The sequence below is a fragment of the Lathyrus oleraceus genome, chromosome 7 (genome assembly GCF_024323335.1).
Source record: "Lathyrus oleraceus cultivar Zhongwan6 chromosome 7, CAAS_Psat_ZW6_1.0, whole genome shotgun sequence".
Classification (NCBI taxonomy): domain Eukaryota; kingdom Viridiplantae; phylum Streptophyta; class Magnoliopsida; order Fabales; family Fabaceae; genus Lathyrus; species Lathyrus oleraceus.
Genome location: NC_066585.1, coordinates 24,427,757 through 24,499,845, shown reverse-complemented (window position 1 = coordinate 24,499,845; position 72,089 = coordinate 24,427,757). Strand labels below are relative to the sequence as shown.

General features: G+C 36.2%; 3 protein-coding genes, 1 long non-coding RNA gene and 5 other non-coding genes across 9 annotated transcripts; 8 read left to right on the top strand and 1 right to left on the bottom strand.

Annotated features, from left to right (window-relative positions):
• The first annotated feature begins 23,445 nt into the window (after positions 1 to 23,445).
• Positions 23,446 to 23,925, top strand: LOC127101814 (secreted RxLR effector protein 161-like). The gene has a single exon (XM_051039256.1). The coding sequence runs from the start codon at positions 23,446 to 23,448 to the stop codon at positions 23,923 to 23,925; it is 480 nt and encodes a 159-aa protein (XP_050895213.1).
• Positions 23,926 to 36,980: 13,055 nt separating this feature from the next.
• Positions 36,981 to 38,259, top strand: LOC127101449 (uncharacterized). The gene is made up of 2 exons (XR_007794636.1): positions 36,981 to 37,193; positions 37,294 to 38,259. It is a non-coding gene; the product is annotated as an uncharacterized LOC127101449 (long non-coding RNA).
• Positions 37,271 to 37,365, top strand: LOC127109565 (small nucleolar RNA Z43). Its single transcript, XR_007796839.1, has one exon. It is a non-coding gene; the product is annotated as a small nucleolar RNA Z43 (small nucleolar RNA).
• Positions 37,588 to 37,669, top strand: LOC127109595 (small nucleolar RNA U83). Its single transcript, XR_007796868.1, has one exon. It is a non-coding gene; the product is annotated as a small nucleolar RNA U83 (small nucleolar RNA).
• On the top strand, positions 37,721 to 37,811 carry LOC127109563 (small nucleolar RNA snR60/Z15/Z230/Z193/J17). The gene has a single exon (XR_007796837.1). It is a non-coding gene; the product is annotated as a small nucleolar RNA snR60/Z15/Z230/Z193/J17 (small nucleolar RNA).
• Positions 37,908 to 38,011, top strand: LOC127109597 (small nucleolar RNA snoR99). Its single transcript, XR_007796870.1, has one exon. It is a non-coding gene; the product is annotated as a small nucleolar RNA snoR99 (small nucleolar RNA).
• LOC127109753 (small nucleolar RNA SNORD14) lies at positions 38,050 to 38,172 on the top strand. The gene has a single exon (XR_007797008.1). It is a non-coding gene; the product is annotated as a small nucleolar RNA SNORD14 (small nucleolar RNA).
• A 4,456-nt stretch (positions 38,260 to 42,715) lies between the features above and the next one.
• On the top strand, positions 42,716 to 44,449 carry LOC127101812 (PKS-NRPS hybrid synthetase cheA-like). The gene is made up of 2 exons (XM_051039255.1): positions 42,716 to 43,937; positions 44,023 to 44,449. The coding sequence occupies exons 1-2, from the start codon at positions 42,757 to 42,759 to the stop codon at positions 44,447 to 44,449; spliced, it is 1,608 nt and encodes a 535-aa protein (XP_050895212.1). The 5' UTR covers positions 42,716 to 42,756.
• A 6,414-nt stretch (positions 44,450 to 50,863) lies between these two features.
• LOC127101448 (chloroplast processing peptidase) lies at positions 50,864 to 53,691 on the bottom strand. Its single transcript, XM_051038877.1, has 5 exons — positions 53,169 to 53,691; positions 52,089 to 52,226; positions 51,648 to 51,734; positions 51,416 to 51,483; positions 50,864 to 51,299 (listed from the first exon to the last, which is right to left on the bottom strand). Exons 1-5 carry the CDS (start codon positions 53,637 to 53,639, stop codon positions 51,155 to 51,157), a joined length of 909 nt encoding a protein of 302 aa, XP_050894834.1. The 5' UTR covers positions 53,640 to 53,691; the 3' UTR covers positions 50,864 to 51,154.
• Between the last annotated feature and the right edge of the window lie 18,398 nt (positions 53,692 to 72,089).

Sequence of the window (72,089 nt, the reverse complement as noted above, 5' to 3'; positions counted from 1 at the left end):
ATATTTTTCCTGTTTTGATTTTATATGCATGAAAGCCATACGTGTTGCCCGACACGTAATGGTCATTGTAAGGGCCACCTCATGTTTAAATTTGCAAATTCGCATCATTAATAAAAGGATGTTTTTCAATTAAAGGCGGTGTTCCCTGTTTTTCATTTATTTTTGCAGTTTAAAAATAAAAACAAAATAAAAATGGCAATGTTTTCATTTTTCTTTTAATTTGTCTCACACCGGTTCTAAGCAATGCATGAATCAACATTCATGCAGATGCGATTCTTCTTCGGATCTCATTGATAACAATCCTGTTATACCCTCATATGACTTCGACAATCCAATCTATCTTGCTGAAGAAGAAGACGAAGAAGATTGTGAACTGCCAGGGGAATTAGCCAGGTTGTTGAAACAAGAGGAGAAGGTGATTCAATCGCACAAAGAGCCGATTGAGGTGGTGAATTTGGGTACTGGCGAGGTCAAGAAAGAAGTGAAAATCGGGGCTGCTTTGGAGGAAAGTGTCAAGAGCAGAATGGTGGCATTGTTGAAAGAGTATGTCGACATCTTTGCCTGGTCTTATCAAGATATGCCAGGGTTGGATACCGATATTGTTGTGCACAAGCTACCGTTGAGAACAGATTGTCCTCCAGTGAAGCAGAAGTTGCGCAGAACTCGACCTGACATGGCGATGAAAATTAAAGAGGAAGTGCAGAAGCAGTGGGATGTTGGTTTCCTTGCTGTCACTAATTATCCGCCATGGGTTGCGAACATCGTGCCAGTCCCGAAGAAAGATGGGAAAGTGAGAATGTGTGTGGACTACCGAGATCTGAATAGAGCTAGTCCGAAAGATGATTTTCCGCTACCTCACATTGACGTGTTGGTAGACAATACAGCTCAATTCTCGGTGTTTTCCTTCATGGATGGCTTTTCTGGCTATAATCAAATCAAAATGTCGCCAGATGATATGGAGAAAACAACGTTCATTACACCGTGGGGCACTTTTTGTTACAAGGTGATGTCATTTGGTCTCAAGAACGCCGGTGCTACTTATCAGAGGGCCATGGTGACTTTGTTTCATGATATGATTCATCATGAAATTGAATGCTATGTTGATGACATGATAGCAAAGTCCCAAACAGAAGAGGGGCATTTGGTAGATCTGGCCAAGTTGTTCGACCGGTTGAGACAGTTCAGACTAAGGTTGAATCCGAACAAGTGCACGTTCGGAGTGCGGTCCGGTAAATTGTTGGGGTTCATTGTAAGTGAGAAAGGAATCGAGGTTGATCCTGCTAAAGTAAAAGCAATAAGAGAAATGCCTGAACCGAGAACAGAGAAGGAGGTTCGTGGTTTCTTAGGCAGATTGAACTACATTTCACGGTTCATATCTCACCTAACAGCCACGTGTGAACCAATATTCAAGTTGTTGAGAAAAGATCAAACGGTCAGGTGGAATAATGATTGCCAAGCGGCATTTGAGAAAATAAAAGAATATTTGCAGGAGCCTCCGATTCTGATGCCTCCTGTGGAGGGAAGACCGTTAATTCTGTACCTGACAGTCCTCGAGGGGTCTATGGGGTGTGTATTGGGGCAGCATGACGAGTCTGGTCGAAAAGAGCATGCCATATACTACCTTAGCAAAAAGTTTACCGACTGTGAAACAAGATATTCACTGCTCGAGAAAACTTGCTGTGCTTTGGTCTGGGCTGCTCGCCGACTAAGGCAGTATATGTTGGTTCATACCACTTTGTTGATTTCCAAGATGGATCCAATCAAGTACATTTTCGAGAAGCCAACATTGACCGGACGGGTTGCGAGATGGCAAATGATTTTGACAGAATATGATATACAGTATACCTCTCAGAAAGCGATAAAGGGGAGTGTATTGTCTAATTACCTCGCCCAGCAACCCATTGATGATTATCAACCGATGAAGTTTGAATTCCCTGATGAGGACATCATGTTTCTCAAATCGAAAGATTGCGAGGAACCGATCCTGGAGGAGGGGCCCGACCCTGAATCCGAATGGATTCTGATGTTTGATGGGGCCGTTAACGTGAATGGAAGCGGTGTTGGTGCTGTTTTGGTTACGCCGAAAGGATCCCATATTCCTTTTGCTGCCCGGCTAACATTTGAGTGTACCAACAACGTGGCTGAATACGAAGCGTGCATATTGGGGATTGAGGAGGCGATTGATTTGAGGATCAAGAACCTTGTCATATATGGAGATTCAGCTCTGGTGATAAATCAGGTTAACGGAAAATGGTATACGCATCAATCTCATTTAGTGCCATACCGGGATTATACGAGGAGATTGTTGACGTTTTTCACCAAGGTGAAGTTGCATCATGTGCCTAGAGAGGAGAATCCTTTGGCAGATGCTTTGGCTACTCTAGCCGCCTTGATTAAGGTACAGAGGTGGAATCAGTTCCCCAGTGTCGAAGTAGGTCGTCTGGATAGACCGGCTTATGTGTTTGCTGTTGATACAGCGCCTGATGATGAGAAGTCGTGGTATTACGATATCAAGCGCTATTTGGAGACTCAAGAGTATCCTGAGGGAGCATCGAAAAAGGACCGAAAGACTCTGCGGAGGTTGGCCATGGTGTTTTACCTGAATAAGGATGGGGTTTTGTATAAGCGGAATTTTGATTGGGTCTTGCTCCGATGTGTTGATGATAGAGAAGCAAGCCAATTGATGAAAGAGGTTCATGAAGGGTCGTTCGGTACCCATGCCAGTGGGAATGCGATGGTAAAGAAGCTGCTAAGGGCAGGTTACTATTGGATGACAATGGAGGCCCAATGTTTCAACTTCGTGCGGAAGTGTCATAAATGCCAGATTTATGCCGATAAGGTGCACGTGCCTCCAAATCCGTTGAGTTTAATGTCGTCCCCATGGCCGTTTGCTATGTGGGGCATTGATATGATCGGGAAGATTGAGCCTACAGCTTCGAATGGGCACAGATTCATATTAGTGGCTATCGATTACTTCACCAAGTGGGTTGAAGCAGCCTCCTATACGAACGTGACGAAGCAGGTTGTTGCCAGGTTTCTCAAGAGAGACATCATTTGCAGATATGGGGTTCCCGAGAGAATCATTACTGATAATGGTTCTAATTTGAATAATAGAATGATGGCAGAACTGTGCCAGGAATTCAAGATTGAACATCACAATTCTTCTCCCTATCGTCCGAAGATGAATGGGGCGGTTGAGGCAGCCAACAAGAATATAAAAAAGATTGTGCAGAAAATGGTGGTAACCTATAAAGACTGGCATGAGATGTTGCCGTTTGCATTGCATGGGTATCGAACGTCGGTGCGTACATCTACTGGGGCAACTCCTTTCTCATTGGTATATGGAATGGAGGCTGTATTACCTGTTGAGGTTCAGATTCCCTCTTTGAGAGTCCTGATGGACGTGAAATTGCAAGAGGCTGAATGGGTAAGGACCCGGTATGAGGAGTTGAGCCTAATTGAAGAAAAGAGGCTAGCAGCCATCTGTCATGGGCAGTTATACCAGCAAAGAATGAAGCGTGCTTTTGACAAGAAGGTGCGACCTCGGGTGTATCACGTGGGTGATATGGTGCTGAAAAGGATCCTTCCTCCTCAAAATGATCGAAGGGGCAAATGGACACCCAATTATGAAGGTCCATTCGTGGTCAAAAAGGTCTTCTCTGGCGGAGCCTTGTTGTTAACGACCATGGATGGCGAAGATTTTCCATCCCCTGTGAATGCAGACGCAGTTAAAAAATACTTCGTGTAAAGAGACCCGCTGGACAAAAAAAAAAGAATAAAGTAGTCCAGGCAAAAATGGGCATCTCGGCGAACCGAAAACAGAAAGAAAAGGTTCGGGCAAAAATTAGGGATAAAAAAGAAAAAATGTACACCCGGCAAGTCGAAAACCTGGAAAGGCGACTTGGGCAAAAAGGGGTATCCCGGTGGATTGAAAACCCGAAAGGGCGGTCCAGGCAAAAGAGGGATTGAAACGAACAACTGCGTCTGGCATGATCGTTTGCGCTTTGGTTAAAGCATCATGGATAATACCCGGTAGGGATCAATCAGAAACGTCTTGTTCAGAAGGCAGAAAGCAAGGAGAGTCTGAGGACATATGGGGTGTAACCGAGTTGGAACTCGATGAGATCACGGGTTTCACATTGCCATTAGGATAGATTTTTCCTTTTGTGCGCAATTACCTCTTTTCAGGAATTGCTTCCTTTGTATTGCTCGGTTTGAGCCACACAATTTTCAATCAATAAAATGCATATTCAGTCAAATAATTTTGTTTTTTGTTTTCATTACCGCTTTGATTGCAAAAACATCTAATATTTTTGATAAAGAATCTTGCATTTTAAGACATACAGGTCCCTTCCAATGCATGCTTATAAGATTGAAAGCTTGAAATCTTATTCGGAAGGTTGAGTGGCCCAAGTGTTGAAATCTTGACACGCCGGGGGCACGGTTTTATCTAACGATCTGTTTTGCAGGTACTGTTGGATATTTTCACTCACTTGCAGGTTGGGATGTGGAAGCTGTTGAAAAACAAATCCCCGCAGGGTCCAATCAGGGACGAATGAATATGAAGGGATGATGAAGAGACGTTGAGACGTATGACGATCCTTGGATGATATCAAGAAGACTCTTCAAAGTCGGAAGACTGGAAAGTCCGTAGGAATTCCCCGCAGGGTTCAATCAGGGACGAATGAATGGGTAGAGAAGCGACGAAGAGACGTTGAGACGTCCGACGACCTTTGGAATTGATCAAGAAGACTCTTCAAAATCGGAAAATTGAAAAGTCTGGATAATCCCCAGGAGTTCGCTCTCTGTCGAGCGCGGAGCGGTTGGGAATACAAGATGATGGAGCAGAAAAGGTCCAGACGAGTTTGGGAATTCTCAAAAGTGGAAAGTTGATACGAGATTGGGAGGTGGATACCATGGTTTGACAAGTCGACGGGTGTTCTGTACCGACTTTTCTCATTTCCCTAGCGAGGTCTCCAAGTAGAGTTGTGAGGACCTGATCCCTAGTGAAGTCGCCAGGTATCTGTGAGGGTTCCCCAGAGCAGAGTCGGGATTGATATCCCCAGCAAGTCGAAGACTGTTGTATCCCCACAGAGTGTTGGTGGTTCTTATCCCCAGCAGTTTCCCGAGCGGATTGGGTGCAAAGGAGGTTCTTCCCCAGCAAGGGTTACCTTTTCCCAGCAGCAGCAGTGCTATTTCCCCAGCGGGGTGGAGATCGGAGTATTGACGAGTTCCTCAACGGAGTGTCTCGTGCTCCCCAGCAGAATCCCTTGAGGGGGATGCTTTTTTATGCATTCATCATGTAGCGTAAGCACAGCATATTGCATAGAAAAAATAAATCGCGTAGCATTTCCATAATGGTGGAGCATTACACAGAAAAATCAATCATGCATCATATTGCAAGCATAAGCTAGTCTCAGACTGTGGTTACTGTTTGAGGGGTGATTTTGCCAAAAGGTGAAGAGGTTACTCCGAGGAGTTTAGCCTCATGATTTACTTAAAGATATTCCCCAGTAGTGCGATACTGGAGGAAGTTTCTGTCGTGCGAGACAACAGTTGGTAGGTGTTACTCCGAGGAGTTTAGCATCGTGGTTTTAATCAAAGGTATTCCCCAGTAGTGCGATACTGGAGGAAACTTTTCCGTCGGACAGAGATGGGAATATTTTGCGATCAGCGCAACTCAAGTCGTGGTTACCGTTTGAGATTTAGTTTCGCCGGATGGTGGAGATGTTACTCTGAGGAGTTCAATATGGTGGTGTTGGTTCGACAATATTCCCCAGTAGTGCGATACTGGAGGAGATTCCCGTCGTGCGAGACAGAAGTTGGAAGATGTTACTCTGAGGAGTTTAGCACCATGATGTCAGATCAGCAAGGTTCCCCAGTAGTGCGATACTGGATGAAATCTTTTCCTTCGGACGGAGATGGAAGTAAAATCGAAGGACGTTACGCGATCAGCGCGATTTTGGGGTTCAAATGGAGAGAAGGAAGTGTTGAGGCATTTTCTGGAGAGCGGGGTTCAAATGGAGATTGGAGTTGAAGAGTGTATCCGGGATGAGGTCCTCAGGATTATCTTCTGTTCATGTGTCACCTTAGACTTTGGCAGAGGCCAACAGAAGTCGTTAAGGGTGTCTTCGGAAGAAGAGATGCACATGTTACCTTCCTTTTGTGAAGGTTTACCCTCTGATATGTCGCCCTCAGAGTGGTGTTTGGTGTGATTTCCGACGTTGCCAGCGGAATTATCACAAGAAATTGGAGAACGGGGTTCAAACGGAGAAAAGGAAATGTTGAGGCATTTTCTGGAGAACGGGGTTCACATGGAGAAAAGGAAATGTTGCGACATTTTCTGGAGATCGGGGTTCACAATGGCGATCGCAAGTTATCGTCAGGCGACTGGGGTTCAAATGGAGAAAAGGAGACACGAGGTGTTTTCTGGAGAATGGGGTTCATTATTTTGGCAAACAAAGTATCGGGGTTCGAATGCAGTGATCGGGGATCATTTGCGCAGAAGAAATTCGGGGTTCAAGAAAATAAAAAGGGTGAAGAGAAATTATCAGAAAAATTTCGGGGTTCAAGAAAAGCATAAAGAAAATCAAAAAGAGATAATAATCCCCAGCGGATGTGTGGTGTTCAAGCCATGGTTATCCCTGCGTTACCATTTATTTTGGTATCCAGGTCGACGTTCTGTTTCGGTAATCAGGCCGACTTTCTCCGTACCGGACGGATTCTTCGAGATTGGTTTCTTTGCCGATTCCGACAGGCATTGTTAATTATTATCCCATCAGAGTGCAAATTGTTCGTCTGTTCTGGGTATTCAATCACTCTTCATCCTGATCGTCTGAAAGCCGAGGCTATTCATATCGACAGGTTCACAGTGGATTGAATAGGGGCAGCTGTAACACCTCAAAATTTGCCCTCCTCTCTTGGGACTGGCTTAACATATTGCATATCATTTTTAGGTCATTAGGCATTGCATATTGCATATCATGTGGTTACATTGTGCAAGGCATCCTCCTAAGTCTTGATCAAAAGATGAAGAGGTCATGGTGCAAGCTAGGGTTTCATTGGACTGGATCATTAACTGTCTGAGGGTTGTGGTCCAAATTAGGGTTTCTCAAGGAGATTGGTCTTCATCTTGGTGGAAACGATACATCATCATCATCATGGTTTTGATATCATCCCAGAGGTTCAAGAGATTGATCAGATACCTTGGGATTAGGGTTTTGACCACTGGTCAACCCTAATCATCTGCATTGGGCCAGTCAGGGCTTGTGAAGGAGATGGGGTCTACAATGGATATGGGGATCATTTCATGATTGTATTGAGCTTATGGAGGCTAGGGCTTCATCCTTGAGCCATTTCATCAGAAGATTGGGGCTCAACTTGATCAGTGCTTTGCCAAATTCATCTATCAATCAGAAAAGTCAACTGTGGTCAACTGTGCTTGATTTTATGGATTTGGAGGTGGGAGAGAGTTGGATACACTTCATTCATGTTGAAACAAGTTTCATTTGACATGTCAAAGCTCAAGAGTGAAGAAAATAAAGTCAGGACAAAAATTTCCAAAGATAGAAAGTGATTTGCAATGGAAGTTTCCAAAAAGGGAAAGTTTTTCACCACAAAATTACGTGTCCAAAAAAGCTTCAAATGAAAATTTGTTCAACATGAAAGTTGTATATCTGGCTCTCACCTTTCTAAAAAGTCCAAGAACTTGAAATTCCCATGTATGGTTGACAAGTTATGGTCCATTCATTTTCCAAAAATACCTATAATCAAAGTGGCATAACTTTCACATGGAATGTCCAATTTGGGTGATCTTTTTGTGAGTAAACCCCATTTCACATGTACTTTCATGGTGTATGGTCCAAATTCATCAAAAATGGTCAATGCAAAAAGTCAAATTTCAAGTGGATTTAAGTGCATTTTTGGTGTGAGATAGTGAAATTGAGATTTACTTGGAATTTGGACATGAGACCAATGCCAACACACTCCAAATGCAAAATAGAAGTTGTGTGAGCTGTTAATGCACTGTTACATTGCCAATTCACAAAGGTCATTTTTGGACTTTCACATAAAAGGCAATTATGCTAATCACTTCAAATTTGGATAATTGAGATTAAGAGATGGATTAGTGTGAGGTATAAATGGTTAACTGTAACAGAATTTGTTAATTACATTTCATTTCCCAAGAATTGCAACAAACTTTCCCTCCAAAATTGCAAAATCCTCTCAAATTTCATCAAGCATTTTTCAAGATTTCTTCACCAATTCTTCATCAAATTGAACGATTCTTCTTGGATTCATCTTCCACCATCCATAAACTCCATCTGTTTTGCTGAATTGGTGCCAAAAACTCCAAGGATCGTGACTGTTCAAAGCAAGGTCATCAATGGCAAAGTGAGATTTCTTCCAATTGAAGCAACATTGAGCTAACCTAATCGATCCATTCACCTTCCCTATCAGTGTGCTACATCTGTTTTTGGCTTTTGCTCGAAGAAACATCCAGATTCGTCACTGCTTCATCATAAGGTGCAAAATTCGAAAATCTCCTTTGCTTAAATTATTAGGTGCTTTTTATAGATCTTTCATTGTAGATTAACATGATATGATTAGTTTTTGAATTGATTGAGTATTGAATGCGTAATCTGAGTTTGAAGTTTTGTGTTCATTTCGTTTTTTGCTCGATCCCGTTTGTATGTTAGGAGTTAGGCTAAGCCAGTTAGGTATTCGTCATGTACATGTTCATACGGTTCTTTTGACTATAAGTTTGTGCGTTTTGGTTAAGATTCGTGGATTATGATTTTCTGGAATTTCGAACTTGTTCTTGATGAAGAACAAGAGGAATAGTGCGTTAAATCCTCATTTGCCATGGCCAGGTTTTGAATCGTGTTTGGCGCCAAGCTCAGCCAATCAGAGCGTGCCATTGCTTCTAAGTGAAGCGACGCCATTTTGATCAGGCGCTTTAATATTACGCTTATGCCACTGGTCCTATTTAATTATATATTGTTTCATTTCTTTTTCTTATCTTTTTTATATTTTGTTACATGAACTTATAAAATTCATAACTCACTCATTTTTTATCCAATTTTAGTGAGATTTTTTCCATGATACTCCTGATGATCTGTATAATTTAATCATGATTTTTGTGGAATTTTTGCATGTGTAGAAAATTAATTGGCTTAGGGTTTGTTTGATGTTGTCACATTTGCACATACCATGCCATATCCTTCATGAAATGATGATACTTTCAAATAAATGGATGAAAATTTTTGTGCTTGTTCTGGACACTTTGCTGGTGATTTTCATGTAGAGTTTGTGATTTTTGGACACTTGGTTGAGGAGATACAAATTTTTGATTAGAGGTGTGACAATTTGTGTCACACCAAGCTAGGTCAACTTCATGATTTTATTTAAAATGCTTAGGGATGTTGATTTGAGCTGAAATTTTGTGTGGATGATCATTGATATGTCAAGATTACATGTGAATTTTGCTGGATTTATTGGTGGCATTTTCTAATTGATTGATAATTTTCTTCTCTGTGTGGTCATTTGGTGACATTGTGTGACACATGTTGGCATTTCATTTGTGAAATTCTCATAGTGTATTGGATGAAGATGAAATTTGACATGGGGATTGTAGACACATTATAGGACATTGTGGTTTTGATCCCATTCATTTCTTAATTGTTGTCACTGTTTTATGATTTATGGAAGTTAATGCTTATGTTAATGCCTTGTGTTGGCTTGTTTGCAATTGTCTGAACTTCTTGATTTTCATTGACCTACTTCCTTTTGTCGAATTGAGCTGAAATTTGACATGCTATCCATTGAATGTGTCCTGTTTAGGTGTGAATTTTTGTGGAATTAATTGAATTGTTTTGGTATGCTTTTGATTGAGATAGTTCTGTTTGGTCATTTGAAGTTGCAAATTGCATGTTTGATGCTAAATTGTGCATGAAATGATAATGGTAATTGAGATGAGCATGGGACCAATTGCATTTGCTTCTAATTTGTTTGAATGTGATTTTGGATAATCTTCACTTGCTGTTTAGGATTTTTTATCCCCTTTGGACCCTAGGCTTGGCCTAGTGGTCTAGTTTCTCACATTTGGTTTGGATTTTCAGGTTAAAAGTGCAAAAGGCTTAAGGAGAAAAATTCAAGTTGTAAATTGAGATTGTTTGATGTTGTAAACTAACATTGGCTTTGTGTTGTAGGTTTGATGCTTGAGCTTGAGCTCATGGCTTGCACTTGTGTGCATTAACTTGTGTTGTCTGTATAGATTGACTTTTGCTGTTTATTGTTGGTTTGTCTGAGTACTGATGATACTTGATTGATTTTAGGTACATTTAGTCGCTTACAGTTCTTTAAGAACTTGCTTGCTGCTGCTTGGTTGTATAAACCAGTTGAGGTAGACTCTCTTGTCTTCATGTAGTCTGGAAGACCTGGCTTGTTATTTAGCCAGGCAACTGTCTGAAGTCCTCCTTAAGAGGCGATGTCTGTGATTGTTTACTTTTGTGCCAAGCAGGTAAAGACCTCTATGAGGCAATTGGCAGAACCCAAGGGATATGCAATCTATCCCCCGCTATTCTGTTGAGTCGTCCCTCTGCTCACACCACTGTGTAGATGCATTGGGACATTAACCCAAGATCTTGTGCTGTTGCATAATCGAGTCAGAGTCTTGAGCGTAGAAGGGTCCCTCCATTCTGGACCCACGCTCCTTTGTCTGAAGCTCTCCCTGGTCAGGGATAAGAGTTGTGAAGTCTAATCTTCACTCACCTCTCATCAGCTTCACCTTAGCCTCTCAATGGCAAGGTTAAGAGCTAACTCTACCTTGTACAGATGACTTGCCTCGGCAGTCCACCCTTTGTTTGAGCCTCACTTGACTGGATATAGTGTGTGCTATGTGAAATGTTTGTTTTATTTGTTGATGCTTGCATGCTTGCTTTCTTCCTGTATAGGATTAGCTTGCTGTTGTGCAAGTAGGTAGAAACCATGACATAGGGCAATGATGCATGATAACACTAGGCTCGAGTACAGCTCCCTGGTAGTGTGTCTCCCCTTGGTTTCTGGCTAGAATTTCTTTCCCTTTCAGGGGAACTACGTCGCCCTGATCCTCATACCAGATGAGGTACGTAGGCAGGAGACCGTGCGAGGTCTCTCCGGGCACTTTTTTTTTCTTTTTGTGTGTGTTCGTTTGTTAACCCTTTTGTGTGTCAGGATATGGATGTAAGCCCAACGATTGGCTGTCCGTATCCTGATTGTGTTTGTTTGGTTCGGAAGCCGATGTAAGCCCAGCGATTGGCATTCGGGTTCCAGGTTTGCCTGTGTTTGTGTGTGTCTTGTTTGGCGTGCGTGAGCCGAACTACGGCAGCTCTGATTCTCGTTCCAGACGAGATACGTAGGCATAGGATGCGACGTCCTAGCGAGCCCTCTTCCTCTTAACCCCACCTGCGTTGTCTTTAGTGTGTGTGTGTGTGTGTGATGTTTTGTTTTAGCAACCTATTCTTTCTTTTAGAGCGTGGATCCCGTCGAGTACGACGGACGTGAGGGGTGCTAATACCTTCCCCTTGCGTAACCGACTCCCGTACCCTTTCTCTTTGGTCGCGAGACCATGCTTTTCCCAGGTTTACTCTGAGCGTTTCCTTTCCCTCTTTTGGGATAAATAACGCGCGGTGGCGGCTCTGTGTTGTTTTTGTTTCAGCCCGCCGGTTGTTTTTCGCGGATGCGACAAAAGGCAAAGCTTAAATTGTGAGTACAAACCCCTAGGGCAATGCCTAGGGTCAAAGGTAAATCAAAAATTCAAAACAGCAACCAATATTCAACATAAAGCTCATTTAATCAATCATGAACATGTCCTAAAAAGGATCAAATCAAAAGCATTAAGCAAAGTCATCTCATGAGCAAGCTATGGCAAAGACAAATTCAAAGCACACAATTGATCATCAAGAATGAAAATTCCACATTAAAACAGAAATGACTCAAACAATTCTAGAAATTTTTATATGCATACAACATGTCAAATACAATCATCATGCCAAAAATTGGAAACAGAAGAGCTCATTTGACCTAGAAATGAAAATGCACAAGTATGACATCAAGTTGTGTGACACACATTGTCACACCATACAATCATGTGTCTAAAACAGAGATGGAAAATGAGAAAAATGCACAACCAAGCCTCAAAAATCAAGCAACATGTTGGGAATCAGCACACCAAATTTCAAATCAATTGGCCAATGTATGAGCATTTCACAATAGAGTGAATGAAGCATATCACATTTTGCATACATGTCCAAAGAATCAATCACATTTAAAATCCAGAAATGATAAAATCAGGAAATCACAACCAAAAAATAGTAGACACTTCAAGGATCATGTAGAAAAAAATCTGGAATTATTTGGATGCATTTTCAATTTTTTATGATTTTTTGAATATGATGAAAATATTTGAAATGAAAATGATCATGCATAGGAAATTATGGAGGGAAATGAGAAAAAGGTTGAGAAATTTGAAAAAAGTGTTGGAGCGGAGGATCGAAGCAGGTTCATATCAAAAATCAAGCGCTGAAGAAAATAACATTTCAAAATGTTGCCAATGGGAATCGAAGGGTGATCCAAGCGTTAAGCATCAAAACACGGTCGTTTAAATAATTGACGTGGACAGCACAGTCACAGTCAATGCGCATGTGGCGCAGGTCAAGCAAACCAGATCCAATCGTTTTGACAACAGGCATGGCGTGGCAGCTGACTGGGATAAAAACCCTAGCATTCAAGGCCTGTTGCAGACGGCGGAGCCCGCGGTGGCCAGGGGTGGTTTCCACCGTCTTCTTCGCGAAGACGGCGGAGCTACAGTGCTCGCGTATGAATTTTTTTCCAGAATCAGGTGAAAATCATATCATTAGAAAGCTCATTCAACACACAATCCAAATCTAACATCAATTAATCATAACAAGCCATGGATAATGAGAATCGAAGGAAAACATTCTTGATCACAAAACTTTAACTCAGCATAACTCAGTCATTTCTTCACCAATTTTCATGAAATTTAAATCAGAATGTTCAGCAAGCAAAGATCTACAAGTCTATACGCATAAAAAGAAGAATTAAGCTACTCGAAAACCTAACCTCTTGAAGAGCAGTCACTGAAATCAGCAGATTCAAGGCCTTGCAAGTGTGTAAATCTAGTCCTGAGATGATGTAATGAAGTTTGATGTATGAATTGAAGCTTGGAGATGCTTGGATCTAGCTCAAAAGTCAGTTTCCATCTTCATGTTCTTGAGCTTCATGTGCTTAATTTCCACTCGAATTCTTCAAATCAAAGCTTGATCTGCACTAAATGAGGATCAGAGAACACAAATATGCAAGAAAATCAATGGCTTATGTGGAAGAAATTCAAGTTTCAATGGAGAGAAAAATTTGGAGGGAAGAGAAATTTGGATCTAGAATGAGCAAAAACCCCAGAATTCTGTTATGATTTGGTTTATATATGCTGTCCTAATCACATTACTAATCCACATTTGCATTAGTTAATTGAGATTAAGCAAAATAAGGTGTGTGACCAAAAATGGAAATTGTGAGGTGCCATGAAAATCCACACGTGAACAGTAGCATATGGATGCTCAAATTCACTTAAAATCTTCCAATGAACACAATGGCAATGGTAATTAGCTCATGTGATTAACCAATTTTGAATTTGCAAATTTCCCTCCAAAATGATTATGAATGAGCAAATGGTCATATGATGAAATTTCATGCAATGTAATGAATGATTTGGAAAATACATGTCATGAGAAGCAAAATGCAAAAAGAGGCACTCAAATTGGAGCTATGAGTCAAAAGTTATGGCCTTTTGAAGTTCCATGCACACTTGGCAATGATTGGATCATATCTCCTCAACCATTCATCAGATGCTCATGATCTTGGACTTTTTGGAAATGGGAGAGAGAGATCTTCAACTTTCATGTTGGACAAAAATTCATTTGAAGCTTATTTGATGTTGGAAAGTTGAGTTGAAGTTGGTCCAAAAACTTTCCATTTTTGGAAACTTGAAATTACAGGTCACTTTCCATTTTTGGAAACTTTTGTACTGGCTTCAAATTCTTCAAGATAAAGGTTTGACATGATGAATAAGACTTGTTTGAACATGAATGGGATGTCTCAGATCATTTCCCATACCTCAAAGCCTTCAATTTGACTGTTCAGTTGATTGTATGGTCCTCAGATGACCTGAAATTGCCTGATGAACTTGGGCCTTTGCCACTTGGGGAATTTGCTCCAAAATGGGCCTATAGCTCATATAAGCTCAAAATAATGATCACATGATCCATATCTCAATGGAACCCTCATCTCTTTCACAAAGGATTCACTTGAATGCCTTGACCTGTTGACTGCTTAAGCTGCAAGACAAATGTTAGATGACATATTTTTGTACATTTTTGGTTAGTGATTAAAAGAAAAGCAATGATACACAAATGCAATCAATGCTTGGTGATCAAGAACCACTCTCAAGAAGGATCCCACACACTGGGAAGGAAGCAAGGTGTCCAATGATCCTTGAGGCTATGCAATGCTATGATATGATGCCATGAGGGATCTTAGGGACAAAATTGGGGTCTTACACTAAGGCAGCAACCTTTGCTCCATTTCCAACTCGTAGGTCAACTTTACCTTTTGCCAATTCTCTACTCCTTTTTAGTCCCTGCACATTTGTACAAATGTGAGAACCGCATCCAGTATCTAATACCCATGATGCAGAAGTAGATAAATTAATAACAAAAATACCTGAAGTTGAAGTCTCTACTCCATTCTTCTTATCTTGCAGGTACTTTGGGCAGTTCCTCTTCCAGTGTCCGGTCTTACCGCAATGGAAGCAGGTGCCTTCTTTTGCTATGCCTCCACTAGGCTTTAAAGCAGCAACGGTGGGTTTGGATTTGGCAACTTCCTTGCCTTTCCCTTTATCACCCTGCTTAGTGGGCCTTTTGTTCTGTCTCTTTCCATTTTCGATCATCAGAATGGACTTCCCTTTTGACTTCAGATTCTGCTCGGCAGTTCTTAACATGGCGAGCAGTTCAGGAAGAGATTTGTCCATATCAATCATATTGAAATTTAGGACAAATTGACTGAAACTATCTGGCAACGATTGCAAGATCAAATCAGTCGCAAGTTCCTTTTCGAGGGGAAAACTCAATCTCTCAAGGTTTTCCACATACCCAATCATCTTGAGTACATGGGGACCTACAGGGGCTCCCTCAGCTAACTTGCCTTGAAAAAGGGCTTTTGAAACTTCAAACCTCTCATGCCTTGCTTGCTCTTGATAGAGCATCTTCAGGTGTTCGATCAAATCGAACGCTGACATGTTCTCATGTTGCTTTTGCAATTCTGAGTTCATGGTAGCTAGCATGAGACAAGCAGTTTCATTGGTATCATCGACATGCTTCTTATAAGCATCTCTTTCTGCCTTAGGTGCAGAACTAGCCTCTTCAGGAACAGGTGTCTCCAAGACATACAGTTTTTTATCATGTTTGAGGACAATCCTCAGGTTTCGGTGCCAATCCAGAAAATTTGTCCCAGACAATTTTTCCTTATCAAGGATTGATTGTAGGATGTTGTTAGAGGTGTTTGTTGTCATGGTAATTTACATAAGGATTAATGAAAATATAAGTATCATTGACATATTTAATTAGGCCTTTAATTAAATATGCTCCCACTATTTTATTCAAAACAAATGACCCTCATCATTTGATTCGGAAAATCCCGTTGGAAGATTTTCTAATGGGTCGAGATCCATATTTCACTTCGTTCTAAGTCTGCGTAGGCGGATTACACAAAACTAGGTTATTTAGGTAGGAACTCCTTCCAATTGTATCTCATACAACTCTCAAAAATTTCAGTTGGGTGAATAACTCCTTATTCCAATCCATCATATGGATCATTCCCAACTCTTGCTTCTAAACATATATATAATCTTATTATAATTTGTTTAGTTAAGTTTGACCCATTGTTTTAACAGTTGGATATTACAATTATCCCATCGCACCTTACTAATATATAGATCATGCACCTCGCGTAGGCGAAACCTACATTATCCATTATTAGTCTTGATGAGTGTTAAAACTTGGAAAGCATAAACTTAATATTTAATTTGAGGGAATTGCAATTTTTCTGATCTCACCGGCTTGTTTATCATATAAACCGTCTCTCACATGCATCAACATACATTCACATGCATCAACATACATACATACATAATGAAACAGTTATGGCCCCTAGCGCAATTGTTCTCCCAAGCCAATGAGAGAACCTAAGCTAACCTAACAACGATCTAAGCTTCTCCAAGCAAGATCTTCAAGGTTGTCCTCCTTTGGCACTGACTTCTTTGCTTTCTTCATATCATTACATTTACATAAAGAAACTCGTTTTATATACGAGGGAGTGAGATGAGAAAAGAAGTTACATTTGGGAGATTAAGAGAGAGGCACGACACGCAGGTCGTATTTTAAAACCCAAAGCAGAGTAAAGGAAAACTAAGGTCATAACCGATCACCACAAGACAATAATAAACACTTTATTATTATTATTATTATTATTATTATTATTAATTCCTTTAATTAATTAAAATCAAATTAAATCTCGACGACGATCACCACATTTTAATGAACAATTCATTTAAAATCGATGTCGCTTTTCGTATCAACACTTGATACTTTTAAAGCACTGAGTTAGCCGAACGGGTGAATTTTTCCTTGCGTTAACCGGTTAACCATATGCGTTAACCGGTTAACACTGTTTGAAATCTGAAAAAAAATTGTTTTCTGCCTTGCGTTAACCGGTTAACCAAATGCGTTAACCGGTTAAGACTGTTTGAAAATGTCTTGGAAAACTGTTTTCCGCCTTGCGTTAACCGGTTAACACTGTTCCAAAAAGTGTTTAGAAAGCACAACTCTTGTGCAGTCAAACCCCAATCGCACAACTCTCTGACAACACAACCCTTGTGTCGTCACTAACCCTGATGCACCAATTTCAGACCGTCAAACACATCTCAATTGTTAATTCAGTATGATTGATCAACACGTCATTGCTTCACCATACTAATGTCGGATCAAGAAGCAAACGATCATTGATCGCTCAAAGGAAAACAATCATTGAGTGTTTGAATGAACGAAACGAGAACAGTATATCATATATAATGTATTTTGCATCAGGATTACATATATCATATATATGTAACTTGATCGATCTCAATTTAATATTTGATTCATTCTGTCTTTAATCATATTATTACATAACAAAAACAGTTATCAGATTCATGGTTTCGTAAGTGGCTCTGATACCACTGAAGGAGAATTGCCATCCAAGGCGCAACGGAATTTAAAAATTTCTCCATTTAGTGATCCTTACGAATGGGCATGATCAGTGATAGAATCGTTACCTCTTGTGGCGATTCCAACCTTTGGTGCAGATCCCTTGTAACGATCAAAACCTCGGATACAAATCCACAGAGCGATCACGAACGTTGAACGATGACAACGTCTCTACTCAGTCCACACGAACGGGTTCCTTCAATCGCAGTGCTAGCTGTTATGAATGAAGGCTTTGAGTGAGAGAGAGAGAGAGAGAGGGAAACGAAATTACAAGTCTCTACTTGAATTTCAGTCTGAGTGGAGTGATAATGCTTCTACCCAAGGGGTTCTATTTATAAAACCACTTGTGTGGGCTTCAAGCTAAAAAGCCCACTTAAGTGGATTTTGGCCCATATATCATAATATGCCAAAATCACTTAAGTATTTGGTACCTTACCATATTTTGTCTCCCACTTAAGTGCACCATACCTTATGGTGTTCCTTAGTTACTCTATTTCTCATCAATCCTTCCTTTGTGTGTGACCCTGTAGGTTTTCGCGACGTTGACAATTATATTAAATCACGTATTTAACATAATAAACAGTGAGCGGTATCTAGCAACACATCACTGCTACCCAAGTCACGAAAATGTCATGTGATCTGACAAAGCCTCCTGTGATAATAATTATGTGTATAATTACCCCTTTGCCCTTATGTCTATATTGAACACAAGGTATAGACCGTGTCATCCTTGTCCAGTTCAATATTGGGCCCATAGACATTTATCCTGTTACGCAGGATGGGCAAATTCCATCTAGGACACTCATGTCCCTCAGCATGCTTTGTGGAGTACCCATCAACTGTCTTTATGGTTATCCAGTTACGGACAACGTTGGATCAGCAATAAAGCAGTCGACTCTACATCTAGGATCCATAGTGGTTTCAGGTCGAAGAGTGGTATACACTATTATCACCATGAGAATAACTTATGACACTTTGCATAACTTTCTATACAGTATTCTCATAGCGAGTCAATCCGGTATAAATATTACTCCTAATATTCATATTTATGTTTAAGACTTGATAACTCTTTATCCATGATCCATGAGATATGATCATCAATCTACAAACATAATAGTCTTAATGCTTTAATGTTATCCCTCTTCACACTAAAGCTCGACTATGGATACTTTAAGAATAGTGTCCTTATGTTTAATGTGTTCTCATGACTAAGTCATACTTAATACATTAAACGGACTATCTATTCCAGGGACTTTATTAATCAACCATAATAAAGAAAATGCCTTTTATTATTAATAAATAATTTGATACAAGTACCAAAAATGCCTTTTTTTCATTCCTTTGGTTTTCAAAACTAGTTTTTGAAGCATGGCATCCTTTCATGGTTTGTACTAATTTGTAGATGTGCATTAGGGCTATATAAACACCATCTTTTCAGATTTTAATTCACCTCCTTTTGAAAATTTTCAAACATTCAAATATTCTCTTAATCTTTCAAAAATTCTCTAAGTGTTCAAAACCAGAATTTTAAGAGTGAATTTTTCTACACTTAACCTTCATAAAAAAGCATTCTAAGTTTCATTTCATTCATAGTGAACATTTGTATATCATTAAGAGATTTGTTTGTTATAAGGAGAAGATCAATCCATAGGTAGATACTTATACAATTCCACTTCACATACTTATAAAAAATTCATATTACTTTGTGTATCCTTGTTGTCCAAGATTGTTGGAAACAATAGGTTCATTAAAGGGATGATTGTTCTCTTTTTGAACTTAGTAAAAAATCTAAGAGGATTGTTCTTGGTGTGATTGTTAGTGTATGTATAAGAAGACTATGAAGAGTCTTGTATAAGTACTAACAATAGTAAAATCTCTTTCATGTTGAAAGGGGACTGAAGTACTCTCGGACTGTGAGGGGAACCAGGATATTTCTCGGTGTTCTTTATCTTTCTGCATTTACCGCTTTCATCACATAGTAATCACTTAGGAAAGATTCTGAAAACAAGTCAATAAAACCAGGAAATTTTTCATAGTACCTAATTCACCCCCTCTCTTAGGTGCACACTCAACTTACAATTGTCATCAGAGCAGGTTATAGGTAACTTGTTCCTTCAAGATCCAGTATGGCCTCCGCTAGCACAAACTCGATTTTCAAAGATGGTGTTAGTAGCAACAAACCCCCTTTATTTTTTGGAGAATATTTTAACTTTTGGAAAATCTGCACGAAGGCACATTTAGAAGCACAAGGAGATTGTATATGGGAAGCCATTGAAAATGGTCCGCATAATCCAACTAGTGTGGTTAATAGTGTTGACACTCCTAAGGTTAAAAGTTCTTATGATGAAGATGATAAGAAAAGAATACTTAACGAAAAGAAAGTTATCAATCTTCTTCAAAGTGCATTAAGTATGGACGAGTTTTTCCATATCTCTTAATGTAAATCGGTAAAAGAAATACGGGACACTTTGGTGGAGACTCATGAAGGAACCGTTGAAGTTAAAAGATCCAGATTGAACATATTGAGTCAAGAACATGAAATGTTTAGAGTGCAGCCCGGAGAATCTATGGTTGCATTGCAGAAAAGATTTGTTCACTTGACGAATCATTTAATTGCACTCAGAAAGACCTTTACAAATGATTATCTCAACCTTAAAGTGCTAAGATCCTTGACTAGAGAATGGAAACCAAAAGTGACGGCTATACCGGAGAAGAAAAATCTTTCTACCATGACGTCCGCATCACTATTCGGAAAACTCCAAGAACATGAACTTAAACTTGGAAGACTTGAAAAGCATGAAAGTCAAGAGAAGAAATCCAAAGGCATTGCTTTGAAAGTAGATTCAAAAGAAGATAAAGATGATGGCAAACCGGAGGAACATGAAAATTCCATGCTCCTTGTTAAAAGGCTTGGTAAGTTTTTTGGTAAAAATGACAAATCCTTTTATGCAAAAAGAAATAAACATTTCAGGAAAAAGGAGGCTTCCACGTCTACACAAGATGTCATATGCTATGAATGTGGAAAGCAAGGTCATATAAAGTCAGATTGTTCAAAACACTCCTAGAAAGATGGCTTTAAAGGCAATAAGGAATTCAAAAAAAAAAAGGCATATGTTGCATGGGAAGATAATGAGATAAGCTTTTCATCCGGATCAGAAAGCGACGAATATGAAAATTTAGCATTGATGGCTTCACACCATTTTGATGATGAAGAAGATGAGGTTAGTAAAAAATTTCTCTTTATGATAGTGATGTACATGGTGCCATAAATGAACTTCTTAAAGAATTTAAAATTTTGTATAAAACAATATCATCACAAAAGAAACTAATTTCATCTCTAGAAGAAAAAGTCCTGACAATGGAAAAAGATGTCGAAGATGAAAAACAAAAGATGATTAGTGAAAAACAGAATTTTGTATGTCAAAATTATGAATAGCTTTATTTCCAAATTGTCCAATTAAAAAAATTTCTTGAAAGGTATGAGAAATGACAAATTGGGTTGGGAGGTGTCCTTAGTCAACAAAGATATTCCAATGATAAAAGTGGACTTGGTTATTTCAAGTTTTTCAAACCAAGTTCTAGTAAAACTATTTTTGTTAAAGCTAATGACCAACCATCCAAAGAGAAAGTGAACAAACCAAAAATTGTTCATCACTATCCTAAAAGGAAAAGATTTGTTAAAAATAAGTCTTATGTTCCTAGATATATAAGCAATTTTGAACCTACTTGTTTTTATTGTGGAATAGTTGGCCATACACCTAATACTTGTTCTGTTAGAAACTTTAGTGTGGCAAGTAGGCGTTATGTGTAGATAAAGAAAAACACTAATTATGAAGGAACCAAAGCAATTTGGGTACCTAACAAAACTTGATTTGTTTTGTAGTTATGCTTGAAAACCACATCAAATCGTTGGTATCTCGATAGTGGTTTTTCCAAGCATATGTCGGGAGACATTAACAAATTTTCAAATCTAGTGCTTAAGGCTAAGGGTTATGTTACATATGAAGATAATAACAAAGGAAAAATTCTTGGCATAGGAAAAGTTGGAGCACCACCTTTCACATCCATTGAAGATGTTCTTTATGTTGAAGGACTAAATCACAATCTTCTAAGTATTATCCAACTTTGTGACAAAGGCTTCAAGATCAAGTTCATCAAGGATGAATGCTTGATTGAAGATGAAGTAACACATGAGGTAAAACTAAAATGTAAAAGATTTAATAATACATTTATGATTTCCCTTGATAATTTGTCTTTAAAGGTAAAATGTCTCATGGAAAACAATAATGATTCATGGCTTTGGCATACAAAATTTGCTCATGTTCATATGGAACATTTGAATAAGCTAATAAATCATGATCTTGTTATTGGATTGCCTAAGATAAAGTTTGTCAAAGATAGATTATGTGATGCATGTAAAAAGGGAAAATAAACCAAATCAACTTTCATATCAAAGAATGTGGTGTCCACTACAAGGACACTACAATTGTTGCATATGGACTTATTTGGTCCATCAATAACAAGAAGCTTCAGAGGGAATGTGTATGCTTTAGTTATTGCTGATGATTTTTCTAGAGACACTTGGACATTATTTTTAGTGCAGAAAATTGATGCATTCAAGTCGTTCAAGAAATATGCGAAGCAAATCCAAAATGAGAAATCACTAACTATTGCCTCCATAAGACCATGGTGGAGAATTCCAAAATGCCTCATTCGAAGAGTTTTGCGAAGAACATGGAATATTTCATAATTTCTCGACACCAAGGAATCCTCAACAAAATAGAGTGGTGGAGAGAAAGAATAAGTCACTTGTGGAACTTGCAAGAACAATACTTAACGACTCAAATCTTCCAAAGTATTTTTGGGAGGATGCAGTGAGTACGTCGTGCTATGTAAGTAATAGAATTATTATTAGACCTATATTGAAAAAGACCCCCTATGAACTCTTCAAAGGAAGTAAACCAAACATCTCTTACTTTCACATTTTTGGATGTAAGTGCTTTGTCTTAAGCAATGACAAAGACAATCTCGGTAAGTTTGATGAGAAATTCGATGAAGAGGATAAAGTTATTTATGATGATGATGAGATTATAGAAAATCCTACGAAAGATTATACCAAAGTCAATGATGGTGATCAAATAAAAGAAAAAGAGGAATTCACTCAACAAGAGTCAAATTAAGAAGATCTTCCTCAAGAATGGAGAACACATAGAGATCATCCTATTGAAAAAATTATTGGAGACATAAATCAGGGAGTATCTACTCGTTTGAATCTTAAAGATGCTTGCCTTAACATGGATTTTGTTTCTCAAGTTGAACCTTCTAAAGTCACAGATGCCTTAGATGATGATCAATGCATTCTAGCCATGCAAGAGGAACTTAATCAATTCGAAAGAAATCAAGTATGGGATTTAGTTCCTAGACCAAATGGTAAGCATGTTATTGGTACTAAATGGATTTTTAAACATAAATTAGATGAAAATGGTATCATTGTAAGGAACAAGGCAAGATTAGTAGCCCAAGGCTATAATCAAGAGGAAGGTATAGATTTTGAGGAAACATTTGCTCCTATTGCTAGACTAGAGGCAATTAGATTATTTTGGGATATGCTTGTTCTTTGAATTTTCAATTGAACCATATGGATGTTAAAAGTGAATTCCTAAATGGATACATACTCGAAGAAGTTTATGTAAGTCAACCTTTAGGATTTTAAGACTTCAAACATCCTAATCATGTGTATAAACTCAAAAAGGCCCTGTATGGATTAAAGCAAGCACCAAGGGCTTGGTATGATAGGTTAAGTGATTTTCTTTGCGAACATGGTTTCAAAAAAGGTAAAGTGGATACTACTTTGTTTATCAAAAGAATGAACCATCATACTATCTTAGTGCAAACTTATATAGATGACAACATATTTGTATCCATAAATGAATCCTTATGTGAAGAATTCTCAACAATCATGCAAGGAGAATTTGAAATGTCCATGATGGGTAAGTTGAACTACTTTTGTGGGTTGCAAATCAAGCAAACAAAGAATGGGATATTCATTAATCAATCTATGTATTAATAACTTCTCAAAATATTTGACATGGATACTTGCAAAGATATAGCCACTCAAATGGGATCGGGGACATATCTTGATAATGACGAATCCGAAACTTCAATTGATATCACAAAGTATCAAGGTATGATCAATTCCTTGTTGTATCTAATGGCTAGTCGACCCGATATTATGTTTAGTGTCTGTTTATATGCTCGTTTTCAAGCTTGTCTGAAGGAATCTCATCTCACTGTTGCGAAGAGAATAATGAAACATCTCCAAGAAACATCTAATGCCGACTTATGGTACCCCAAAGGTAGTATATGTAGTCTTGTTGGTTTCTCTGATGCAGATTATTCAGGATGTAAGAAGGACATGAAAATCACGAGTGGAACATGTCACATTTTTGGAAATGCTCTAGTTTCTTGGTCATGTAAAAAGAAAGCGAGTGTGGCTCTCAGCACTGCAGAAGCAAAATATATCACCGTCGGTAGTTGCTGTGCACAAATACTTTGGTTGAAGCAATAACTTCTTGACTATGGTGTAAATCTGGGTAGCATCTCTCTCAAATATGACAACACAAGTACAATCAATATTTCAAAGAATCCAATGATGCACTCGAGAACCAAACACATCGACATTAGACATCACTTCTTAAGGTATCACGTTATAAAAGGTGACATTAATATTTCTTTCATTGATACTCAAAATCAACTCACGAATATCTTTACAAAGACGTTTTCTCGAGATGCTTTTTACAAAATTAGAATAAAGCTTGGAATTTTAAATGAAGGTGACATATAACTCTTCAATATTTATTCATTATACTCTATAATGAATCAAAGTTTCAATTTTTAAGTCTTTTACCTTCCTTTGTGGTAATTACAAAGGGGGATAAGTATTGTTATTATGTTGTATGCTTTTTCTCTAACAAAGTGCAACTAGCAAAAACTCTTTTCGAGCATTGATCAAGGGGGAGAATTTTGTGTTAGAGAAACAAGATTGAAGCAAACTTTAAAGGTATGGTTGTTATCATCAAAAGGGGGGAGAATGTGAAGGCATGTTTCTCAAGTGTTTTGATGACGACAAGATTCTACAAAGCAAGAATGGATTGACAAAAAGAAATGGCTCAAAGACTTATAAAGTAAAGATACGTTTCATATTATGTTAAGTCTTGAAGAAATAATTATGGATTGATCATGAATTATGAGGTATATAGCATTCAACCTTTCTAATGAGTATACAAGTGTTCAAGTCCTCATACATTCATATCATGTTTGTTTTAAATGTTTGGATGCATCTTGCCAAAGTTTTTCTCTTTGAAAAATAACTATTTTTGCATTCTGTAGGGCTGTTAATCGGTTAACAACATTGTGCTAATCGATTAACAAGCAAAAATTTCAAATCTTTTGCACCTTACAAGAGTGTAATTGATTAACCATTTTTGGTTAACCGGTTACCACTGTACCAGTGTCTGAAAAAATTGCATTTTTTCATTCCTTTAGTTTTCAAAACTAGTTCTTGAAGCATGGCATCTTTTCATGGTTTATACTAATTTGTAAAGGTGAATTAGGGCTATATAAACACCGTTTCTTTAGATTTTAATCTCACCTCCTTTTGAAAATTTTCAAACATTCAAATATTCTCTTCATCTTTAAAAATTCTCAAAGTGTTCAAAACCAGAATCTTAAGAGTGAAGCTTTATGCACTTAAACTTCATAGAAAAGCATTCTAAGTTTCATTTCATTCATAGTGAACACTTGTATATCATCAAGAGATTTGTTTGTTATAAGGAGAAGATTAATCCATAGATTGATACTTATACAATTCCATTTCACATACTTATAAAAAATTCAGATTACTTTGTGTATCCTTGTTGTCTAGGATTGTTGGAAACAAGAGGTTCATTAAAGGGAGGATTGTTCTCTTTTTGAACTTATTGAAAAATCCAAGAGGATTATTCTTGGTGTGATTGTTAGTGTCTATATAGGAAGACTAGGAAGAGTCATGTACAAGTCCTAACAATAGTAAAATCTCTTTCATATTGAAAGGGGACTGGAGTACTCTCGGACTGTGAGGGGAACCAGGATATCTCTCGGTGTTCTTTATCTTTCTGCATTTACCACTTTCACCATATAGTAATCACTTATGAAAGATTCTTAAAACAAGTAAAAAAAACCGGAAAAAAATTCATAGTACCTAATTCACCCACCCCTCTCTTAGGTGCACACTCAACTTACAAGAGATTCTTTGGCAGAAGTAGTGGCTTTAGAGGATAGGGCTCCAAATAAAATAAGGATGACCAGAAGGGATGCTTCAACTATAAGAAGCTTGCTCACTTCATTGTCGACTGTCCAGAAGTGAAGAAGGACAAATCAAAGAAAGGAATATATCACAAGGACAACTTCAAAAACAAGTTCAAGAAGAGTCTCATGACAACATCGGATGAACTTGACAACGAAAAAGACTCTGAAAAGGAGACGAACAAGCAAATATTGCTTTGATGGCTCTTACATCTTCTGAAGCAACATCTGACTCAAATTCTGAAGAAGAGGATGGGGTATTTTCTAAACTATCTCATTCTGATTTAATTACTTTCATTCAATACCTTATGAGTCGATGTCAAGAGAATGCCAGACACATGAAAATATTGAAAAATCAATATGATATTTTGAAGGAAGAATTAAAATATCTTCAAAGTAAAAATGAAGCTCTAGAGGGAGATCATATTGCTCTAGTAAAAGAAGTGTCTGTTAAACCCCTTTTATGAGCATGAAATGACTTTTCAGAAGTTTATCATAAATGGTTTTAACAAAACTAAACTTGCATCCATGATTTATGGTGTAAGTAGAAGCAAATTGGAAGGTCTTGGTTACTCCCAAAAATCTTTTAATCCAAGGTTTGAAACCTTGAGCAAACCAACATATCCTTCCTCTTCAAGCTCCGCTCATAAAGGGCTTGAGTTTTATTTTGTACCTACTGCTTAAAATGCAAAGGTTTTGAACCTATCAAAACCTAAAATTGTTGAGTCAAGGGTTCTGAAGAAACCAAAACCTGATATTCTAAATTCAAGGGTTCTAAAGAAATCAGAACTTAAGACTCTAAAATCAAAGGTTCTGAAGAAACTAGAATCTAAGACATCATAACCTGAGGTAAAGATCAATTCAATACAACAAAATTTTAAATCAAAAGTCTTGAATGATCCTAAGATTTATCGTATAAAATCAAAGGTACAAAGCAAGAAGAAACCTGTCAGAACTAACCTTAAAGGACCCATAAGACTATGGGTACCTAAATCTAAAATTGTTTTTGCTACATATATGCTTCAAATAAGAATCAGAGTAGCAATCATGGTACATGGACAATGGCTACTCACAACATATGACAAGAGAAAAACATATGTTCTAAAATCTAACTCTAAAAGAGGGAGGAACTGTGGGATTTGGAGGAAACCAGAAATGAAAGATCATCTGTATGTGTATGATTGGTAAGTCCTCTATCTCAATTAATAATGTTTGGCTTGTACATGGACTAAAACATAACCTATTGAGCATTAGTCAATTGTGGCAATAGTTATGAAGTCATGTTTAATAAGAACAATTGTATAGTCATGAATGAATCTGACAAGTCCATAGTGTTCAAAGGTAAGAGGAAAGACAATATTTATAAAATTATTATTTTTTGAATTGGTTGATCAAAAGGTACTTTGCCTTCTATCAGTGAGTGATGAGAAGTGGCTCTGGCACGAAAGGTTAGGTCATGTTAACTGGAGATTAATCTCTAAACTTAGCAAGTTGAAACTTATTAAAGGATTTCCATAACTCAATTAGCACTCAGATGTTCTTTGTGGAGCATGTCGGGTAATGAAAATTAATAAAACCTCTTTTAAAACTAAAAACACTGTCTCTACCACTAGACATTTAAAACTGCTTCACATTGATTTGTTTGGTCCTGTTAGTACTATATTAATCAATGGGGAGAAATATAGATTAGTCATCATAGATGACTGTAGAAAATGGACTTGGGTTAAATTCCTTAGAACCAAGGGTGAATCATACGATGTGTTCAACATCTCCTGCATACAAGTACAAATTGAAAAGGAATAAAAAAATTTAAAAGTAAGAAGTGATCATCGGGGAGAATTTGAAAATGAGCCATTTAAAACTTTTTGTGAAAACATGGAATTCTCCATGAGTTCTCTTCTCCTAGAACACCACAACAAAAATGGAGTTGTTGATATATATATATATATATAGAGAGAGAGAGAGAGAGAGAGAGAGAGAGAGAGAGAGAGAGAGAGAGAGAGATATCATTACAAGAAATGGCAGAAGCTATAAACACAACATGTTATGTTCAAAATAGAATCTATATTAAACCTATTTTGAAAAAGACTTCATGTGAGTTGTTCAAAGGAAGAAAGCTAAATATTTCTTATTTTCATCAAGTTTGATATACATGTTATGCAGAATAAAGTATATCTTAAGAAATTTGATGCAAAAGCTCAAAAGGGTATATTTTTATGATACTTTGAGCGCTCAAAGGCATACAGGGTGTATAACTTTGAAACCAAAATGGTTGAAGAGTCAATACACATCAAATCTGATGAAAAAAAGTCGGACAGTAAATGTCAGAGCTAATTCGAAGCTTTTCATAAATCTATGTATCTGAAGACACCTCAACAACTAGAGGTCTGTAAGCTGGAAGTTCAAAAGCTAACAATCCATCAGAAGCTGGATGCTCAAAAGCTATCAGAACTTCAGGAGTTACTGGTCCAAAAGATGATCCAACCTCATAAGCTCATCCAAATGTTGAAGATTATGAAGAAGCTCAAGATGGATCCCCTAAAGCATCACAATCCAAGAAGACCTCCAAGTACAAGTCTTCTCATCCATAAGAGTTAATCCTTGGAAACAAAGACAGTCCTAGAAAGGCAGGGTATGCCTTCAGAGAAGAACATTCAATGTTATGACTACTTTTCATGACTAAATCCACTTTTGTTGATGAAGCACTTTCTAATGATGAATGGATTGTGCAATGCAAGAAAAGATGAATTAATTCCAAAGGAATAATGTATAGGATCTGGTACCCAGACCTTATCATAAGAACACTATTGGAACAAAATGGTTATTCATAAAAAAGTTCAATGAGCAAGGAGAAATGATAAGAAATAAGGCTATACTTGTAGCTCAAAGCTATAGTCATCAAGAAGGTATAGATTTCTTTTAGACCCTTGCACTAGTTGCATGGTTAGAGGCAATCATGTTACTTCTATCATATGTTATTAATCATGACATTATTTTATACCAAATGAATGTTAAAAGTGCATTTTTAAATAGAATCATTTATGAAGAAGTGTATGTTAAACAACTATATGGGTTCGAGGACTTAGTCCACCCATATCATGTTTTAAAACTTATGAAATCACTTTATGGACTCAAACAAGCACTAAAGCTTGGTATAAGAGACCGAGTAGTTTTCTGTTAGAAAATGGTTTTCAAAAAGGGAAAGTAGACACTACTTTCTTTAGAAAGACACTTAAAAATAATATCTTAATTATCCAAGTACATGTCAATGATATTATCTTTGACTCTACTAATTCTTTACTTTGACAAGAATTTTCAAAGATAATACATGCTGAGTTTGAGATGAGTATGAAGGGAGAGCTGAAGTTCTTCCTTGGTATTCAAATCAATCAATGCAAGGATGAAGTTTATATTCATCAGACAAAATGTACAAAGGAGCTTCTAAAAAAGTTGAAGCTACATGATTGCAAGATCATGACAACTCCTATGCATCCAACCTGCATTTTGAGCAAAGAGGAAAGTAACGCAAAGGCCTGTCAGAAGTTGTACAAAGGTATGACTGATTCTTTACTTTATTTAACAACTACTAGACTAGATATTTGATTCAGTGTTTGTCTATGTGCAATATTTTAGTCAGATCCTAGATAGACTCACTTAAAAGTTGTTAAGAGAATCTTTAAGTATCTGAAGGGAACAAGCAATCTAGTGTTGCTTTATATGAAATCTCTAGATTATAAGCTAGTTGGATTTTGTGATGTTGAATATGTTGGGAATAGAATTGAGAGAAAATCCACTAGTGGAAATTTTCAACTCATATGTGAAAACCTAATACCCTATGTTAGTAAAAGACAAGCAACCATTGCTTTGTCTATAGCAGAAGCATAATACATCTTAATTGTAGGTTATTATACACAACTACTTATGATGAAATATCAATTGGAAGACTATCAAATAAGTGGAAGCAACATTCCTATTTTTTTGTGGCAATACTGCTACTATTTGTTTGACAAAAAATCTATTCAGCATTCTTGAACCAATCACATGGAAATAAAACATAATTTTATCAGAGATTATATTCAGAAGGGTGTGATAGATATACATTTCATTGATACTGATAATCAATTGGCAGATATATTTACCAAGCCTCTTACTATTAAAATACTTGATTTTATAAAAAAGAATTTGAACATTCATTTTGTAAAAGACTAGTGCTTGCTTCTGAATAGAGGATCAAAGTCTGATGATGATCAAAAGCTACTGTGGTCAGAAGCTTTGAACCAGCTCTTAATTAATAGTAGCCCATGATGCAAATCATCCTCTGATGCTCATAATTTAATTAATCGCCTTTGATAGCATATAAGTAGAATTTGTTTTAACACCTGTCCACTTATGTATCACGAATCTGAAAGGTTTTCTGACACTTGGTTTCTTAGTTGTTGGGTAATAACTATGGTTAATGATTAAATTATTTTGAATGTTGTGTCACGGGACCATTTGTCATTAATTGTTATTTTATTCTAATACAAAATGTTTATGCTTTTGATTGTTTTATGTATGATTTTGGGTTATTTGACTCTAAACCAATTAGTTCTCTGAGTAAGAAATCTCACTGGTACAGAAGGTCCTAAGACAGAATTCCTCTGGGAATTTTCTGTCTTTTGATCTCTGGGTTTTACTGATGGGTATAACCAGGTGTTATTTTGTTAAAGCAAATAAGTTTGACTTCTGTCATATATATTCTTACTATTGTTGTTGCTTGAAATGTGTCACATGCAAGTATACATGTATGTTTAAAAGTAGCAAGTGATAAAAATTAAGGATATCGTACCCACGGGGAATGAATGTTACTTAGGTTGATTTTGCAAGAAACTATCTTTTGAACTTAAGCATGAGCAAGGATAAAAATAATATATGAATGTCACGAGTTCAATCTTTCCTCTTTAAACCAAATCTAAACAATGTAAGGTGAAAGTGAAATGATATCAAGATAATGCATATTGAGCCAAGGTCCACTAATGTTAATGAAGTAATTGTGTGTTCATGATGTGTAGTTTCGTGCCATGAAAGGTCATAATGATCTAGAGGTGTATTTCTATAAAATCAAAGCATGCATTACTAGAGCAAGGGAATGAATCTCTAAGTCACACTTATAACCCTAAAATACGTCTATTTATATTCTGAAGTCCCTTATAGTTGTAGCTATTTATCTATAAGTGAACTAATCAAGTGAATATCTTCATCCTACTCTTTTCAACTACTTTTATTATGAAATACACTTGTTGTTGGATCTCTTGCAATAACAAGCTATTATCTTTTTATAAGTTGATCACTCAAAGAATCCGATTTGTAAGAAAGTTAACACATAATAAAACAAGCCACTAAATAACACATCACTTAACATAAAAACATCATAATATTAATGTCCCATTGCTCAACATACAAAAGGTTTAACTCATGATGAGCTGAGTACAAACTAGAGACATGGTTCTTAACAGACACATTCTTAAACAAATACTGGAGAAGAAATGTAAACCTAAAAGCAACGTGAAGACTTTTTGAGATGGATAATTAGTAAGAGACGACTACAATCGCGCCAGACCTAAGCATCTAGTACAATAAATGGTGAGAAAAAGAACTCTCTTTTATATCCATTAACATCACACTATTATATTTTGTCTTGTATTTTTGGAATAATGATGAACCTTCTTTTCAATCTTCATCATGGTTTATTTATAAGCCTTTAATAGGGTTTCTTGTGATGTCTTGGATCATGAGCCAAAAAAAGGAAATAAAATCAAGCCCATTACGTGAATTAACGTCTTCATATCACTCTTTCTACTTACCAAGCAACGAATCAGGTACAAGGGAACAATTGTGGGAAACAAGGTGTCTTATGACAGATTGCCACAACAGGGTGCATGCGACGCTGTTTGATGTTCAATATATCGAAAGTAAGTATTGTTTGTATCGTATCCACAAGGACTGATACGATATAAAAACCGTTAAACTGTTTAATATAGTTTTAAGTGAAAAGTGGTCAAGTTATTTCTCTACATAAAATACATAATGTAAAAATGGTAAATAATAAATGAAGATTTAAATATGAGAAAGCTTGCCGAAATTGGATTTCATCCACTGATTGAATAAATAGTTTACTGATCAGTTATACAAAATCTAGATATTCATCAATATCATCATGTATCGCTAGCAAACAAAGTTTATGTCTAAACTTCTGACGAGAGTTCAACCTTATTATTTAAACGATGATTTCTCACCCTATTAAATAATAAGGTAGCATTATGAATCGATACTTGCGGTGAATGTTAAACCCAAATCTATGTCTAACATTTAGAATCTAATAGATGATTATCTTAGATCAAAATTCGAACTGTATTTCTCAATATCAATTCCAATCTATAAAGTTAAACCGTGAAACAAAGATAACATCGATATTAATTCATAAATAAATTATATATAACACCATGATCAATAAACATGCATACTGTCACTGCTAACTACATCAAATCCCAACAAGAAATGGATTTAGCTACTCATGGTAGCTTGGTACAAAATGGAAGAATGAAATTGAAGGAGCATCAAATGCGATTTCCCAATAATCTGATGTGTATCCAACTCTTTTCTCACTCGCCATTTACTTATGTTCCTATTTTACTGATGTTTCTCCAACTACCTAACATACTTATACTGAAATGACTTGCAACTATTTATAATTTTTCCAAAGTATCATGACCGCGCCATAACACAAAAAATTATGCTACAACGCACCCATATTGCTTAACTCTGAAGACTTCTGTAAAGCGACTTGGACTTAAACCTCCTTAGTGCACTCTTTGCAAAAAGTTGTGTTATTGTGCACTTGCACTCTGTGCAACAAGTTATGTTGCAACGCATTTGCGCTACAAGCATGCTGGCAACATGACCTCACTGGAAAATTGATGGATCGAGCTTTCTGTAGCATGCTGCAACGAGCTTGTAGCGCCTGTGCTCGTGTTTTGCCTATTTTGCTCGTTGTTATGTGCTGTAGCGCCCTTGTAGCATGTAAGCTTTGTTATTTTAATGTTTAGGCTTGACTTGGGTGATTCTTCCTGCATAAATTCACAATAACAATAAAAAAGTAATCATTCTCTTACCTAGCTTCATTTTTCTAGATAAAATTGTGGAAAATATCATGAATTCGTATTCGTAGATTTTATAAGTGCCAAAATTTTATGCTCTACTACTCTTTCTTGGGCACTTATCAAATTATCCCTAACTTGGATTCTTGTTTGTCCTCAATCAAGAGCATGGATCTCTCAAAACAATAGAATCTATCAAGAGTCAATATTCAATGATGTTTTTGCAAAACAATTGATGGAACATGCATGGTTCAAACTGAGAAACGCATGAGCAACCATTGTGCTTATTACTTTTCTAGAACAAAAGCATGATTATGAAATAAGTTCTTTCATACAAATATCATTACATACATTTTAAATCAGTGACATACTTTAACTTGAATCACCCTAATACTCTTCTTCATAAAATGGATGAATAATTTTGTGAAATCATGCGAGAAATGGACTCTATTCTAATTCCTTTGCTGACATCTGATCAATTCATATTTTCATCTTTCATAATTCAATCTTGATGAATTTGGAAGCATAAATCAATAAGGAATTTGTTCTTGGTTGTAACTTGGCTGGTTTTTTGCACGGAAAGGATATTTCCTAAAACTATTGGTTTAAAAGTTTGGTCCAAGTTGATGAAGAGTATTTCAAAGAAAACTTATTTTTTCTTCCTTTCTTGTGTCCATTTTTTTTTCACCCCTCAATTCTTTTTAATGCAATCATTCTTTATTTGATGCTTATTCTTTTTTCTTTGCTTTCATTTTTATTTTATTTTCTTGATTGTATCTTATTTTCTTCTTTTTGATTTCATCTTTTCACTTCTTTATTCAAAAAACACCCTCTCCATAACTTGATCGATTCTTAATTTTTCATAAATCAACTCTTCATTCTTGATGATGTTATCATATGTTGGTTCCGGGTTTATTTTCAAAGAAAATAGAATGGATCAATGATGAATTTGTTTTTTTAATGATATACAACAATCACACCAAGTGGTTTACTTAGAGATTTGTTGTTTTCAACCATTGATCCATTCACTGCTTTACAAGGCTCAAAAGGGTTTGCAAATACTCACTTACTCACATGGTATGATGAGACTATTTTGGCTGAGTGGTTTTGCTCTATCAGAAAAAATTGCCTTGATCCTTTTTATGCCCCACAAATCTCAAAACAGTTGAAAGATTGGACATGAATCAACCGAGTTAAACAAAAGTATTAGCTATTATGAGTGTATCAATAAACAATGGATGAATTTCCTCACAAATTTTGGTTTTTGAACTATGTGATTCAAGCATGAAGATATGTTTTTTCAAAATGACGCATGAAATGATTTTGTATAAAGAACAAAGTTCAAAATCATGTTACATTATATATAACAATAAATGTGTACCTTGCCTGTGTGCAATTCATCCAAATTCTTATCATCACCATTACATTTTTGCCGAGTTCTTTGAGGCTTGATTAAGTCTTCATTGTTTTTTTCAAGAAAATTAGATCAATGATGAAGACAAACAACAAAAATGACTTTATTTGAAATTAATTACCACTACTACTTACTACTTTGAAACCATTTTGAAAAAATAACTACGTAACATTTAACCATCATTCCAAGTTGTGTTTTCAACAAAATTCCAACCAATCCAGGTATTAGGTTGCTGGTTAAGTGAGGGTTAAATAACATTAATTTCAAGTTGGCGGTGTCTGTCATTTGTGTGCAGCCCAGGAATGTTGCGCAGAGCACACCTGCGCTATGCTCAGGGTTGATGGGCTCTGCATAAAAACCAGACTTTGCCAAATTTTGAAATTTTCAGATGCAAAATACGATAACTAAAACCAAATGCTAAACAAAGCAAAAGATACCTTAAACATTGGGGTGCCTCCCAATAATCACTTGTTTAACATCATTAACTCGACGCCTTTTTCAAGCGAATTCAGGGTGGTTTTTCTAAAATGGTCCAAGAATCTTTACCACTATCATGTGGTCTTGCCTCATCCTTTTTTTATTTGCCACTAACATCCATTTTGAAGCACATTCCTTTGATGATTGGATGCTTGATATCTTCAAACAAACTAAAAGTGACCTCTTTATCTTGCACTCCAACCTTTATTAATCTCCCATCCACATCTATCATCATTCTTGCGTCTTCATGAAAGGTCGGCCTAGAATTAGAGGAGTATCATCATTTGCCTCAATATCCATCACCATAAAATCTATAGGAAATAAAAATCTGTTGACTTTAACCAATACGTCTTCAACTATTCATGATGGTCGGTGATGGATTTGTCTGCTAGTTGTAGTATCATCTTCATACGTTTCATGTCCAGATCACATATCCTCTTAACCACTGATAAAGGAATGAGATTTATGCTAGAACCGAGATCAACCAACGCCTTTCCAACATTTATGTTTCCTAGTAATAAGTAACATAACTCTTTTAGGACCAGTTTCTTTTTGTGGAAGGGCTTTCTAAATAACAACGTTGCAGCTAGCATCCACTTGAATTATTTCTTCATCCATGATTCTCCGTTTCTTTGTTAGAATTTCTTTCATAAACTTTGCATATGTTGGCATTTTTTCAAGTGCTTCAACCAATGGAATGTTAACTTGTAAACTTCTGAAAATATCTAGGAGCCTCATATATTGCCTTTCTTGGTCCTTCTTGGTATGATCATGAGGATACGATAGGTGTTGTGCAGGCGGATTGATCATCCTTCATTTCTCTTCTCTTGTTTTCTGCTTTTTCCGCTTATCACTCAAATTCTTCTCGTTTTCAACTACCCCTTCCTTAATTTTTTTTAATTTTTTTTTACTTCCTTCTCACTTTCTCCCTCTTGTTTTTCTCTTCTTTCAACCATAACTCTTTCTTTCTCTACATTTTCACCAACTCCCATTTCAATCATTCTACCACTCCTTGTTATGATTGTGTTGCAATGTTGCTTTGAATTATTCCGCGTGTTGGTGGTGAATGTTCCTCCTTGTTGGTCAGCCAAGTGTTTAGCTATTTGTCCTACTTGTGTTTTAAGATTCCTAATTGAAGCATCCGTATTTTTCTAGTTTTCCATGGACAATTGCATAAACTGGTTCAAAGTATCTTCTAACTTAGCGGTTCTATCGTGTTGAGGTAGATTCTGGTTGTGGCTCTGGTACGGATTTTGCCAAGTTGACGGTCCAATGTCATTTTGTCTCCAACCTTGGCCCTAGTTAACATTGTTACCTCTTTGATAGTTCTGGTTTGCTGGATACACACCTTATTTTTGTTGATTTCCCAAATAACTAACCTCTTCGTTAATCGGAGGGCAAACCCCAGTTGGATGATCACCTGTGCAAAACTCATAGAAAACAACATGTTGAACTTTACTCGATGACTCATGCATCTGTTTGGGTTGTCGTGGGAGTTTTAACAGCTAGTTGGTCAATTCTTCTACAATTTGAGTGAGAAACTTGTTTTGCGCTAATATTGCATCATTCGTACCCAACTTAAGAATTCCCGTTTTCTTTTGTGTCGTGCCTCTACTATATTGAACCTGATGATCATTGAGAGCCATACGATTAATAATAGAGACTACATCCTTTACACTTTTGGACAATAAAGAATTATCAACAGTTGCATTTAGTAGAAGTTTCGGTTGCGGCTAAAGTCCGTTGCGAAAGATATAAATATGTGTGAAATCATCAAAGCCATGATTTCGACAAATAATCTGTGTGAGAATTCAATGTGTCTTATTACCACGTATTTTATTAATTCATAATCATGTCGTGACTTTTTTTTATTGAAACAAATAATAAATAAATGATTAACTCATGATTCTGAAGACCACATATCACTTTAAACTAGTTGTTCTAGCATCAAAATTTTAACCAATCATAAATATTTTAGTTAAATCTTTACGTAACAACATATTCTCTATCGATGCATTTCACAAGAAAAAAAGAAGGAAAATTAGAACTATTGAAATTGGCTAAACTTACAATTTGAATATTAAAACCATTTTTTTAACAGAAAAACAAAAGAGATATTTTGAAATTATCACAAATCGGACGGTGTATAGCTAAAAAGAGGGGGTATGAAACCAACTTTTTAAAAATAATACTAGTAAACCTTAATACCAAAAAGAAAAAACTAAGCTGGTTATACAAAAAGAACCAGTTTATTGAACCCGTTAAATGTTACCTGGCGGCGCAGGTTAAGCAAAGGCGCACCCTCCGAACATTCTAGAATTCAGTTACACGCGTTTACCGTTTCACCCAAAAAACCCTAGCCCTCACTCCCCACTCTTTATAAACACCTCCTTACCCACATCTCAATCTCATCTTCTTCTCTCAGATTTAGGGTTTCACCATTGGCGCTGCATTTTGGCAACTCTGGTATATCTCTCGTTTCTTTTACTAGTTTTCGTTCGATCGTGTTGATTTCATATTTCAATCTCCATCGAGTTTGAAAGTGACGATGATGATTTGTGATTAGGTCTCGTTCGTCGTAACGGCCGATTCGGCCTTGCCGACCATCCTGTTATATCACCACCCATATTCCGAGTCTCTTCCTGAAATCAAATCACGTTTTTCACTTTTTTTCTCCAATTTTTTATTCTTTCAATTGGCCGATGATTAAACTAAATATTTAGACAAGCATATGTCTGAATTAATTCATGTGGAAAATCTAATCTTCTCTATGAGGCCTCTTTTTATTTTCTCTTCACACTTAGATCTAATTTTCACATTATTTTTTCTCAATTTGATTCAATTTTTTCTGTTATTGTTCTTCCAATGATGAGATCGATGGATTATATGTTAGGGTATGAATATTGATGATTATTGTACCATACTGCCTTCCTTCTGAGGATTTATAGTTTATCCTTTTGTTTATTTTTACTGGTAGATTCACATTGTTGATGGAGACTCATGTGATGATGAATAGCATAGTTCAACTGATCTAATCATGATTAAGCAAATCTTTTAGTCTTTCGCTCCTATCTGATGATTCTCCTTCAATGAACTAAATTTTCAATTATGCGCTGTTTTGTTTTTAACTTCAATTGCTTCTTTTGGGACATTCGTCTGCCCCGGAAGCAGTGTTTCTGATTTCTTTTGGGAAGAAGACGTCCCTTATATGCAAATTATCCATCTGTTTCACTTTGTCAGCTCTTTTAATAATATTTTGCTGATCATTTTAGGATGGAACATTATTCAATGGATAAGTATTTTTGTTAGTTTATGGTAATGTTGTCAGTGATGATAGCATTAAGGCTTGTTTCTCAAAACATTCGCAGTGGCCGACCAAGAGCTTTCGCCTTCGCCAGGCTTGAGAGCTAATGCTGTTTTTATCCTTCCTTGGATGTCTGAGACGACACTTAATTTGTTAATTCTTTTGTCAAATAATGTTAATTTTCACAGTATGCTTAATTTTTAAATTTGTTTACTCAATTTATTTCAATTTTTCCGCTCTGTTATTCCTATCTTTATGTAAGTATGGTTCAACTGATCTATTCATGATTGAACATTTGTTAGTCATCTCTCCTATCTGATAGGAGGTCGACACGCTGTCGGGCTCGGTTGGATTTTGGCCCAAACATCCAAACCACATAATTTTGGTTTTCAGTTTGAAGGGTTTCTAGTTTGGTTATTTGGTAGATCAATACTATGATTCTCTTTCTACAATGACAAAATCAAAACAGAATAAATTTAAGAGGAGAACACTAGTAAAAATAAACAGGGATCTACCATGTTAAAATATATGACATCAAATTGATATCCCTTTTCCAATTGAGTTTATTTAGCTGTATATATAACTTGGAAGGATAAGGAAGTAAACTCATGCCATGATTACTGATATATGTATCTAAACAGTTTGCTAAACATATGTATCTAAACAGTTACATAGCACAACGACCAATAACTATCATACCACTGCAGAATTTAAGAACATATAACAACTATCATATCAGAACTCTAGTTGAAGACTACAATGAGAAGTGTTTGCCACAATCTTCATATGATTTAAAGTGTATTTGCATTGTATGAAAGCAAAAAGTAAGTAATGAGAAATCTAAATGTCCCAAATGCTGTGGCTGCGAAAACAATATGCTAAGTAACTAAGCTACCTAAGTTAGTATACAGTTTATACTTGTATGTTGAAAAATTAAGCATGCTTATTAGATTGAGAAGTATAGTAATTAGGCTAAACATGTTTGTTATTTTATGTTGAAACATGAAATATTAAACATGCTTGTTATTGAATGTTGAAAAATGAAACATGAAACATGCTTGTGATCATTAGGCTAATATAAAGTGGGGATGGGGCATGGAAAACTTATGCTATAAGTATGATCTGGAGTTTATGCAAGTCAGAACATGTATACCAATGAATGGTAAAACAAATTTGATTACTTAAACGCTATGAAGTTACAAAGAAATGGTTCTCATCGTTGAAAAGGGAAAGGAAACAAAAACCAACAGATATAATATCACTGAAAATTGAAAGAAATAAGAAATGCAATAGCAACAACTATGAAAATAGAAAGAAATGGCTCTCATATGAATATAGAAGATTTATTTACTACTCAACTCTGAAAACAGAAAGAAAAAAAGGGTTTTATATCTGAAAACAGAAAAAAAATGGATACACACAGAAAATGTCGAACACATCAATGTCCATCCTGGATGCAAATAAACAAAACCAGATACAGAATCACGTAGATGAAGGCATGAACCATACATAGACCAAATGAAAGTTATAATAATCACTTTGGATTTTGAGGCAAAACTGCTGTCAAAGATGGATGAATGGAACGCGGATATGGTGATTTAAAGTTATGGTATAGGGAAGCTTTAACCCGGTAAGGGGGATAGTTGAATTTTTTAAAATTTTGAAAAATAAAAATGAAATATTTAGGGCCCGTTTGAATCAGTTTTGCTTTTTTGGAAAAGTATTTTTAAGAAGAGAACTATTAAAAAATTTATTTGGTAATATGATTTTTCAAAACTGTTTTAAAAATGAGAAAATAGAAATATTTGTTTAATAAATTATTTTTAAAAACAGTTTTAAAAATGAGAAAATAAAAAATGATAACTCAAATGAAAACAGAAATCCAGAAATCCAAAATTAAAAATGAAAAACATATTAAACTTGTTATTGTTTTTCATTTTTAAAAACAATAAAAAAAATGAAAGAGTTTTTAAAAATAATTTTCTAAAACATTGTAATCAAACAAATTTTTAATTTTATAAATTTTGAAAAAAAAAACTGTTTTTAAAAATCAAACACATCCTTAGCATTTCGCCAGCCATTTCCGTGCTTTTAATTGGGCAATTACCATAATATTAGTGAATTGCATATATTGGCTTTGTGAAGCGTAATTATTATTTTTAATTAAGGGCAGGTTTGGTAGTTCCTATGCATGTTTTGTGCGTAGTAAGATAGTTGATATCTCGACTATCAATTTCAGAACAAATTATAATTATCAGGGCAACTTCCTTCATCTAAGATGAGGGTTTAGATTTTAAGTTAGGAACTGACATTCTATGTTATTTGACATTACAATTAAAGTTAGGATTTAGATTTGTTTTCGTCAATAACAACCACAAAACGAGTCTAAGAATACCTACCTGACTTAGTGTTCATGCTCAATTTGATTTCTACATGTGTTAATTAAACATTATATTAATGAAAAAATTATTTAATACATAATCAGTTGTATGCTATAAAAAATGACACATTGTGAGTTGGGCAAAATAGTAAAATCAGAGCTGTAATTTAGCCTAATATTTTTAGTGAAGTCTAATAGAAATTCATCACTTAAAACTTATAATTTGATTTGATAGAATACAAAATAGTAATTGATTAATAGTGTAAAATTAATTTACAATCGTTAATGTATAATTTATTTTTTCTTTATTTATTGTCTTTTGAAATTCATCAAATATTTTTAGTGAAGTCTAATAGAAATTCATCACTTAAAAATTTAATTTGATTTGATAGAATACAATAGTGATTGGTTAATAGTAAAATTAATTTACATTGTTAGTGTATAATTTATTTTTTCTTTATTTATTGCCTTATATTAGCAAATATTTTTACTCTATACTATTTTAAAATATTTTTATGTAATAATCTAAAAAAACATAAATCAAAAAAATGATTTTACTTGTTTGACATGAAGGTTGATAAATTATTTACAATTACTTAAAATTTACTATTTATATGATTTAACAATTTACTTTTATAGACTAAAGTTTATGGAATGTATTTGATCTTTTAGAAATTTGATATATATATATTTACGTTGGAGTCTCACCGTCTTCTTCGATGTGCTTTTTTCTCTTCATTGCTAATTATGGAACATATGCTCACTTTAATTTTTACACATGTGTTAATTAAACATTATATTAATTAATATAATATAATTTATGAATTAAATATTATTAAAAATAACTTTCATTTTATTCCATTAGTGAAAAAAATACAATTTGTTTAATGCCACAATCACATGTATGCCACGTATTAAATAAAAAAAAATGACATATCACTATTTTTTTTAATGATAAATGGCAAGGGGTTCAAAAAATTTTACAAAATAAAGAGGGGGATTGATGTTCTGAGTTTGGCCAAAACTATAATTTAACCTAATATTTTTTAATGAAGTCTACTATATCATTTATTTATGAGTTTAATAATTATGCATTGATAATGTAAAATTATTTTACATTACCGTCTAATAGGAATTCATCACTCATCTATGTTACATTATTACTTTAAAAATTATAATTTAATTTAATATAATACAAGATGGTGATTGGTTAACAGTGTAAAATTATTTATATTGTATAATTATTTATTTATTTATTGCCTTTTATATTAGCGAATATTTTTACTCTATATGATTTTAAAATATTTTTATATAATAATCTAAAAAAACATAAATCGAAAAAATGGTTTTACTTGTTGACATGAAGGTTGATAAGTTATTTACAATTACTTAAAATTTACTATTTATATTATTTAATAATTTACTATTATAGACTATAAAGTTTATGAAATGTATTTGATCTTCTAGAAATTTGTTTTATGTATATATTTTTAATAAAAGTTGAATATGTTTTATTTTATGAAGTAACTTTTATTTAAAAATAAGTAATTATCGAAAAGATCATACACATATAATCAATTTATAATTACTTAAAATTTACTGTTTATTTTATTTAATAAATTTATTATTATTAACCAAAAAGTTTATTAATTGCATCTGATCTTTTAGAAATTTTCTTTCTATATTTTCTTTAATAAAAGTTGAATATATTTTATTTTATGAAGTAACTTTTCTTTAAAAATATTGAGTGATTAGCGAGAAGATCAAACGCATTTAATCAATTTAAAAATGAAACCCTAACCGTCTATATTGAAACAAGAAAAATTTTACCTTGTACCCCTACAGTTAGCCCCATATCCCTACAAAATTTTAAAAATTCTCATTCTACCCTTAATTGGTTTTAACCAATTTACGATTTCATTTTTACGATTCAGTTGAAAATTTCAGAAATTATACTTTCACACCCCTCGCATCGGAACTCCTGCAAAAAGATTTCCGGTATGTATTTTTCCCAAACCGGAAGACTTCAAGAATGAATTCCGGAACCCATAAATCAATGAACCGGAACACTTCATGAAAGAGTTCCGGTTCAATTAAAAAAATTTTACAAAACCGGAACACTTCTTGAAAGAGTTCCGGTGAACAAATTTTACATACCGGAACTCTTTGGAGAAGTGTTCCGGTATGTATTATATGTGTTCCGGAAGTCTTTCAAGAAGTCTTCCGGTTCGCTTTTTTTTTATTATTATTATTTTTTTTTATTTATAATTTTTTTATAATTTTTTTTTTATTTTGCAGGAATGGAAAATCTTCCCCAAATATGTGTAGATACTACTGATGCGTTTATGACGGCGGAAAGATTTGGTACACGAGAAGAGGTTATCAGATGGATTAAAGAGGTTGGAATCAACAATAAAGTAACTGTTATTATCAGTCGTTCAGATACTGAAACGGGGAAGAGAGGGAGAAGTAACAAAATAATATTTGGTTGTGATAAAGGTGGGAAACACAAGATTAGTGATAGTGGTACCCAAAGTGCGTCGAAGAAATGTGGATGTCCATTTAAAATCAGGTCGACTCCGGCGAAAGATGGATCTGGTTGGAAGATTGATGTAAAATGTGGGTTACATAATCATGGTTTACATGATAGATTAGAAGGTCATTCGTTTATTGGTAGGTTGACCACAGATGAGAAGCAACATGTCACTGATTTGGCAAAGAGACATGTAGCACCTAGACACATATTGCTTTCCTTGCAAGACAATTATCCTGAGAATGTCACTCGGATTACGCAAGTATACAAGCATAAGAGTGTGATACAAAAAGAGATAAGAGGTCCTAGGAGTGAGATACAACATCTGTTTAAGCTTATTGAGGATGCAGGATATGTGTATTGGAGTAGAAAAAAGGATGACTCGGAAGTGGTGAGAGAGATATTTTGGGCACATCCTGATTCAGTTAAGTTGTTGAATATATTTCCGATTGTGTTAGATATGGATAACACCTACAAGACAAACAAATATAGACAACCTTTGTTTGAAATTGTTGGCATGACATCGACCGAGTTGACTTTTGCTGTTGGATTTGCGTATATGGAGTCTGAGCAAACAGAGAATTTTTGCTGGGTATTGGAGAAATTAAAAGAGTTGTTTGTGAAGAAAGACATGTGTCCACAAGTGATTTTGACAGATAAAGATCTTGCTTTGATGAAAGCAATTGAAGTTGTGTTTCCCAGCTCGATTAATTTGCTATGTAGATTTCACATTAACAAAAACGTTGGTCCCAAATGCAAACAACATGTGGTGAATGACCTGCAAAAGACGATAGACACATTATGGATGGAAGTTGTCTGGGCTAGTGATGAGGTTGAGTATGGTCAGCGGTTGCATCAACTTGAGCAAGCATGTGTTGATTATAGTGGATTTATTAATTATGTGAAAGACACATGGTTGACTCTACATAGGCATAGATTTGTTGGAGCATGGATTAATCGAGTGCTACATTTGGGTAACACAACGACTAATCGGTACGTCTTATAATTTTGTATGTGTTATTTTTATATCTGATATTATTTCTATGTATTTTTTATGTGTTATTTTCAATATTTTTAGGGTTGAATCTGCTCATTGGAAGTTAAAGCAGATGTTAGGAAACAGTATAGGTGACATGGTCAAATGTTGGGAAGCAATGAATAACAACTTGAGGTTACAACTGGGAAACATTAGAGCTTCTTTTCAAAAGAGTTTTTACGAAGTTGAGCACGCGCACGTAAGTCCCTTTTATGGTTATTTGCGTGGTTCCGTATCTCGAGCTGCTTTGAGACGTATTGCTGAAGAGTTATTGAGAGTTGATTATGTTGGAACTAACAGGCAAATATGTGGTTGTACTCTTAGAACATCTTATGGGTTACCTTGTGCCTGTGAGTTAGGAAGATACAGACTAGGTGGTATACCGATACACATTGATGATGTTCATGTTCATTGGAGGAAACAACTTAAGGTTGAGATTATATCTTGTAGTACTTATTCATTCCCCTGATTGATGTTGACATTATATCTGTTAGCACCAATTGTAAGTTGACAAAGCGATGGACTCTTGCCATTGCCAAGAGAAGTCTGAAAAGAAGTTAGTCTTTTAAATTGTTCTTATTATTTTTAATTATGGAATAAACTTGGTTGTAGGTTTAGCTTATGAAAGGAATGCTAGTAATTTGGTAGCTTATGAGATTACTGCATTTACTAATGCATGTGAAAAAAAAAGAGAAAAAGAATTAAAAAAGCTAAAAAACATGATGAAATAAAGGTCCCAATTCGTTTTTACTTCTACACAGATTCGTAATAATATCCACTATAAGTAGTAGGTTAGACTCATTACAAGTAAGATCATGTCAGGTGAAAAGTTGGAGTACTTAACAAAAGAAACTTAAAAAATTAGTGTAAATAGAATGTCCAATCTCAAAAAGAGAATTAAAAAGAGAAAGTGAAATAAAAGGTTAGTAACTTCCCTTTTTGAAACCGAAAGTTAGAGTCTTGGACCAGAAAAAAGCAACCAAATTAGGATTTAGACTATATGTATAATCATTGAAGACTTTTGACTTGACATTGGACGTCCCGGATTACACACATGGTTTATCTTTATCTGACATAAAAGACTAAGTTTTGATAATGTTTGAATACAGTCCACATTAAGTGATTTGTGTTATATAAAATTTTAAAATAAATCATTAATTATATCATATGTATTGTTAGAGCAATAACCAACGTCATTGAATGAAAAAATACACCTAATACTATTACAGATGATAATGGGAAGGTGCTTTATCACTAGGCTACTAAACATATCAATGGTAGAAAATGTTTTTGCTTTGATATATTTGTTGACAAAATCATTTGGAGGCCTTATATACAACCCCAAAAGTGAGGCCTAAGGCGATGACTTTGCATGCCTTACCATTGTGTCAGACTTGTTCTTAGATTTATATTTCATTTTCATTATTATCTAGAAATATTGTTTTTGTTGTATTTGTCACGCTCACCATGTGCTAAACTCTTTATCTTAAGCAATGCAAAATTTAATGAAAACTAATCTTTTGTGTGAAAGATGCGATTTTAGTGATGCATTTTTCATGTGATTTATTGTTATGCATTTATTTCTTTGGTTGATCATCTTAGAGATAAATAAAAGCTTGTTAATGTTGAGGAACCCTTTACTAGGTTGAACTTATGATAAATATGGATAAAAAAGTAAATAGGAATATTGCCATCTTGTTGCTTTACGAATAAAGAACTACAACCATATGGGACAACAAAACTTATGCAAGACGTGCACTAAAGTTAATATGAGACTTCATAATTTGTTTCTTAACTTACTTGAATTTAATTTGATGTTGTAAGCATACACCGTTAGATCACGTTCTAATCTCATAGGTAATAAAAAGTATCTCTCTCTCCTCTCTCTCTCTCTCTCTCTCTCTCTCTCTCTCTCTCACATACACACACACATAAATGAAATTCATTAAATGAATCATTGTCCAACATGCCTCTTACACTTATGTTGTCCCAAGTACGGATGTTGCTGTACTCTAACATGCCTCTTCTTTAATCTTACACAATATTGTTGAAATATGAATCAGTGACAACAACTATTATCATTTGCTCATGAGTATTCACAAAATTTGATCTTGAGGAATCAACTTAAGTTAATTTAACCCATGTGAAAACGTTATTCTTATTTTTTATCACTTTTTACTATTGGATTGTGTATACTTGAAGAAGTATTAAATAGGACAACAACCCCTCAACCTTAGAGTTGAGGTATTTGTTGGAGCCTTTTGGGTCTGAGTCTTGAAACCCAAGGAAGTAGTAACAACACCTTTATCTCTTAGGGGCGTGGAAACATGTAGTTATTTCTCCTATTATAATGGAGAATGTAACCCTACTCTTTGAGTGTCCTTCTCGTACTGTTACTAAGTAGGAATATGTTATTCCCCAAGTCTTGATCAATGAGCGAGTGTCGTACCCCAAATTTTGATCACCCTTTTCTATCCATCATATTAGGACATGTTCAAGTACCTTGGGCCAAACACAATCCAGTTGAGTTAGAATATAAGGTACATATTTTTCAGGGTCCCTTATACATGTCATCTGGTCAACTCCAATAATTTAAAAAGTCAAAGGAGGACCATTTTGTCTTTTACCTTCTTTTAAGAGTTTGTTTCTATTTTAGGGGGTTGTATTGCTATTTTTGGTTTTTTTTGGCTTAATATTAATCTTATTATTATTGCTCATTAATCTTAGTTAGAATATATTATTAAATTTTAAATATCAATAGAAAATATTTTATTAGATTATTATTATAAATTTTTATTATTAAGTATTATTTGAAGATTATTATCCGTATTATTAACTTTATTAGATTGTTAGATAAAATATTACTAAGTGATGTTTTATTAAGTAGGAATCAATAATTTTTATTTTTGTTTATTATTATTATTTAGATATTACTATTATTAGAATAGATTATTAGGTTAAATTATTATTAAGAACCCTAAAGCTGTTGCGATCCATCAACCTCATACAAAGCTCTGCACAATTTGATGCTTAGGGTTTTCACATTGAAACCCTAAGTTACAAGAGCTCAGCCTCATAGCCAAATCTCCAGTCGTACGTCGCGATCAAGAACAAGAGGATGGAGTCATAAGAGATTCATAAAAAAAACGGGAAAAAAAGTTAAAAAGAGCACTACCTTTTAACTGGTGGAATTCTCACTCCCGTAGGCCGGCCATTTTTTTACTTGTTGATCTTTTCTGATTACTTGCTTGCGTCCTATATGTGTTTGTTGTTCTTTGTATATGATTTGAGTGGGGTTTGGGTTTAACGGAGTAAGGTTTGGGGAATTTAGGGTTGGAATCATTTTGGGTTTTTGTTTGTTTTTTGTGTTTAAGGGGTTGATCCGTGTTTAGGATGTTAGGATATTGGGTTTAGGGTAAGTTTGGGTTGGATTTGAAGTGGTTAAAGTTGAATATGGGCAAGTTAGGGTTTTAGGATAAAGGTTAGGGATGGAGATTTTTAGGGTTCTTGTGTAGGGTTCTTCGGGGTTAAGGTTAGGCTTAGGGTTCATCCATAAAGGGTTAGGATTCCTAGTTCTAAGGGGTTATGGGTTATGATTGATGAATGTTTAAAGATCCCGATAGAGCTTCAACCCGAGATCTGGTTGTAGGGTGGTGTTTAGGGCGGTCAAGGGTGGCTCAGGTGGTCGGTAAGAAGGCGAAGAAGAGAGAAGTCAGTGAGTGGAGAGAAGAGAATAGAGAAGAGAGAATTAGAGAGACAAGTAGAAATGAGAAATGGAAATTTCTGAAGAGTTAGATGAACATAGTAGCCCTAGAACCATAGGAGGTTCCAATTGAGTACAATGGAGGTGATGGGTTTCTAACATCTTTCCCTCACTTAATCGACTCCCGAACCCTAATGTCTTATCCTTTTCTTTTTAGATTTTTTCATTATTTCCCTGTTCATTAGGAAAGAATAAAAGATGATGACGACTCTGTAATTTTTTCAGTCACGACAACGAGTATTTCAATAAATGGATGACCGTTACAAATAAGGGGCACAGACTTCAATAAATGGGCGAATAAGACGCTTCCCGGGGAGATATATTACATCGTCTGTCATTGGAAAACTCTTACATCGCCTCTTGTGAACCCTTTGTGAGTATACCATTGAAGTTTTCATTATCTCATGCAAAGATCATTAAAATGCTCTAAAATAACCTATACACATATACCATTCCTTGACCTTAAATACCATAACTTGTTCTTGTCATAAAAGACTTCAATAGTTGATAATGAATGAACAACAACACCATAACCTTCTAAAAAATATAATCAACATATTTTGGACCTTATCCATGATCATTCCACCATGAGAAATCTCTATAACCTCATGTTAAACTCTAGTACAATAACATAGATCATCAAAATTACTTATGGATAACAAATTTTGTTAGAGTTATGGAACATATCCCACGCTATGAAGAAGAAACTCATAATTATCGAACATTTTAAGTTAATCCTAATAATACCATGAACCCTGCAAGCCTTATTGTCACCAAGAAAAACTATCCCCATTTGCTCCTACTTCAAAGTCTCAAATATTCTTTTTTTTGGACACATGTGATAAGAGCAACTTGAGTTCATGATGCAACTCTTTTCAGTCTCCGAACTCGACATCACCAGTGCACCAACACTCTCATGACTATCCTCATACGAGACAACTACAATATGAACATAATCATCATTGCCCTCCCATCCTGGACAATCCATCATGAAGTGGTTTATTTTTTGACAAATTAAATATTCCATCCTTGACTTGTCAAAACTATTTGATTTAGACATCTCTCTACGCTCACTTCCTCCTCTTGAGACACTCAAGTCTTCACCACTATCATCAATCTTCAAATCATTCCCTTTGAAAATTCCTTGGATTTCACAGTCGCCTGGACTTCATCCAAAGTAATAAATCATTCTTTACCATAAATAAGAGATTCTTTGAGGTGCTCAAAGGATCTGAGCAATGAGCTTAATAAGAGTAGAGTTTTGTCCTCATCTTCAATCTTAACCTTAATATTCTATCAACCATCAATGATCTTATGAAAGGTCAATTGCTCCACTATGGATTTGCTATTTACCATTTGGAATGAATATAGTTATTTCAAACACAACATGCGAGTCAAAGACTTGGTCATATACAATGATTCAAGGTTTTCCCACATCGAAACCACAATCTTTTTCCTAGAGAGCTTTCTTAGAACTTTATCCCCAAGGCACAAGATAATGACTCTCCTAGCCTTATCCATCATCTCGATCTTCTCTGCTTGTGTTTGACGTGTAAGAATTGATGCATTATCATTCAATACTTCATTACACTTCTATTGAGTTAAGGTTGGTTGCATCTCCACTTTCTACAACCAAAATTATTATTCTTAGAAAAAAATATCGATCTCCCATTTAAAATCCATAGTGCTCACTTGTAAACAAAATTCCTTTGTCCTACGGTGAACACCACTTGTTGTGAAAACTCTAACAATTATAGTGAATATATTGATAGTTTCAAACACGCCAATTTTTTTGATATGTGAGACAAAACAATTGCAACCAAATTTATGACCTTAAGCAACACACTAACATGTTAAGAGTGAAGGTAAATACATAATAAATCAGAAGAACATAAAAAAATAAAAATGCCAAGAAACTTGTTTTCCAGTTTGACCAAAGGAAGAGAAAGCAACTCTCCAATTTTTTAAAAATTGTTACAAGAGATCACAAAAGAGTTACAAGAAAGTAGTCATTCAAATTTCTAAGAACAAACTATATTTTATATTAAAATGTTTCTCAACATCTTAAATTCTCTAGAAATGATTCACAAAAGTCCAATATATTAAAAAATGTTTTACAATCCCCTTAGATACCTCTAATGATTTTCTAAATTTTACTAACACTAAAGAATTGCAACCGTACTTCTCTAATTTTTCCAGTAGGATTAGTAAACGTTTTCCTGTCTTTAGCACTAAAGGTAGTGAAAACAAAAGTAATGCTGAAAGCCCAACAGATCCCTAATAGACCTAAAAGACAACTCATTAATGACGAATATGTGAACCGATACAATCAAGTATGATACCGGGAACTACCTAAACCGAACCCACTGTTCGAGGACCACCTTTCAACTAAACGACCTCCGCCACCCACGGTCGACTAGGCCCACCTCTGTTGTCGGCCGAGCCAACCTCCTACTGCTTTTCTGGCGTTCTGATTTCTATCAGTGTATGAAAATATATTTTCTTTCTCTTCATCACTTGAAATTTTAAATATCTCATGAAAAATTAGCAACAAAAATGATGATGGTGGAGCCACACGAGATTTAATCTTGAGAGGAAGAAAATAATATCTACAAAGTGTGCACAATGGCCTATTTTGGGAACATAACTCTTTCCTAACATTACAAATACTGTTATATTTTTGTAAATGTCAACCATGTCTATCATAAAAGTCAAAACAACAGAGAGTTTGGGAAACAAGCGATACAAAGAAAGTGAAGTATACTATAGTTTGGACTTCATCGTGTTCAATGTGATAATGAATATCTAAATGTTTAGCCCCCTCGTAGAATAAGATTTTCCGCATTGTGTAGTGCACTAATATTATCAGAATATAAAACTGGAATACGAGAGCAAGGTACCTTAAGATATATGCCAAAAGGTATAAAAGCCACTGAATCTCACATATGGGAATGCAAGTTCCTTTATATTCACCTTCTTCCTATCTGTCTTTTGGCGAATCTCCAATCATATAGACAACATTCTGTCACTGAAGAACCAAAAACCCAGTATATGATATTTTGGTTTGTTTCCTACAGTTGATAAGATTGGGAAATTTGCTTAAAGAGTACAATTGCCACCTACTGAAAAAATTCATCAATTTTCCATTACTATGATCAACCAATGTAAACGGGATAGTACTGCAACCAGTTGTTAGTAATACAAAAACAGAATATAGAATTCCATCATTTCATCTTTTGTGTGTGTCTTGCTAATCTTTGGATTCAAAATCTTGTTACAAAGGGTGATCAGACATCAGCAGTGATACAAGCTAACAAGAAGAATGGGAAGGTGCATAAAATCGTTTCCCAACAAACTATTGTACAAAATGAATACTACTTTGAAGCTCTGGAAAAAAGGTCGCTGCCTTCATCATTGAGATGCTAGAGTAGTACTCGTAGTCTCCGGCTTGGTTTCAACAGGGCACCCTCCCTTAATAACTGTGGCGGCCATTCTATTTGGTGGCCAATAGCGGATTATCGATCTACCTATGATATTCTTGGCAGGCAGGGGACCCCTAAGAAAATTGCATTTAACAAGTAAGGAAATAATTCAAATAAGAAGTAAGGAAATAATTCAAATAAGAAGTAAGAATAGTGTACATAATGCATGTAATCTTTAAAAATATATTACCACACATGTGAGTCGTCGCTGTTATTGCGGTTGTCTCCCATCACAAAAACGGAGTTTTCTGGCACACGCTGCAAAGCAAAGTATTTTTAAGAGAATGATATGTGTCGATTTTATTTAAATTATTTTGTATTATTTATTAGTTATGCATATGTTCTAAATTTTAAACACTCTAAGGAGACCATAAAGAGAACTGGAGAAAAACAGAGTTCCGATATAAAAGTGTAGAACTTACTATGGGTTTCATCTCATACTTCGGTGCCTCAATTATAAACTTCTCATCTCTCTCAACCCCATTAACTACAACATGTCCATTTCTAACCTGTAAATAATTCAATTGCTCACATTTAGTACACCAAGGCACTGAATCAAACACGGCAAGAGTCTGACCGAAGTTATAATAACTGAATACTGATTCAATTTTCTACATTCATGCAAATTTCAAAGTTCCTGGTACAGGCAATAAACAGTGATCATTAGTCAGTTAACCAAACCTTTAAAATGTTAATCAAGCAAGAGAAAAGTCATCGACAAACGAAATATAATAACACAACCTTGAATGACATTGTAAAAATTCAACAGTGCACAACATCATTAGCATAAACAATGAATTGAACAAAAAACTCAGACAACATCATGAAACAAGAGCAAGAATGTTTATCTAAAAAGAACCTACCTCCACGATATCACCTTCCTTTGCAACAACGCGTTTTATTAAAACATCATCATCAGTATATTTAACTTCTTGAAGATCTGGAGGGCTTTTAAAAACCACAATATCATTTGCACACGGCTTTCTAAAATAGTATGAAACCTGAAAACACGAAGTTGTATCATCACTAATAGTGCATCATAACAGAAAGTCAAGTTGAAATTTGATGTCAAATCCATTAAAAGGGAATAGTTATATATATTTAGGTGATTCTACCCTACGAGTAATTGAGTATTGAGGCTTACAATGATAACACTTGTAACAACAAATAGCTACAACAGCGGGATTATTATAAGTAAATAACAGCCAGCAATCAACATGCTTCAATATCATGAACTATGATAAAAAAACAATATCTAATCAAATTAGTGCTCAATGAACTAGGGACATGTTTGGATTAGTAGTAAAGGGTGAGATGGGATATGATATGATATCATCGATTTTTTAAAATCTAACAAGCCTACTCCATTCCATTCCATCCTATGCCAACAATCCAAACATACCCTAACAACTACAATGCACAACAAACTAGCCTATGTCCGAAATCAACATTTGAGCCAGCAATACTCACAAACATCGCAATCCTAACCATTTCACATAAACTTATAATAATCGAAGGATGGCCACACTTCAACAAACAGCTGAAGTTTTCATATGAAGAAGCATCTACAATCTAAATAGAGATGCACCATAATAGAGGGTCCATCTAATTGGATGCTGATGTCAAAACCTATTGCTAGAGCATAGCCATATAAGTATTTACTTAAACATTAACATTCTTGGAAGCATACAAACACACACATTGAACTCGACATCGATAATAATTTGAGAACACCAAACACACCTTTAACCTAAAGTGTTTGGTTGGTACTGCGTGACCAACATTAGTGCTTTTCTCTCTTCCCATTTTCTTTTGAAGAAGTTAAATTTAACATTAAGCAAACGCAAACCTAGTTTTCCACAGCTTTCAAAACCCTAAAAAATGCAAAGCTAGTAAGAACTTCATTTCATTGAGTGTGAAAAACACAGGAAGAAAATGAGTACCTTTTCCGCAACAATTCCATCTCCAATATCATACGTAGGATACATTGACATAGAAGGAATAAACCTCGGTTCAGCAATGAAAGTACGAAAAACAAGTGAAATTGCCAAAGCAGCCAAAACCGTTTTGGCATCATCAGTAGTGAAATTCAACCACTCTGGAAAAAGTTCGGACGACACATCATTCATCTCAACCTCCTGGTCACCATCTCCACCATCTCCACCATCACCACCACCACCTCCACCGCCACCATCACCGGAATCTTCCAAAGCTTTATTGCATGGGAATCTACGGCGAAGAGTGGTGGAGGTTTTGTAGAGTTGGGGAAAGTTGGGACGAGAGCGTGGCGGTGAAGAGATTCTAGAACTGAAACGGAGATTGGGTAATTTGAGGGAATTGAAGAGATAGGGATGGTCCAAGTTAGGGTTTTGAAGTGATGGTAGTGAAGAAGAGATAGAGAATGAAGATGACATAGTTGAGTTGAATTGAGTTGAATTGAAAACGGTTAAATGAGTTTGTTATTGTTAGTTTGTTACTGGTTAGTTTGTAGGCCATAGGTCTCTTGTGGAGAGATGTCGTTTTTTTTTTCCACTTCCCAAATGAACAAAAGCCGTTGGATTGGTCTGCTTGACCATTGCACTATCACACACATGATCAAACACTCTCAATCATGTAAGAGAGTGTTATATATTTTTTACAATTTCAAATTTAGCCATGATACGATAGAATGCATGTTATGTTTATTTAACTTGTTAACGTTTTTTAGTTATCATTTATTAATGTTAAAATGCCTTAGACTGTCATATCAGTAAAAAAAAAAGTAAAACTTAGTCCTTGAAATATCAATTTACAAATATAAAATGTAAAAGATATTAAAATAAAAATTACATTATAAACTATAATTTGAACAAATAATTTAATTTATTAAATTAATAATAAGAACACAAATCAAACAATTTTAATTTAATTAATTAAATATTTAACTAAATCATACTAATAGTGATATTAAATTAATAAATAAGATTAAATAGATTGAAATATACTATTTATTTTAAATTTAACTAACTAAATAAATAAAATTGTATAATTTATAATTAAGGGCATTTTTTACTTTTCAAAAACAATTACATTTCTCTCTTTACACTTTCTATGATACCAAACAAAGAGACAAAAACATTTCTCTGTCTTCTATTTCTCTTATATCAAATAATATTTTAAATTTATTCTATTTCTTACATCTTTCTCTCTTTTCATATTCTTTCTCATCTATTTCTCTCTTCTCACTTTCTCCTCTTAGCCAACCACACCCTTAGTGAAGGTGGTCCGGGAAAGACTTGTCAGAGGGAGTCTGACTTGGGAGCTCGAGAACCGGACGAAGGAACTTCATATTCATATTTTTTTTTAGGTGATTTCCGAGGACGAAAATTCTATTAAGTGGATGAGAATTATAATACCCCAACTTATAATTAGATTATTTTATTTATTTGTTAATGTGATTTATTCCATATATTTGATTTTTATGTTTTTCGAAGAGTAGGAATAATTTGGTACTCCCTTCGTCCCACAATGAATGACACATTTATAATAAAAAAATGTCCTAAAATGAATGACTCATTTCAATTCCCAATGCATCTTTTTCAATTTTACCCTCTAATTAATATTACTTTCATCATTCCTGATACATGGTAAGGGTATTTTAGTAAAAATATCATTCTCTCTCTTTCATTTATTCTTTTTTCTTAATTTATGTGAAATAGACAATTAAGTCACTCATTATGGGACGAGTGGATTAATTTACTAATCACCGGATGTACATCCCGAAATTTTTATAAGGTTGGATGGCGAGCTCTATGCACGTCCCAGACTCAATATTATTATCCATGGCTAGGCTATAAAAAAGACTTTAGGCCATTTTAAAAAAACAGAGGAAAATAACTATAACAAGAGAGAAACACATAAAATCTTGGACCACCAACAATGGTGGCCAAGATTCCTCCCTAACCCACCTCTTGCCAGACAGGACGTTTGCGATCCCATCTGACCAGCTTCAGGGAAATTTATCGAAATGATATTTATCAAGAATATTTGACGCCACCATAGAACTCCGGTAAAACTTTCTCGGGCCACATAATCAAACATAAACAATCACTTTTTGTAAAAGATTAATCCCAATTTCATAAACCACACCCGAAATATAACCTTTTCTAACTTGGAAGCGCCAAAGCTACCATATCAAATCGAAGAAAACAAGTCATTGTTGTCACACCATGAATAGAACGACGATGAGCATGTGAGATCTCGTGTAAAGTAAAGCAGTATAGCTAAAAGAAGGCAAGAATTGGGAATCGTTTGAACTTTACAAAGTCAAAAGATAAGACAAGCCCTTATGTTTTCACTAATTATCCAATCTATGTTTCATTTACTTGATAATTTCACTCTTAATACATTGGGGTTGTACTATCAATATACAATGATGCTAATACTGTGATTTTATGAAGGTTGTTAGAATGAATCTGACACCAACGTCTTTGAGGTGATGGCGGGATGTTTTGGAGTCGACGCTAAGGCCTTTGGTCAACGCAATCGAAGGAGAATTGGTCTGAGAATTTCTTACATGTAATCAGAAATTGCTCCGATAATGGCTCTAGTGACAGTTCTGGTACCAGAGAGGATAAACAAAGTTGTCATGGGAAAATGAGTGTATGCTTTTGCCGTTGTCACAGAGCCGCGAGAGAAATAATTCAAACGTTGATGGCAGAGAGTTTCGATGAGCGATAAATCGGTCGAGTTAATTCAGATTTATATGTTATTATCAAGTGTGAAACATGACACTGTATGGAGCTGGGAGTGACAACATTCTCGATTTAGCATCGAAACCCAACTCACCCAATTGACTTACCTGGTCAGCTCGTCATAAAACTTTGAGTCGAATCCAGAGTTATCAATCGCGGCCGCGAACAGTCCAATGAAATTACAGCGGTATACTATCAACTATTGATTGATCACTTACATATTCTATAATAATTTTTATTTTAAAGAAATCACTAAAATATAGTAATAATATTTATTTTCTTTAAATAATAATAATAATAATAATAATAATAATAATAATAACAACTTATGAGTATTAGAATTATGTTTTTTTAAAATAACCATATTTTTTAAATTAATTTCTAAAATAACCAATATTTCAATAAAATTACTGAAATAACCACCATTCAAAACAGATGCGCCAGATGAACTGGCGCATCCATTCAAAAGGAAGAGGAGCCGCCAACACCATTGGCGCATGCTTTAAAAGCAATGCATGGAGGCGCTAAGCCTGCTGGCGCATGCATGTGCTTGCGCCCATGCTTCTGGCGCATGCATGTGATCACATGTGTGGCGCCTAGCCCTTTGGTGCATGTATTTGATTCTTCTTCTATAAATAACTCGCCTCTCACCCATATTTTTCACACAACTTTTAACCTACAACCACATTTTCTTTCATTAAACTTCAATCACCTTCAAGTTTTTGAGTTTTAACCATGTCTTTTCACATTCACAAGAGAAATGTCGATTTAATCTTTTCCGTCGCCGCGTCTCCTATAAAGATTCGACTTTGAAATATAGATTCGTTCGAAAGTCTTAATCGGACATTGTACCGTTGTTTAGAAGGGGAAATTGCAGATGATGAAAGGATTAGAAGGATTCAATGGCTTGAGTCCACGTTCAACCAAAATGGAGAAGTGCGTGAATGGGTGGATATTAAGACTGACAAAGATGTTCGCAGGATGGTGCATAATATGTTCAAAATTATTTTGATGGTTGTAATCGCTTAGTTATTGTAATGGTATTTTAATTTTTTTAGTCGTTTGTGTTGTTGTTTATGTAATGGTATTTCCTCACAAACTTATAATATGAAATAAATTTTGTTTTTTATATATTGCAAAAGAGGTACATGTGAATTTATCTTGTTGTGCTCGTTCCAACACTAGGACAGTTGGTACGATTGTGACCTGGCTGATGGCATGAACTACATAATCTAACCATTTTGTTCGTCGTATCTATTTCGGTTCGAATACGGGTGCTGTTTGGGCGACCCTTTTTCTTTCTTCGCATAACTTCATTGTGACAGACAATGTCCCCTTGATATTCTGGCCAGTAATCCTCTTTTGCCACTACTGAAAAACTAATTTTGTAAACATTTGATAGACTTGTGACTTTGTAAACGTTAGATAATAAGTAGGATGGATCCCTTCGAACCTTTGAACATGCCGCAATGACATGGGAGCATGGCGTACGAAAGGCTTGGAACTTTCCGCAGTCGCACCAACCTCTATCTAGTTCCAATATGTATTGTCCCATCGACATGCCCTCATTGTGATCCATGGACTCATCAACATTATACCAACCTTTATTACGGTCAAACACCGTGACCACGTGTGTGTTTGCTTTGGCAGCTTCGTGTCTAATGAATTTCATTGAAGCATCACTAAACAACTGCCCAAATTGCAACACTGAACTCCATTTAGAACGTCTGGTCTCAAATAATACCCCTAGCCTGAAATATGTTGCCTACACCAAAGAGGTTATAGGTAAGTTTCAGATTCCTTTGAAGACAAAGTTTATTGATTCCGCAAGATTTGTTGTCATGTGGCCCCAATGTTGACTGTTGTCGTATGCCCTAGTCCACTTCTCCAATGGAATACCGTCGATCCACCGTATTGCATCTGTGTTTGACAATCTTATTTCTTCGCGGTAGTGTTAGAAAGAAGGTTCTGATAATGCGTAACCTACGTTGACAACCTTCTTTTGGAATGTTTTGTCTTTGATCTCCCGCATAAAGTTCTGAGCAATATGTCTAATGCAGAAGATATGCGTCGAAGGAGGATCCTGTTGGCCATTATCAATGTTTTTATATGCACTGATGATTGAAGGGTGTCGGTCGGAGGTCAAACATAAGTTAGGTTGAGGTGCAACATGCAATCAGAGATTTCTTAGGAAAAACCCCATCCCTCAACAATCTCCCTTTCAACAAGGGCAAATGCGATTGGAAAAATGTTATTGTTACCATATTGTGCCACTGCCATGAGTAACGTGTAACACCCCGATAATAATAAAATAATTATTTAAATTGAGTTAATAATTTATTTATTAATTTAATTAAATAATTGGAAATTTTATTATTATTATTTTTGGATTATTATTATTATTCGGAAAATATATAAGTTGGAATAATAAAAAGTCCTAATTTTTTTTGGAAAAGGGTTTTCACGTGAAAAAGAAAAAAAGGAAGCGGCTGAAAGAGAAAGGGCAAAGAGGCAGAGCAAGAGAAGAGGAAAAGCTTGAAGCTAACGGAATTGCCGGATTAACTCAGGTAAGGGGGGTTTATCATCGTTTGATGGGTCTTATGGGATAGTATGTAATGGGTAGTGATGAACCTCTGAATTTGACTCTGATTGAAATGATATGTGATGAATTTGTGAAATATTGATGAACGAAATTGGATGATAATTGATGAAATTGTAGGAATTAGATGTAGTAAGGTTAGCGATTTGAGAAGTTGAATGTATCTGAGTTGTAATTGATAAAACGAACGAACGTGTATGAAAAATTGGACTGTGAGAGGTTGGATCTGAAGGATCTCGTAGCAGAGAAAACCCATAGCAGATCTGGAAAACTGGATTCTGGTCATACGCGTATGGCACTAGGCAATACGCGTATGGGATGGCTTGAAAATGGGGGTTTTGGCGCTGGTACGCGCCATACGCGTGTGATACGCGTATCCCTGGAGTAGTACGCGTATGGTGTATGCTATACGCGTATGAGTGAAAGAGATGACGTTTTGGACGTGAAAGCGTCTCTGTTGGTACGCGTATGAGGATGTGGTACGCGTAGCATACGCGTATGGGCGGGGGCGATACGCGTATGGGATGGGCGAGGAAATGCGCCATACGCGTATGGGCATAGGCGATACGCGTATGGGCAGACTTGTGGTTTTCTGCACTGTGGTTGTGCAGTTTTTGGTTGTTAGGCTGAGTGGCGTAACTTAGCTGATGTATGACGTAGTAGGGATCATTTCCCGTTGTTTTGAGTAGTATAGGTATTAGTAGAGTGTGCTAATACTGTGTTTGATTATGCGGCATGATATGATATGCTTTTGTGATAAAATGTGTTGATGATGTGTGATGGTATGCATGATGCTGTGAATGTATCAGTTATGTATGCAATTGTAAATAGACTGCTTTATGGCTTAGAGTGTGAGCATATGTCTATTCTTGAGTTGTTGTTGTTGTTGCATTGCTAGGTGATTAGCATGCATATTGTGGCCCATTTGGGGTGGTAGCTAATTCCCATGGTGAGGAATTAGTGAGTAAATCATGTTGATTGTTGTTGATGTTTGCATGCTAGGTGATTAGCGTGCATAGCATGGCCCATTTGGGGTGGTAGCTAATTCCCATGGTGAGGAATTAGTGAGTGAGTCACTATGTCTCAAATGAGTGGGACTAGTGAGCTTGGTAGCCGTGCCTGGATTTGGACGGTGAGGTTGAACTATATGTTCACAAAATAGTCGGTACCGCATGCATGGAGTCCCATTGCATAATATATGTATGGCGTGTAATATGAATGGATGTATTCCAATATTACACGTGTATTTGTGTTGGTATTGTTGTGTTGTTATTGAGTATGATGTTGAATTAATATGCTGTTCCTGAATGTGTGTTTTGATTTGGGTGATGAAGTGTGTTGAATCACTTAACATAACATGATATTTTATAATACTCATTATATTGATTGAGGAACTCACCCTTACAACTATTTTTCAGGTAACGAGAAATGAGTTGAGTAGAAGCTAATTATTGGAGTCTAGTGTATTCTCCGTAGTGGGTCGTGCTCTGATAGATGTAACATCGGGATGGGTTGTCTTAACTTGTTTTGAATGTTTTATTGTTGGTTGAGAACCATTTTCCATGTAATGTTTTATATGATTGATGAAATTATATCCGCTGTGTTTTATGCAATTGTTTAAGTTTGAAATTAATAAAAGAGCATGACCTCTATATTGTTGAATAGTGTGGAAGATTGTGTGACACCCTTAAAGGGCATGATTACTCTGATGTTATATTTTGATATTTAATTAAATTATTGGGGTATTTTTAGAAGGGTGTTACATTAGTGGTATCAGAGCATAGTCGGTCGAGTCGAGTCGTAATTATTATGTTTCCCCTGAACGGTATAGGTGTTGTGTAACCTATCAGTACTCATTGTTTTAGTTTGTTTGGGTTTTCAGAATAGAGATGGCTGGAAGAGGTAGAGATGATGCTGCGATTGCTGAGGCTCTGGGTATGCTAGCTGGAGTACTTGGAGGAAATCCGAATGTTGTGGGAATGGGAGCTGCTCGTCAACTGAGTGAGTTCCAGAAAAACCATCCTCCAATGTTCAAGGGAGCATACGATCCAGATGGTGCTCAGAAGTGGTTGAAGGAGATTGAGAGGATCTTCCGAGTGACTGAGTGTGCCGATAACCAGAAGGTCAGGTTCGGTACGCATATGCTGTCAGAAGAAGCTGATGATTGGTGGGTTGCTACCCGCACTGAGTTGGAAACTGCTGGGAATGCTGAAATCACTTGGGCTGTGTTCAGAGAGAGATTCCTGAGGAAGTATTTTCCAGAGGATGTTAGAGGGAAGAAAGAGATAGAGTTCTTGGAATTGAAGCAGGGTAACAAGTCTGTTACAGAGTATGCTGCTAAGTTCACAGAGCTGTCGAAGTATTACACTCCCTATAGTGAGGCTGCTGGAGAATTTTCGAAGTGTGTGAAGTTTGAGAACGGGCTGCGTCCCGAGATCAAACAGGCTATTGGATATCAGCGGATCAGAGTGTTTTCTGACTTGGTTGACTGTTGCAGGATTTTCGAACAGGATTCCAAAGCCAGAGCAGAGAGCTATCAGCAAAGGGTTGATAGGAAAGGTAAGGGTCCGAATGATCGTGGAAAACCGTATGCAGCTGGCAAAGGTTTTCAGAGACAGAGTGGGATGAAGAGGCCTAGTGGGGGAGACTCTAGTACTCCTGCTAAGTGTTACAGATGTGGTCAGGCTGGACATCGTATCCATGAGTGTACCAGTAATGAGAAGAAGTGTTTCAAATGTGGAAAAGGTGGTCATTTGGCTGCAGATTGCCGGTTGAAGACTGTGACTTGTTTCAACTGTGGAGAGTTGGGTCATATCAGTCCACAGTGTCCTAAGCCGAAGAAAGAGAATCAGTCAGGAGGCAAGGTCTTTGCTTTATCAGGTTCTGAGACTTTTGCAGATGATCGTTTGATCCGAGGTACGTGTTATATTAATGGCTTTCCTCTTGTAGCTATTATTGACACCGGTGCTACTCATTCCTTTATATCTTTGGATTGTGCTGTGAAACTTAAGTTAGAGATATCTGAGATGCGTGGTAGTATGGTGATTGATACTCCTGCGAAGGGTTCAGTGACTACTACTTCGGTTTGTTTGAATTGTCCTTTGAGTATTTTTGGTAGAGACTTTGGAATGGATCTTGTGCGCCTTCCACTAGTACAGGTTGATGTTATCCTGGGTATGAACTGGTTGGTGTTTAACCGAGTCTATATCAACTGTTTTGATAAGACTGTGATTTTTCCTGAGATTGAGGAAGGAAAGAATTTGTTCCTATCTGCAAGGCAGGTGAATGAGGCAGTAGTAGATGAGGCAGAGTTGTTTATGCTGTTAGCGACTATGGAAGCTAAAGGTAAACTGGTGATTGGTGATCTAGCTGTGGTGTGTGATTTTCCTGATGTGTTTCCGGAAGAAGTGAACGAATTGCCGCCAGAGCGGGAAGTTGAGTTCTCGATTGATTTAGTACCTGGTACTAGACCGATATCGATGGCTCCATATCGTATGTCTGCTATTGAGTTAGCTGAATTGAAGAGTCAGTTGGAAGATTTGTTGGATAAGAAATTTATTCGTCCGAGTGTGTCACCGTGGGGTGCACCAGTGTTATTGGTTAAGAAGAAAGAAGGTACTATGAGGTTGTGTGTGGACTACAGGCAACTGAATAAAGTGACGATCAAGAATCGGTATCCTTTGCCGAGGATCGATGATTTGATGGATCAGTTGGTTGGTGCGAGTGTGTTCAGCAAGATAGATTTGAGATCTGGGTATCATCAAATACGTGTGAAAACTGAGGATATTCAGAAGACTGCTTTCAGAACAAGGTATGGACATTATGAGTATTCTGTGATGCCTTTTGGTGTGACTAATGCGCCTGGTGTATTTATGGAGTATATGAATAGGATTTTCCACCCGTACCTAGACCAGTTTGTTGTGGTGTTTATTGATGACATTTTGGTGTATTCGAAATCTGAAGAAGAGCATGCTGAGCATTTGAGAGTGGTTTTAGGAGTTCTACGAGAAAAGAAGTTATTTGCTAAACTGTCTAAGTGTGAATTTTGGTTAGAAGAGGTCAGTTTTCTTGGTCATGTGATTTCCAGAGGTGGTGTTGCTGTTGATCCTTCTAAGATAGAAGCGGTATCTAAGTGGGAAGCTCCGAAGTCTGTTGTTGAGATTCGAAGTTTTCTTGGTTTGGCTGGTTATTATAGGAAGTTCATTGAGGGATTTTCTAAGTTGGCGTTACCGTTGACGATGTTGACTAGAAAGGGGCAAGCGTTTGTTTGGGATTCGAAATGTGAAGAAGGTTTTCAAGAATTAAAGAGAAGATTGACTACTGCTCCTATTCTGATATTACCGAGTTCGTCGGAATCATTTGAGGTTTACTGTGATGCTTCATTGTTGGGTTTGGGTGGTGTGTTGATGCAGAACAAGCAGGTTATAGCTTATGCTTCGAGACAGCTGAGGGTTCATGAGAGGAACTATCCGACACACGATTTAGAGTTGGCAGCTGTGGTATTTGTTCTGAAATTATGGAGGCATTACTTGTATGGGTCGAGATTTGAGGTTTTCAGTGACCATAAAAGTTTAAAGTATTTGTTTGATCAGAAAGAGCTGAATATGAGACAGAGAAGATGGTTAGAGTTTCTGAAGGATTATGACTTTGGTTTGAATTACCATCCGGGTAAAGCAAACGTAGTAGCTGATGCATTGAGTCGGAAATCATTGCATATGTCTATGTTAATGGTTAAAGAATTGGATTTAATTGAGCAGTTTAGAGATTTGAGTTTGGTGTGTGAGAGTACTCACAATAGTGTTAAATTGGGAATGTTGAAGTTAACGAGTAATATTTTGGATGAGATCAGAGAGGGTCAGAAATCCGATATGCTTTTGGTTGATAAGTTGACTTTGGTGAATCAAGGTCAAGGTGGTGAATTTAGAGTTGATGAGAATGGTGTTTTGAAATTTGGTAATCGGGTGTGTATTCCGGATGTTACCGAACTTAAGAAGAGTATTCTGGAGGAAGGACATCGTAGTGGCTTGAGTATTCATCCTGGGGCTACGAAGATGTATCATGATTTGAAAAAGCTATTTTGGTGGCCGGGAATGAAAAGAGAAATTGCGAGTTTTGTTTATTCTTGTTTGACTTGTCAGAAGTCAAAGATTGAGCATCAGAAGCCGTCTGGGTTAATGCAACCGTTGGCTATTCCAGAGTGGAAGTGGGATAGTATCAGTATGGATTTTGTTTCTGGTTTACCGAGGACATTTAAGAATTTTGAAGCTATTTGGGTGATTGTTGATAGATTGACAAAATCGGCTCATTTTATTCCGATCAGAATGGATTATCCGTTAGAAAGATTAGCCGAGTTGTATATTGAGAAGGTTGTAAGTTTGCATGGTATTCCGTCGAGTATCGTTTCAGACAGAGATCCTAGATTTACATCGAAGTTTTGGGAAGGTTTGCAGAAGGCTTTGGGAACTAAGCTGAGATTGAGTTCTGCATATCATCCGCAGACTGATGGTCAGACTGAGAGGACGATTCAGTCATTAGAGGATCTTTTGAGAGCTTGTGTTTTGGAAAAGGGAGGTGCTTGGGATTGTTATTTACCTTTGATTGAGTTTACCTACAACAATAGTTTTCATTCGAGCATTGGTATGGCACCGTTCGAAGCTTTGTATGGTAGGAGATGTCGGACACCTTTATGTTGGTATGAGTCCGGTGAGAGTGCTGTGGTTGGACCGGAGATTGTTCAACAAACTACGGAAAAGATTAAGATGATTCAGGAGAAGATGAGAATTGCTCAGAGTCGTCAGAAGAGTTAAAATGATAAGAGGAGGAAGTCACTTGAGTTCCAAGAGGGAGATCATGTGTTTCTTCGTGTTACTCCGATAACTGGTGTTGGTCGAGCTTTGAAGTCGAAGAAGTTGACACCTCGATTTATTGGTCCTTATCAGATTTTGGAGAGGATAGGAGAGGTAGCCTATCGTATCGCTTTACCGCCGTCGCTTGCGAATTTGCATGAGGTTTTTCATGTGTCTCAGTTGAGGAGGTACATTCATGATCCGTCGCATGTAGTCCAAGTAGATGATGTACAAGTGAGAGATAACCTGACTGTTGAAACATCACCTATGAGGATCGAGGATCGAGAGTTGAAGCAGTTGCGGGGTAAAGAGATTGCCTTGGTGAAGGTAGCTTTGGGAGGACCAGCAGGTGGCAATGTGACTTGGGAACTTGAGAGTCAGATGAAGGAGTCTTATCCGGAGTTATTCGATTGAGGTATGTTTTCGAGGACGAAAACTCTTTTAGTGGGGGAGAGTTGTAACACCCCGATAATAATAAAATAATTATTTAAATTGAGTTAATAATTTATTTATTAATTTAATTAAATAATTGGAAATTTTATTATTATTATTTTTGGATTATTATTATTATTCGGAAAATATATAAGTTGGAATAATAAAAAGTCCTAATTTTTTTTTGGAAAAGGGTTTTCACGTGAAAAAGAAAAAAAGGAAGCGGCTGAAAGAGAAAGGGCAAAGAGGCAGAGCAAGAGAAGAGGAAAAGCTTGAAGCTAACGGAATTGCCGGATTAACTCAGGTAAGGGGGGTTTATCATCGTTTGATGGGTCTTATGGGATAGTATGTAATGGGTAGTGATGAACCTCTGAATTTGACTCTGATTGAAATGATATGTGATGAATTTGTGAAATATTGATGAACGAAATTGGATGATAATTGATGAAATTGTAGGAATTAGATGTAGTAAGGTTAGCGATTTGAGAAGTTGAATGTATCTGAGTTGTAATTGATAAAACGAACGAACGTGTATGAAAAATTGGACTGTGAGAGGTTGGATCTGAAGGATCTCGTAGCAGAGAAAACCCATAGCAGATCTGGAAAACTGGATTCTGGTCATACGCGTATGGCACTAGGCAATACGCGTATGGGATGGCTTGAAAATGGGGTTTTGGCGCTGGTACGCGCCATACGCGTGTGATACGCGTATCCCTGGAGTAGTACGCGTATGGTGTATGCTATACGCGTATGAGTGAAAGAGATGACGTTTTGGACGTGAAAGCGTCTCTGTTGGTACACGTATGAGGATGTGGTACGCGTAGCATACGCGTATGGGCGGGGGCGATACGCGTATGGGATGGGCGAGGAAATGCGCCATACGCGTATGGGCATAGGCGATACGCGTATGGGCAGACTTGTGGTTTTCTGCACTGTGGTTGTGCAGTTTTTGGTTGTTAGGCTGAGTGGCGTAACTTAGCTGATGTATGACGTAGTAGGGATCATTTCCCGTTGTTTTGAGTAGTATAGGTATTAGTAGAGTGTGCTAATACTGTGTTTGATTATGCGGCATGATATGATATGCTTTTGTGATAAAATGTGTTGATGATGTGTGATGGTATGCATGATGCTGTGAATGTATCAGTTATGTATGCAATTGTGAATAGACTGCTTTATGGCTTAGAGTGTGAGCATATGTCTATTCTTGAGTTGTTGTTGTTGTTGCATTGCTAGGTGATTAGCATGCATATTGTGGCCCATTTGGGGTGGTAGCTAATTCCCATGGTGAGGAATTAGTGAGTAAATCATGTTGATTGTTGTTGATGTTTGCATGCTAGGTGATTAGCGTGCATAGCATGGCCCATTTGGGGTGGTAGCTAATTCCCATGGTGAGGAATTAGTGAGTGAGTCACTATGTCTCAAATGAGTGGGACTAGTGAGCTTGGTAGCCGTGCCTGGATTTGGACGGTGAGGTTGAACTATATGTTCACAAAATAGTCGGTACCGCATGCATGGAGTCCCATTGCATAATATATGTATGGCGTGTAATATGAATGGATGTATTCCAATATTACACGTGTATTTGTGTTGGTATTGTTGTGTTGTTATTGAGTATGATGTTGAATTAATATGCTGTTCCTGAATGTGTGTTTTGATTTGGGTGATGAAGTGTGTTGAATCACTTAACATAACATGATATTTTATAATACTCATTATATTGATTGAGGAACTCACCCTTACAACTATTTTTCAGGTAACGAGAAATGAGTTGAGTAGAAGCTAATTATTGGAGTCTAGTGTATTCTCCGTAGTGGGTCGTGCTCTGATAGATGTAACATCGGGATGGGTTGTCTTAACTTGTTTTGAATGTTTTATTGTTGGTTGAGAACCATTTTCCATGTAATGTTTTATATGATTGATGAAATTATATCCGCTGTGTTTTATGCAATTGTTTAAGTTTGAAATTAATAAAAGAGCATGACCTCTATATTGTTGAATAGTGTGGAAGATTGTGTGACACCCTTAAAGGGCATGATTACTCTGATGTTATATTTTGATATTTAATTAAATTATTGGGGTATTTTTAGAAGGGTGTTACATAACGTTCCTTTATATTTCTCGTAAGACCATGTACCATCAATTTGTATAATAGGTTTACAGAAAGAAAAACCTTTGATGCATGGTTGATACGCCCAGAAGAGATGGTGGAATATTCCATTTCCAATAGCACACGTCCCGTCTGGTGTATACGCCGACAACATTTCCAACTTGACAATAGTCCCTGGAGCATACTGTTTAAGAGCCAACATGTATTTTGAAAGTTGTTTGTAAGACTCCTCCCAATTGCCATACACTTTTTCAACCGCCTTTGTCCTAGTTATCCAAGTCTTCCTATATGATTGAGTGTAGTGGTATTGTGCTATAACATGCGAGATTATTGTACTCACCTTTAACGACGGATTATCGCTAATGACAGACAAAATTTCATCGCATATTAACTGAGAGCTAAGTTTCTGATGGTTTTGCATTGGGTTTGTGAGCATGCATGTGTGAACTGGACCCATGGATCTAATCTCCCAAGAATCACTCGAAGCTGACAACATGAATAGGCAATGCTCATTTGGATAATAAATTTTATACCTCAATGCATTAGTTCTATCAACTCTGAAATCAGTTGATAGTTCCATGTGAAACTTTTAAATGGCTTTTACACAATCTTCTTTTATGCGAAATGTGTCTCCTTGTTTCAAAGATCCTTGCATTTACACATAAGGATTGTACCATATATCTGATGAAGGTTCATCAGAACCCAAATTCAAGCTTGTCATGTATTAAGGTGGACAGTATACATGACTAGCTGGTAATGACTCCTCTTCTTCATCATCGTTCACCATTGAATCAACCAAAATCTCAGCTTCTTCTTTTTCCTCATCTATAACATTCACCTCAGCTTGGTCGTCGTCATCAGTTTCACAAAACACTTGTGACTGATCAATGAGTTGAGACACTTGTTGTTGTTGTTGTGGTAATATATACAACTCTATATCGTTGTACCCTGATTGTTCGTGACTGACAAACATATGATGAACATTATCATCATCTCAAATCTTTTTCTGATAAAACTTTACCTGGTTGTCTGCAAACCACACCGATTTTTTATAGATGATTTGACCCACAAGACTACACTGCAATTTCTTTTCTGTTCTTTGTTTCAGATGTGAAAAATTTGATCGTCGATTTATTGTAAACCGAGTTACCTCTGTGTTGCGAAAACAAAAACCGAATAATTGATGCTCAAATATTTCACCTTCGGTATGGGCACTGATCATGTAATGTGGTGATGAAGACATCTTTTTAAATCTAACTTTAGTGTATGGTTACTAATGGTGAATGCATTGATATGTTATTCACATGCAATTAAATAGGGTAAACGTTGAATGCATTGATCACACAATTCATCTGCAAAGACAAGATAATGCAATGCAAAGAATCCATGCAGAGACAAGATAATACAATGCATGCGCCTGGTAGAATCTCTGCACACACAATGCATGCGCCTGGTAGAATCTCTGCACACACAAATCATGCTCCTGCACACAAGGAATCTTACAAGGAATATGTGCCTTAATAGTCCAAAGCAGACGCTCATTCCAATGGCGCATAAAGCAACCTAGGCGCCCATGCCTTTGATGCCTCTTCATTGCATGACAAAAAATACATGCATGTGCCACTAGCCTTGGTGCATGTGACCATGCATTTCATAAAGCAAGCATGCGACATAGCCTTAGGCGCCTACTCATCTCTTGTCACATGCATCTAATCCAATGCTCACATGTTGCGTACCTATTCAAGACTTCCTCATCTATAAATAGGGCATCAACTCATAACATCTCATCATCTGCAACACTAACAATCAATCTCTGCAACACTCCATCTTTACCACACTCAACCTCTGCAACACTCAACCTCTGCAACATTATGTCTCTGTTGACTATGGGTGATGAACACAGAGGAACAATCGACAATATCTCGACATTTGTATGTTATTACTCTCTTTTTAGTTATTTCGTATTTATTTTGTATTTATTTCTTATTTATGTTTTTATTGTATATTACTTCTTCTTATTTTATTTCTTAATTATGTTTTATTAGGACCCAAAACGATTTCGAAGTCGTGTACATGAATATGTATCCCACGATCCTTTGATAGAATCATATATTAGAGGATGTGGTTTTGGAAATCTCCTCAACATAGTCTCGTACTCAGTTGACTACAAAATTATTCTTGATTTGTTGGAGAGATGGAGACCCGACACCCACACATTTCACCTTCCTTTCGATGAGTGTACAATCACACTTGGGGACGTCTACATGTTGTTGGGTCTACGTATAGATGATAAGGTCGTGAATGGTAGATTTAACCAGGATAACTCTATTTGCAATAAATTATTGGGTGCCCCTTTGTGTGACGACCAAGCTGAGGGAGAGTCATTCGGTCAAGCTAGGGGGCAAGGTATAAATTTAAAATATCTTAAACAATATTATGCGAGTATAATATTGTCCGAAGAATCAACCGAGTACGAAAAAATAATTAAAGCTTGGTGTTATATTTATGATTTTATTTGGTAATTTTTTATTTCCAGAAAGTATTGGTAATACGGTAAATATTATGTATTTACCGTTGTTACGCAACATTAATAAGGTAAGCACATATAGTTGGGGTTCAGTTGTATTGGCTCATCTATATAGTGCGATGTGTACAAATGCAAAAATAAAATACTTGTACTTTTTATTCATGTGCATATTTGCTACAAGCATGTGGTTGATCAAGAATGTCGTCACTTGTAACACCCCGATAATAATATGATAATTATTTAAATTAAGTTAATAATATATTTATTAATTTAATTAGATAATTGGATTATTATTATTATTATTATGTTGGAATTATTAAATTATTATTATTATTGGAATAATAATATAATTTGGAAAATATATAAGTGGGAATTAAGGAAAAAGAGTTCATTTTTTTTTTGGAAAATAAGGTTTTTACGTGAAAAAGCAGAGAAGCGATCGTGAAAGAGGAAAAGGGCAAAGAGACAGAGCAAGGGCTGAAGGTTGAAGAGAGAAAAGCTTGGAGCTCAAAGGTTTGCCGGATTAATCAGGTAAGGGGGGTTTATTGTCGATTAATGGGTATTATGGGATAATATGTGATGGGTAGTGATAAGCCGTTAATTTGACCCTAATTGGGATTGTTGATGCTGAAGAATTGAATTGGATAAATTGTATTTAGACTGTAATTGAATCTGTGTTTGGATTAGTTGTGAAATTCCGAACGTATAGCTTTTTACGGAATCGGAATCGGAGGTCCGGAAGTCCTCCAACGGCGGAAAATGCGGAGAATTCTGCATTCTGCCTTGTGTTAGCGCAGGAACTGCAGTTTTGTCTGCGTTAACCGGTTAACCCAGGGTGTTAACCGGTTAACACTGTTACGAATTGAGAATTGGTGCTGTTTTGCCTGCGTTAACCGGTTAACCCAGGGCGTTAACCGGTTAACACTATTAAGTTTTGGGCAGTGAGCGTGTTTTGCCTGCGTTAACCGGTTAACCCAGGGCGTTAACCGGTTAACACTGTTGCAGAGTGGAAAAATTGGCTTTTTAATGTTGTGTACATAATTGAGAGTTGGCCTATGTTGGCGTATGATGTAATAGGGATTATTTCCCGCTGTTTTGAGCAGTATAGGTATTAGTAGAGTGTGCTAATACGGTGTTTAATTGATTTACATGATAATGATGTGTTGATACATATGTTGATGATGTATGATGGTATGCATAATGATGTGAATGTATATATTATGCATGTATTGGTAAATGGACTGTTGTATGGCTTAGAGTGTGAGCATATGTCCATTGTGAATTGTTGTTGATGTTGCATTGCTAGATGATTAGCGTGCATAGCATAGCCTTTGGGGCTGTAGCTAATTCCCATGGTGAGGAATTAGTGAGTGAACCATTGTGGGTTTGTTGTTGATGTTTGCATGCTAGATGATTAGTGTGCATAGTCTAGCCTTCGGGGCTGTAGCTAATTCCCATGGTGAGGAATTAGTGAGTGAGTCATTAGATCTCAAATGAGTGGGACTAGTGAGCTTAGTAGCCGTATCTGGAGGGATCGGTGAGCTTGAACTATATGTTCAAGAATAGTCGGTACCGCATGTGTGGAGTCTCATTGCATAATGTATGTATGGCGTATAATATGAATGGATGTATTCCAATATTATACGTGTGTTTGTGTTGTTGTAGAGTATGATTTGAAATTATACTTGTGTGTTATGGAATGTTGAGTATGATGTGAGCTGATGTGTTGTTACTGATTGTATGTTGCGATTAGGGTGATTAATGTGTTAAATTGCTTAACATGACATTATATTCTATAATGCTTATTATATTGATTGAGGAACTCACCCTTACAACTATTTTTCAGGTAACGAGAAATGAGTTGAGTAGAAGCGAATGCTTGGAGTCTAGTGTAGTCTCCTTAGTGGGTCGTGCTCTGATAGATGTAACATCGGGAGGGAACCTTTTAATCATGTTATTTTATGTTGTTGAATAATTTACATGTGAATGTTACATGTTTTACATGATTGAGGAGATCTCTATCCGCTGCGTTTTATGCAAATGTTTATGTTTCGAATTAATAAAAGAGCATGACCGTTATATTGTTGAATGGTGTGAATAATTGTGTGACACCCTTGAATGGCATAATTACTCTGAATTGTTATATGTTTATTATTTTTAATTAAATATTTGGGGTATTTTAGAAGGGTGTTACATTAGTGGTATCAGAGCATAGTCGGTCGAGTCGAGTCGTAATTATTCTGTTTCCCCTGTACGGTATAGGTGTTGTGTAACCCTATCAGTATTCATTGTTTTAGTTTGTTTGGGTTTTCAGAATAGAGATGGCTGGAAGAGGTAGAGATGATGCTGCGATTGCTGAGGCTCTGGGTATGCTGGCTGGAGTACTTGGAGGAAATCCGAATGTTGTGGGAATGGGAGCTGCTCGTCAACTGAGTGAGTTCCAGAAGAACAATCCTCCAATGTTCAAGGGAGCATACGATCCAGATGGCGCTCAGAAGTGGTTGAAGGAGATAGAGAGAATCTTCCGAGTAACTGAGTGTGCCGATAACCAGAAGGTCAGGTTCGGTACGCATATGCTGTCAGAAGAAGCTGATGATTGGTGGGTTGCTACCCGCACTGA

Coding starts and splice junctions, on each gene's coding strand:
- LOC127101814 (XM_051039256.1), top strand. CDS start 23,446: ATGGATACTTGCAAAGATATAGCCACTCAAATGGGATCGGGGACATAT.
- LOC127101448 (XM_051038877.1), bottom strand. CDS start 53,639: ATGTCATCTTCATTCTCTATCTCTTCTTCACTACCATCACTTCAAAAC. Junction 52,227..53,168: donor ATGGAATTGTTGCGGAAAAG/GTACTCATTTTC, acceptor TCGTGTTTTCAG/GTTTCATACTATTTTAGAAA. Junction 51,735..52,088: donor AGGAAGGTGATATCGTGGAG/GTAGGTTCTTTT, acceptor AATTATTTACAG/GTTAGAAATGGACATGTTGT.
- LOC127101812 (XM_051039255.1), top strand. CDS start 42,757: ATGACGGCGGAAAGATTTGGTACACGAGAAGAGGTTATCAGATGGATT. Junction 43,938..44,022: donor GGTAACACAACGACTAATCG/GTACGTCTTATA, acceptor CAATATTTTTAG/GGTTGAATCTGCTCATTGGA.